Source organism: Ctenocephalides felis, unplaced genomic scaffold (genome assembly GCF_003426905.1).
Source record: "Ctenocephalides felis isolate EL2017-DRISC unplaced genomic scaffold, ASM342690v1 CF-g0.4_SCAFFOLD_01886, whole genome shotgun sequence".
In the NCBI taxonomy this organism is placed as follows: domain Eukaryota; kingdom Metazoa; phylum Arthropoda; class Insecta; order Siphonaptera; family Pulicidae; genus Ctenocephalides; species Ctenocephalides felis.
The window spans coordinates 169263186-169335274 of record NW_020538040.1 but is presented as its reverse complement, the minus strand read 5'-3'; the positions used below and the strand labels follow the sequence as shown (position 1 = coordinate 169335274).

General features: G+C 28.5%; 4 protein-coding genes and 1 non-coding gene across 5 annotated transcripts in view; 1 reads left to right on the top strand and 4 right to left on the bottom strand.

Annotated features, from left to right (window-relative positions):
* The window catches only part of LOC113377812 (ubiquitin-conjugating enzyme E2 H-like), a 3551-nt gene extending 2412 nt beyond the window's left edge, over positions 1-1139 (top strand). The window contains exons 4-5 of the mRNA XM_026618237.1: positions 518-646; positions 1018-1139. Coding sequence (XP_026474022.1) covers positions 518-646; positions 1018-1139 — 251 coding nt within the window. The remainder of the gene's footprint in view (positions 1-517; positions 647-1017) is intronic.
* Positions 1140-4719: 3580 nt separating this feature from the next.
* On the bottom strand, positions 4720-28538 carry LOC113378547 (inositol 1,4,5-trisphosphate receptor-like). Its single transcript, XM_026619095.1, is given in 50 exon segments — positions 4720-4852; positions 5247-5408; positions 5621-5781; positions 5880-6045; positions 6672-6862; positions 7068-7248; positions 7319-7483; positions 7691-7863; positions 7939-8061; positions 8130-8322; positions 8467-8712; positions 8782-9009; positions 9213-9392; positions 9510-9673; positions 9792-9908; positions 9996-10134; positions 10374-10606; positions 11343-11463; positions 12070-12181; positions 12258-12445; positions 12515-12657; positions 12739-12859; positions 18135-18392; positions 18488-18623; positions 18827-18942; positions 19474-19674; positions 19816-20082; positions 20212-20273; positions 20421-20571; positions 20647-20812; positions 20900-21076; positions 21614-21791; positions 22138-22285; positions 22372-22522; positions 22593-22748; positions 22812-22984; positions 23060-23590; positions 23768-23914; positions 23993-24021; positions 24024-24157; positions 24291-24451; positions 24644-24870; positions 25373-25520; positions 26770-27000; positions 27358-27621; positions 27694-27780; positions 28042-28106; positions 28109-28156; positions 28285-28355; positions 28432-28538. Coding segments are annotated over 50 exon segments (8169 nt in total). The 5' UTR covers positions 28527-28538; the 3' UTR covers positions 4720-4768.
* A 5488-nt stretch (positions 28539-34026) lies between these two features.
* On the bottom strand, positions 34027-51608 carry LOC113378546 (sialin-like). The gene is made up of 10 exons (XM_026619094.1): positions 51495-51608; positions 44202-44446; positions 39258-39491; positions 38751-38835; positions 38197-38417; positions 36210-36356; positions 36011-36143; positions 35780-35935; positions 35609-35694; positions 34027-34575 (listed from the first exon to the last, which is right to left on the bottom strand). The coding sequence occupies exons 1-10, from the start codon at positions 51502-51504 to the stop codon at positions 34282-34284; spliced, it is 1611 nt and encodes a 536-aa protein (XP_026474879.1). The 5' UTR covers positions 51505-51608; the 3' UTR covers positions 34027-34281.
* Positions 51609-54937: 3329 nt separating this feature from the next.
* Positions 54938-55009, bottom strand: Trnaa-ugc. Its single transcript has one exon. It is a non-coding gene; the product is annotated as a tRNA-Ala (tRNA).
* A 1644-nt stretch (positions 55010-56653) lies between these two features.
* Positions 56654-62637, bottom strand: LOC113376740 (1-acylglycerol-3-phosphate O-acyltransferase Pnpla3-like). The gene is made up of 9 exons (XM_026616781.1): positions 62410-62637; positions 61175-61363; positions 60583-60843; positions 60185-60360; positions 59502-59602; positions 59063-59321; positions 57515-57650; positions 57300-57447; positions 56654-57138 (listed from the first exon to the last, which is right to left on the bottom strand). The coding sequence occupies exons 1-9, from the start codon at positions 62635-62637 to the stop codon at positions 56903-56905; spliced, it is 1734 nt and encodes a 577-aa protein (XP_026472566.1). The 3' UTR covers positions 56654-56902.
* Between the last annotated feature and the right edge of the window lie 9452 nt (positions 62638-72089).

The window sequence follows — 72089 nt, the reverse complement described above, 5'->3', positions numbered from 1 at the left end:
TAATATAGAAATAATTTCTAATCAATAAACTTACGTTTAGTACACGACCCAAATGTTTAATTTGTTTTATTATTTTCAAGGAACAGGGTAAAATATTCTTATGATTCAGGCATTTTTCATTAAATCAAGATTTGTAACTACGATGTAAGTTTAAAATGTTTATTTATATATGCTGATTTCCTGTTGATATCGGTACGCATACAACGCCAGATCTCTATTCACATACACGACGACTAATCACAATCGACCCGTATAGAAATGATATCATCGAGAGCGAATGACGAATCATTGGCACTCGATTCTCATCTTATATTATCTGCCGTAACGCATTTCCGTTGAACTTGTACGGATTTACACCCTAGTCGTGCCTAAAGAAGTTATACCTCAATATTATAAAAAATTACAGTTTCATTCTTTTTCTAAGCCTTGTGCTTACTTTATTACTTACCTTTATTCATGTTCAATTTTTTTGTGAAAATATATAGTAACTATATTTAATATAATATTTTCATTTCAGATCTGTCCAACATATTTGAATCATTCTTGCCGCAATTGCTAACATATCCTAACCCCATAGACCCCCTTAACGGTGATGCGGCTGCTATGTACTTACATAAGCCTGAAGAGTATAAGAAGAAAGTAGCAGGTATAATAAGATTAAATTATTTTTAAATTGTCAATTAGTCTGCAAAATAATACATAAATAATATATAAATATTATTTGCAAGATTTTACAGCAAAATTACAGAAATGTTCTAAACACAAACATTACTGACCTAACTATACTTTTCAGAATCATATTCCTATTTCTTGAATTTTATTATTATATAGCACAACAAAGAAAGTTTATTTAACAGTAGTATATTTATTTAACTTTAATTATATAACATTAGTATATTTAATTAATTTTGACTAAACAAATATATTTAATTACAATAATTGAATGCTATATTTAGCAGAAACTTCTTGGAAAAGATATTTTAGTTTTAAAAATTCTTATTTATATTTATTGTTTAGATTATGTGCGCAAGTTCGCGACAGAAGAAGCCCTGCGCGACCAAGACCATATCATAAGCTCAGATTCCGAATCTAGTATGTCAGATTTTAGTGAGGATGAAGCACAAGATATGGAGTTATAACGCTGGTTGTGTGCAATTGTTACTTTGCTCAAGCAACTAATTTATATATCTTAAAAGTGAACTAACAGTCTAGTAAAGTAGTCTAGGTAAGAAAAGTAAATCAAACATTTTTCCCCTCTGTCCTTCATGTTCTAAGACCTATTTTTGCAGGCTGTATAGATTCCTTTAAATTATTTTTGTTATTAATTGGTAATTCTTCTGATTTTTATAATTGAATATTTGAATATTTGATACATTATGTTTATTAAGAAAAATCACGAGTGAGATATTTTTATATTAACAAGCGACAAGTGATAAGTTTTTTTTTTGTAATATTTTAAATAGGACTATCTAAATATATTTAGTTATTTATATATTTATATATTGTAATTGAGTTTCAATGATTATGTTACCAAACGTTACTTTTTAATTAATATTTATTGTTTGTTATAAGTTTTTTTTAATACATTAAGGTTTTGTTGTTTTTCTTTACATCACTTCTTCTACTACAATTCGAAATGCAGGGATATGGGGGTTTAATGTTTGTCTTATATGAGACATTTCTCTTCTTATAATTGCATATATATATATATATATATATATATATATATATATATATATATGCACTGTTACTTCAAATTATTTATTACATTCTTCAGAAGATATACTAACAGGTCAAATTATATGTACATATTAATTTATGTACATATATACATATATATTATTCTTTGTTTTTTTCCTTAAAAAGAAATAATTGTAGTAGTAATAACTTGTGAAAATAATTTATCAGGTTTAAAAAAGTTTTCAAATTATGAATTAAAAAAAATATCTTAAAACGTTTGGAAGAAATTATGAATTATTAGATTAGATGTATTTAGAATTAATTTGGCTTCTTTCTGTGAAATTTATTTTGGAAATATGAAATTTTTGTAGACAATAGTTGTTTGAAGTTTCACAAATGGTGCTGTGAAATGATTATTACTGATCAAAATATTTTCACATCTAAGATTTCTAATGTGATGTAATCTGTTATGTTTTATTTATAATCCGAGAAGTAGAGTGTAATAGTAGATATAATTAGTATATACGACTCAGTGATTGTGGGCAATGATTTGATAGATTGAAGATTTTTTTAGAAAATATTTTTTTATATAATGCATTGACTTGCCCAATTGACTATTTGCGTAAAGATTTGATATTTATTTTCATTATATTATTATATATATATATATATATATATATATATATATATATTGAACTCTTTTAAAAATTACTTATCACGAAGTAGAAACTCATTTCTATCAATCATTCCCTACACCTACATCTCTTATATAATAATTATATCGATATATTTATTCTATATAATATATATGTGTGTATGTAAGCATCGCATTACATAACAAGTTGTGTTGAAGATTTATATAATTATGAAGATAATTTTAATTTTTAAATATATTATATTGAACGGGAGAGATATTTTCAGATATAGTCAAGTTCCAAGTAAAAATTATGAATTATGAATTGTATGTGCATTGCACACACACATGTGTATTTACCTATACATATGTTATGCATATAAGTGATAAATATAAATTATATAATCTATGTCATAAGCCCCAAACGCAATAAGCAAATAACTGACAAACACAACTCTGATAATATATATAGTTAGTAAGTATTAAAAAATAAAAATAGAAATAATTTAAAATATGTATTACTTAAATTTGTTTTCTTTTGCTAATATATAGATTTATTATATTCTAAAATGAAACGTGCTACTGACTTGCTTTCACAATTCACAGATTTAATTTGCGGAATATCTACTTTGAAAGATCAGATATTATTTAAAATTATAGTATATTATGTTCATTATCTACCCTAATTATATCTTTAATTAAATCCACCCAGTTATATAAATACATTATGAAATATTTTCTTGATCTGTGTCTGCTTTTTTGCAAGTCCATTTATGAAATATATATCGATTGGCACAATTTGTGATTTATCATATTATCATCACACTGATGAAACTACATATTATGAAATATATGCATGCTTGTAAGTTTTATATTAATTTTATGAGTAATAATAAGAAAAGTACTAATATAAATATTTCTTGTTTAAATTACTATCTCATGACAAATGTATTGAATTACTTATTATAAAGAATACACCATTTACACAATCACACACACAAATAAAAACATATACATTCACACATCTCGACAAGAAAGGTACCAAATATTTAAATTTCATATTCATCATTCTTGTGAAATAATGGAAAGCAGAAACTTTATTTTTGTATTTACTAGTAGAACATGATCTCAATTTGTAAAAAATTGTTTCTTGAATTATTCCAATAATAGTGCTCCTACAGTTATAATTTGTTTAGTTTTTATTTTTGACACTTTTTTTGTCGAACAACAAAACACACGTCCACATCAAATTCTGTATACATATACAAAATGACTAATATTTAATAAAAATAAAAAATTATTTTCAAGTCATAAAAGCAAACAGATTCTATTTTATACAAAAAATAAACAGAAATCGTGGAACATCTAGTTCATAGCTGACAAAATAGAAACCTATAAATAATATACATGAATTATTAATAACTTGAAAATTTGTTACTCAACTTTGATTCTGTACCAATGTTGTCAAACACTCAAAAAGTAGTGTAACTTGGAAAGGCAGGTCCAAAACATTCTATTGTAAAATTTACCACTAAAAATATAAACATTTTTAGAACTTCTGAAATACCAAGAGAAATACTTTAATTAAAAAACAAAACAATAATTCATAAACATATGTTACTGTTAAATGGTTAATAGTTGTGTTAAAATTGGATATGTAATTTTGAATCATAAATAAAAGTAAATGAATAATAGTTTTGTTGTTTACTTAATTATTATTCTTACCTTATGGATTATTATCAAGCAAAATAATTTAGATATACTTGTTTATGTCCTATATCACTAACAAAATTTTAATTTTTTAAAATTAAATATTTTATTCAAAGATTTAATATTGGCTTTATACAAATAAATTTTATTGTGTGTGATTTTAACATATTTTAAAGAAAAATCTTCAAATTTAAAAAAAATGATGCCCAATAGAGACTGATTTAAACACATGACGAGCATACTCATCAATACATTAAATTTTGTCAATTTCACATAACAAGTATATAAACTCGTCAACCACAATTAACTGGTTACTTGAAGTAAGGTTCACGAGCCCAGAAATTTAGATTTAATATTAAGGGAGTAATAGACTCACAACATAACACATCTTGAATTATAAGAGCAGCTCGCTCATCACAGTTAAAAATGTTCAGCTTCTTTTTTCTGCATTTTACTCTCACTTATTATACAACTTAAAGAAATTTCTCAACACAAATAACCATGTATATAACAATATCTAATATATTTATTTCTTCTATTACAATCACACATATTTTCATAAATAAGTATCTTTTAAATATGAGATTCACTAGATGACTCGTAAGTAACTCTCCAAAATGACTATTAATTTATCAAACAAGACATAAATGGTGCATAGTGTCTAAGTCTACTAGAACGAGATTAAAAAAATCTATTTCCTAAATTGCACGAATGATTGCACTGTTTTAGGTCTAATGATTGAATTCACATTGCATGCACATTGTGTAGGTAAGCTGAGGCCGAATTCAATAGACCCATGCGCTGTTTCTGTTTTCTTTGCTCAGTCATCTGAAAATAATAAAAAAAATAATAAAATAACATCAAATGATCAAAGATATCGATTACCGAGAAAATGCAATATTTTGTTGAATCATATTATAATGCAACATCTCGATATATTATTAAATATCATTGTTTCCTGATATACATATAACAAGATGAATAGATGAACACACATATTTCTATACAATAAATTATAAAACTTTTATTTCAATAAACTCATGCAACAGATTTATGGTTTTCAATTGATGTTAAACACCAGTTAATGATTTGTAACTGTTTGATAGAAGGGATTCTGAATTTTCGATTTGTACAGACAAATTTAAATTATCAAACTATTTTGAAGTGTAATGGAAACCCGTATCCTCATAATGATAAATTAGAAAAAACAAAAAGGGCAAACCTGATCTTTAAGTTCCATTAGTTGTTGAGATAAGTTGGTGACAAGCAATTGTGTGTTTTCCAATGTTAGTTGAAGACTCCTGAGCTCTACTTGTTCTCCCTCGCCTTCAACAGCAGCTAATGACATGGCTCTTAATCTTGGGAACCAGTCTAAATTGCAAGTCTAAAACATTAAAATAAGTTTCAATAATTATGAAATTTGTGTTTAAACAATATAAATAAAAACACAATTAAATACACACTTAAAAAACTTAACTTTCAGAACTTCAAGTTAAAAAACTGAACTTTCAGTTTATTTTCCATAATAAATTTTATAAAAATAAATAATATAACTTAAAATATAAAATGCAGAAAATGCTTTGTTTTCATAGTTACCTTAACCATAGCATAAACGTAACTCTCCGGTCCAGTAAACTCTGTAGGATCTTTAACTTTAACAAGTACTATAAAATATAAATAATGCCACATATTGTGCTCACACTTGATATGTTCTTCAAAGCTAACAGTTTTATTATCAAAAGCAGATCTATTGAGTCCTGCAAAAAAATATTGATTGGAAAAAATATTTATATATACAGCAAACAATATTCAGGTGTTATATTTTATCTAACTATGTATATTTTATTATACATACCGCAAATGAAGCAAGTATTCTTCAAAATGAGTTCTTTCTGTTGCTTTTCACTTCTCAAGTCAGCAAATGTGTCGATAATGACACCAAAAATTAAATTTAAAACAATAATGATAACAATGAAGAAGAACAATAAATCGTATATAACTCTGGCAACAAATAGGCCCTCCTAAAAAGAAATTATTTGTTATATAAAATGCAGTTATGTCAATACAATTATAATTAGACATTACATTTAAGAACAAAGCTAAATTATAATATGATTCTCATATAAATCGAAAATCAAATTTGTAATTTTGTTTTATTATTATATATTATTTATTTGTTTATTATTATATTCATTTCATTTTTATTCCAGATATATTAATTTTTAATAATAGTATATGTAATAAATTAATAATTAATTTTATACAATATTATTTATTACACATATTATTATTGAAAATTGATATATGTATATTAGGGTGGTCCTTAATATGGACATTTTCGAATTTCCTTGCTCCCAGGGGATCAAATGCTTCCAAATTGATAAAAAAAAATCCTCTATAAGTTTTAGCTCTTAATATTATTTTTTAGATAGTGCGAAATTCAATCAAAGTTTTGTATGGAAATTGCATGGATAAATTGGAAATTTCTCTCAAATTTCTCTCAATTTTCAAAGACGTTTTCTCATAAGACTCTAATATTCCAAAAAGTTATTTTCGACTATCTACTCTATCATCATGCAAAGTTTGATCAAAAACCAAAACAAGTAAACCTGTTGTTCTCCTTGTGAGTTAATAAAAACTATCTTACATTGCTACTAGGCGCTCGCAGAATATCTCCAATGCCACCTCCATTTCTAAGTCCCTGGTTTAGTGTGGTGACTATACACATGATCAGCGAATCGCACGCACGTTCCTTAATTTCTCCACCAACCACAACTTCACCAGGAGCTGGACCGTCCGACTCAGCGCGTCGGCAGCTCCCGGAACTGCCTTCATTACCTAGAAGGTAATAGAAATATAGTTAATGGATAATACTTTGACTTTATACCGTATTTTTTTTACCTTCTCGAGTATATTTCAGTGCTGCATCTTCTGCAATTCCATGATCTAATTCACATTCTTGTTTCGCTAGAAATAAAAATAAAAACTGTATAAACAATATGTATTAATCTCACAAAGTGCTAAAAGAAAATTGTGATCTTACAAACAATTTCTTCATCAACACTGACTAAAAAGTCATCTTTAAAGAACATGTAACCAATAATCGAGAACATATAAACCAGAATCAAAGCAAGTACAGCTGTTAAAATAATAGACCTTCCGTTTCTTGTAACAGATCGAATAACATTCAATAGGGTTTCTTCGCGGTAAACAACATCAAATAGCTGTAAATCAAGTTATATTCAAAAAAAACACCAAAGTGATGAATAAAATTAATATTTGCATTATACTTACCAGCACTGAATAGAAAAATGGGTGAAACATAATTCCGAGTAGACAAAAAATTAAGTACGAACAATGGTATAATAACTCTGCATCTGTTATAATCTTGAATAATGGTTTAGTAACTGTACCGTGATTTCCCATGATACTAACCAAGTGTATTCCTTTTAAAATCACCTTAAAATAGGAAAAATACATAAGAGCATAGTAATAAGAGAGGAAAGTTAAAAAATGTTTTTTCACAAAATAACAACATTCTGAAGAATATGTTTTTTACAATTTCTTTTTTAAAAATAACTTTGAAACTTTGAAAATATGAAAAAAAACAAAATCGATTTTTTTAAAATTCTGGATCAAAATGAATTTCAATTTAAAAACATTTACCGTAAGAATTCCGAGCAATCGTAACGTAGGTTCAGGTCCTATAGAAAATATCAATCTTAATATAGTGGCAGCTACTAAAGTTCGAATACCAGATTCTCTAGGAAGTGTAACAACTATAAAGGCAGATAATAACATTACAGCCCAGATGAGTAGTGATAAATGTGAACCTAAGTCTAAAAAGAAACATTGTAAAAATCACACTCAAAAGATAAGTTATCAACAACAAATATTTTAAAATGTATAGCTACTTGGCACATTATCTGTGAATGGATAGAAAAATGCAACTATCATATTTATAAGTACAGCACAATTAAACAAAATGTTACTCCAGAGTGACATGTAACTGCTAACCCAGAACAACCAAGGTTGACCTAAAAGTTAAACACATTTTGCTTAAATGATGAAATCAAGTAATGTGTTATCTAAATATTATCCAAACCTCTCAGTTTCTTCTGCCATTGCATCTCATTGAACATTTGTCCAGTTCTATCAAAGAAATCAGAAACTTTAGATCCTTGGTCATCTCGTTCAGCAGTATTCAATATTTTAATTTTTGTATCTGTTGTTATGTATTCACAAATTTCAGGTATCGGGAATACAATTTGTTCTAATGTTCTGTCATTACGGACAATCTAATAAAACAGAAAAAAACATTATTTTACAACAAACAAATATTTATGAAATTCCAACCAAATTAATCAAAAGCATATACAAAATTTTTGACAAAAATTAGATCTTTGAAACAAAGATATTTGAAAGACAGAAAAATACCTCACCTCAATTTGAGCAGTATGAGTGGCATAATACAAAAGCGCTTGATTCATTTTCGGATCTATATTAGTCTCAGCTGGTTTTAATAGTGTAGCTAAGTCTTTATTATGTTGAGCTAACTGATGGCATAAAATATAAATATTGTGACCCACTTCTTTGGGAGAAACAATATCATCTAAGTCATTGGCATCTTCATGATTGTCATCGTCGTCTAAAATTTCTTGATGATAAGCGCGACAGGCTACGTCAACCTGAAGAAAATATAACACAAAGTTAATAATTAATATAAAGCAATTGGTATTAAATAAAATAGAACGCACTAGTTGTTTGGGATTCATATTATACAGGATTCGTTCCGCATTTTCGCTATCGCCTCTACTTTCCATAATTGCCAGCAATAGTTTGGAAGCATTGTTTTTTAACTCTAATATCAGATCCATACGACTTTTGCCTAATGGATTTATGTCGTTCAAAATCAACGCCGTTATAATATCCAGGCCATTTGACTCATGAGTCGCTATGCAGTTCTGATTCTCGTGACATGGTCCCTTTAGATATAAAAATAATTAGAAAAATCTTAAATACAAACTGAAAACATAAACACATTGAATTTAAGTTAATTAAGTATCAAAAAATATTATCCTAAGATGGTTTTGAAGTTTTGAACAATGGAAGTATACAGTTATATATACCAAAAAGTTCTTAATCTGTGGTAATCAGCATCTATATTGCATATTTAATTAATATTTACCTGGCAATATTCAGTAAGAGTTTCTAAAGTCTGATTGATCAAGGCAACGTTGTGTTCATTTATGTATAGTCCTAATAAGCCTAGACCACCTGTCGTAGAACCACAAATGCAGTCTAAGAACATCAACGTTTCAGAAACCAAATTGAAATTTGTCTTGTTATTTTGATTTCTCAGGAGATTCTGATTAAAAAATAAAATAAATATATCATAAATATTAAATTTTATAATAAATAAATACAAAAATAAAAAACTGTATATGAATATATGAATTTGATAATTAATATATTTTTCACTAGCCTGTAATTCCGGATTATGATTTTCACATAACAACTGCAAAAATCTCAGAATTGGCTGCATAACTAGTACTTTAGCAGAAACTTTATTTTGATCTTCAATTTCCCGATGCTTATCTAATTTTTCTGCCAACATATCTTCCAAAGCTGAATTTAATCCTAATGAGACTGGACAAGAATCCTCGCCTGGTAAAACATAAATATACATATAAAATAAAATGACAAATTAAGATTAGACTATATTAACAATTTATTATTACTAAGTGAAAATAATTACAAATCTTACCATGTTCAGTGCCTGGTGGAATATTCTTGGCCCCGGCGTATGCTTGAGCTGATGCTGCTGCTGCTTGGTTAATTTCATCACGAAGCTCGTCAGTAAGCAATAATCCGTTTGGTTTTTCTATAAAGAATGTATAAAAATATTTAAATTGGGATAAATGTGTTATTTACCAAATGTGTTAACTAATAAATTATTATATTAAGTTACCAGAATGTTTTCGGGATATTTTGTCATGGTCTTTGTTGTCCTGTTTATCCTCGTGGGCTTTAGCAGCGATATCAGAAGTGTTAACGGTCACTGTAGATTTAATTTCTTGTTGTGCATCACGCATTTTTTCATAAAACACCTAAAAATACAATAATATAATAATTAACATAATTAATATGACTGAAACAAAATAATAATTTTTCGAACAAAAAGCACAATTTTTATATAAACTACAATTTCAAACAGCTCTATATTATAAAATTTGCTTGCACAAGTAAAATAAATATATACATAGAAATAATCCTTAATTTTATATTACCGATTATCAAATTTAAATATATTTTTAAAACTTAATTTAATAATGTTTTTTATTATTACCTTAAAGAATGCTTGGCTCAAATCTCCTCCAAGCAGTTTACTAAACATGCTCTTCTGTATGATAGGATTTCCTCCTTCAAGAAGTGCAATACCTAATTCTACAGCTTCCACAAAAATTGATGGAGAGTGAATTGATTTAATGACTAACTCAACTACTAAATCGGATGCACCTTCTCTATCTAAATGGCTTTGCACTTCGTGTAAAGTTCTGCCAGCACGACTAAGAAGCTTGGCTAAAATAAACGTAGTGAATTAATATGATTATTCAAAGTTATATAGTATATTATATTATAACTTTTGGAAAATCTTATATATCTCGTATATCTTTTTACATAAAAAAATGTACTATGTCGCATTCGTGTTGCCTTATACAGTGGTGTCTCGCATAACGTACTTAATTCGTTCCAAAAGCAAGTTTTTTTTTATGTAGAACACGTTTTTCCATAGTAATATTCAAAAGAGTGGTCTTGACTCCTTCTTTGCAATATTAGCTTCTCAAAAAATCTGTCGTATGATGTTTTTTTCTTTTTTTGTAAGATCTTCCAAATAATAATCACTGTAAAATTGTGTATCTTATTAGCATAACCCATGTTTGAAAAGTGAGTATTTGTAAATTTTTGAAATTCTTTTAATTTGAGAAGAAAGAGCTTTGGTGCGGCCAATTGTCCCTTTTCTCCTCTATTTATAATAATCCTTTAAATTCCCTCAAGATTTTTGGAATGAGAAGATGCAATATCGAATGATAAGAGGGAGGTTTTACTTCAACAAATATATATTTTCACAGCAGGAGCAATAACTTCCAAGATCCACTCTTTGAACAGCATTTGGATCACCCAGGTTTTCTGATTGGTCTTATTAGTCTATTTATTTTACCTCAAACGGCAATGTTTAAGTACGTTGTGTGCGGAACATTACTGTATTTTTAGATTATATGTAAATAAAGCAAACTAAATTAATTTAGTATCTCACCGCCTGGTCCATGGGTCACATTCGCCAACTGGAAATTAACGCCCAGCTCAACCGTTTCTGGCTTTTGAGTAAAACTTTTTCCAAAATACCTAACAAGCAAGTGGTTACGCAAAGCATCACCCTAAAAATGCATAAGCTAATCACAATAGAACACTAAAAACGTAAAAACAAACCAAAAATCTAAAATATTAGTAATAATATAGAATAAAACAAACACTCAAATCAAACACTTTCTACCAAAATATATCACACTTTGAAATTACTTTAACTAAATGAAATATTTGAAAATCAAATCAACATATTGCAATAATATATAATTTTAGTATCAATTTAAAATATTTTTGAAAAAATCATTACCTACTATTTATGTATGCCTCAGGTAATATTTAATGAAATTCAAGGATGACTTCATATTTATTATACAAAAAACAAACTTAAGACTTTTGCAATGATAACTAAATGCAATGGGTACAAAAAAGTTAGATTCGACAAATAATAGTTATAATAAGTAATAATAAATTTTGTTTCCATTCGCATTATTAGTCTAATTCAATCTGAACACAATTGTTAATTTTTATACAAGTTACCCTATTAACTGGTTCTGTTTCACTTTTCAGCGTTTCTGTCTGTACAAGCAGCATTAAAGAAAAATGTTTAAAGTTGTAACAAATCATTGAATTTTTTTCATAAAACAATTGTGATCAATCAACTTGAAAAGTTGTCATACCTTCTCTCCATATTCAGGATCTATAGCCATCATTTCTCGGAGCGTTCTTAGGACTTTGACGCAAAGTTTTTCTTCCTTCTCTTCAAGAAGTTTTTCAGTATGTTTGATTAACCTTAAATAAAAAATAGATAAAACTCATCTCATCTTAAATGAAAAAAATTCAACAAAACTATTAGTTCAATACATACCTTCTGATAAATCCTCCACTTTCACATCGTTTTCTAGATTCAGTTCCAACTGGGAATAAGAAAGCTGGTCTATACAGGACATCTACTAATAAAGATAATTCTGATTGTACCAATGGTCTTAGTTGATCTTCTAAAAGTGATACTATGTCCTGAAGGCCTTCGATTATACTACGATCTAGCCGTATCAACTATTAATATGAAGATCACAATATAAGTGTAATGATAAAAATTGGTATTTCAACAGTCGTCAACAGTACCTGTGACTGAGATCTTTCTATTTTCGGTGTTTTGGACGCCAGTAACCATTTACTGGTCTGTCTTGTCAGCATGGCAGCCTTGTTGAACATCGATGCAACTTGTATTTCTAGATCCGAAGGAATTGCAATGCCTCGTATTTTAGCTGCAAGAAACATGTGATAAAATCTGGAAAGTTAAAACTAAAATATCGCAAAAAAACTTTATAGATAAAATGGTAACTCACATATCTCTGATAGCGTTCGAACGCAGTTTTCAACATTAAATCTTTGAGATGCATTAAGCCAATTACACTGAGATAGTTTGAAGGCTGTGTGCAGAAGCTGTACGAAAATTGGCTGGCGGGTCTGCAATTTCGTTGATATTTACGGAAACGAAAAGTGATCAATGAGAAACTATAACTTGTACAAACACATCAATGTATGCACAATTTGTATGCACATTCTCGAAACAATAATAAAAGATGATACTGACATAAAAATGGAGAATTAATAACTGAAACTAAAGCTATTTGAACATGTACAAGCAACTATAATATAGTAAATGGAGACAATGCACATGCTACAAAAGCCTCAAACGCAATCTTAAAAAAAAAATTAGATATATTTGAAAAAACTAGTAGATTTCTAATCCTGATTCTACCAAAACTCCTGCACCGATGAATTAAAAGTTTTTCAGAAATAAGTAAAAAAGTAAAAAGTTTATCACTTCATAAATTTTGTTTTGTCCTTTTAATTACAAATTTATTATGAACAAAATCAAACTCGAGTTTGACCAGATCTGGTGTAAAAAACACTGTAAACGCTTTAAGCAATAGTTCAAGATCAGTAGTTTTCAAGTTGATATTCGATTTTTCCTTGAAAAAGAAGATTTAAAACAGAATGAAAAATAAAACGTGCATGATTATGGAATTTATATACAAAAGATTGAAATTTGACATGAATAGGCTTAGTAATAGTAGCAAAAATTCATATACACTTTTGTAATAAAATTATATATAAATGGACATTGAAAATATTCATGCTCTGATAAAAAAGATAATCCGAAATTTGCTAAGATAAAATAACGCTGATCTGATCTGAATATGTAACTGCTTTCCTTCTATTCTCAGTGAAATAAAAAAAGAAGAAATTAAATGTAAAATAATCATACTTTGCTAACCAAATATATACATATCAAATTAAAACTTTAAGTAGCATAGAATGAATTAATTAATTTTCAAAACAAATATATAATCATTATAATTATTTTCAATCGAACGCTGCATAAACCGTAATCTGTAATAATATTTTCTCGTTAGAAAATCATGCAGAAATCTTCTGGAGAATCCGGTCTATATTTGGGCAAAACAAAACGATAAAGATTAGTAAAACTGGAACACATGCGGCATGCTCTAGCAATCTGCAATTAGCTACTAATTAATAATGGCATTAACATGACAAGCATTTTAAATAACATTACAGCAATAAACCAGAAACTGATTAACATTTCACCCAATAACATCTTGTTAAATTTTAGGTAAAAAATTAGAAACACGGTAGTAATAACCGATGGTAAACTCCTAGATATAATGTTGATCGTTTCTGATCTAGAATAATAGTTTTTTCACGTGTCAGAATAATTCAATTTTTAAGATACTTCAAGAATAGATAAAACAAAAAAAAGAAAATTCTCGTTAAACTAAAACATATTGTCAGTACGATGACCCTAGGACGAAGAAAAAAAAATCAAAAATTGACAAAGTGGCGGCATGTTGAAAAAAAAGTCCCAAAATTTTGGTCGTTTTTGGCCTGCCAAAATTCGATTTTTGATCAGATCAAAAAACTGGAAGGTCATCGTATGGACAACTATATAGAGAAGATGCAAAAAAATGTGATAGCAATCGGATCATTTGTCTCCGAGTAATCACTCCAGCAAATTCGCAAAATTCTGTTTCGAGAAAAACACGTTTAAAGGAAAAATGTTATACTATATACTATTCTAAATGGCTGTCGCTCAAAAACTATTTAAGATATCGATTTAAAATTTTAGTATGTTATTTTTAAAAGTATAACCTATCGAAATATGGAAAAATTCAAAATTCGATTCTTTGAAAATTTCACACTAGGTGTGCCCCTTAATGTTTTCTTCTGTTCATTACTAAAACTTTGTGAAACGAGAATTTTAGAATTTGTTTTTTCATAGTATAATATTGAAGGAAAATATACTGAATAAAAATTGTAATTATGTATAATGTTTGCCTCAAGAATCAAATTATTAAATAGATAAAATGTAAATAATAGTTATTCGATAAAAGTTTAAATATAATTTATAATTATTTTTTCTTTGTCAAAAAAGCTTCGACATAGATACACAAAACATTATAAAAAGTAAATATTAAAGACCAAATAACAGATAGAACTTCCAAAACACGATACCGAAATGTATTTCTGAATCAATCAGGATGTCGAAACAGGTAGAAGGACCTGTTCATAAATATTTGACATGAACTTTCTTTAAACAATTATTTGTTGCTTTTTTAATATTTAAGTCAGTATAAAAAAATAAATCATTATTCTTAACTAGAAGCGACTAGTCCACGAATATAGAAGAGGAACATATTTGACCACAAACTAGACTCCAAAAATAAAAATTATAACTAAAACAATATAGTTCAAGCACTGCATTGTAGTCAAATATTCTCATACTAATCAAAAATATACTCGTAACACGATATCAGTTATTTAAGTGCATAAAAAAGTCAAAGCCTTAAAAACTAAGGATACCGAAATTTGAAGACTTATTGCAGGAAGGGCATCTAATTATTTATTGCAGGAAAATTATATGAATCCCAAGTTCTGAATATATTATTCTGAGTGAAAATACTATTTGGGTTGATTAGGTAGCAAGCAGCAGTTTTAGTGTCTTGCTGGGCAGCGTCTGACGGCAGCAGAGCGATTCTGACCTATGCAGGCTGCATACTCACTTGAGGGTCGCAGTTATGGTCGAGCTGCGAGGTTAAGGGGCAATTTTCGATGGTTCGTGAAGGCACAGCAATTGTCAAGCAATTCGCATCGTTATCCGCCTGACAAGGTTTCTCGCTCCAGTAAACCAACGCGTCATGCAGATATTTCTAAGTACCACAATAACCAACAACCACAGTTACGATAGCGTCAATCAGTCGATAGTAAGTTTTTTTTTAATAGGGCCGACATATCAGACTATCACACATTATGCAAACCTTACTATAAAAATAATTTATACAAGTTCCTTGGTAATGCTGTCCCGGATTGGCCGGGACAGTCCCGGGTTATTTTAAAAGCATGATTTGTACCGGATTTAGATCTTTTGTCCCGGACTGTCCCGGTTTTTCAAAATTAACAGATGAATTAACAAAAATTATGAAAACAAACGAACAAATGCTAATTTTTTCAAAAATATTTATGAATATAATTGAATAAAATATTATACAGGGCTCAAAAGCGCGAAAAACATATAGATCCATATAAGATATAATATCATAGATGGAAAAGTATGACATATAATCGAATAATAAAGTTCTTACTAAAAGTCCGCAATTATCATAAAAAAAGATTTATATAAAAAACTGTTATTATTTACCCCCCCCCGGCCCGGATTAGCATAACTAAAAATTGCCGTCCCGGTTTTGACTTACAAAAATATGAGTTAGAAAAATATGGTCACCTTAATAATATCCATTTATCTTTTCTAGATAAAATTTTAACCATTTTACATTGATGATTTCACGTTTAAATAAAATAAAATACGACTCTGAAAGCACCTATACGTCAATGGAAAATGTGCTGCTCAGTTAGGATTTTATTCACGAAAAGTATTCGGAAACATTATTTACGCATTTTTTAAAACATACGTAACCCTTACGTGATAAATTGAATTATATTTAATATTTATTATAATATTTTTTCATAAAATATTCTTCAGTGATAAGTCAATTTTCGAAAGTCTTCATCGATCGTAACGATACTAGAAATTAATATAACTGATCAAAATAAAATATGCCTATTTTTGTTTTTTTTTTGTTCGTGAAGTTTTATAACAGTAAACTCTGGGACCGATTCTGCCGCATAACAGAAAACTGTTATGGCAAGACCATTATACGGTCCAACTTCCATACATAATACTACTAAATCATACTGTATACTGTCAAAATGTCATTTATTTGCTGTGCATTCAGGCGTTTTACACATAAACTGCAACGTATGTTATGAAGCCGAGTCAGAAAGACCCTGTTATCTAACATCGTTATTTTGACATTTGTGCGGTTTCTAGATTAGGTTTTCTACCTGACAACTTGAGAAATACACCTGCAACCACATGGCGTTTGTCAATATTTAGTATGGAAAGTTTTTCATTACAATGTTTTTGCCATAACATTGGACTGTTAATGCGGCAAAATCGGTCCATCTGAATAAATTTACTATCTTACCTTTTATGTTACGCTCAGATTATATTACTATTGCTTATAAAAAGTTTCAAATAAAGACAGGTTCAAAGCATGTAGAAAACAAATTTTTCAAAAATCTAAATATATGAAAACAGGTTTTTTCCAAAACTTTGTATCTATCTTAAGATAATTAGCGTATATAACAATAACAAAAGCAAGCTGTAGGATTTTCCTCTCAAAATCTTATGAAGTAAATTGCAATATACTAGCAAAACGTTATCAATGACTATAGTTTTCTATTTTTACAAAAAAATCGATTAATTTGTTTCCCACATTGTTCCAATTACTGTTTTAATTCTGTACAAAATCTAAATTTATTATTATTTATCCAAATAAAATTTCATTCAACATTATTGGTGTGCACTACTACCAGACAAGATATCTATCTGATATTGCATTGAAAAATATATGATAGTCTTATATGATTAAAGGCACCACAAAACTAATTCTGATTTTGCTAACAACTTAATTATAATATTCCTGTTGATTGTTGTTTGTTTGTTTTTAGTTATTTATATACCTGCTCCATTATGATTTAGACTATTTTAAATATAAGTTAGCATCAGCCACTACTATTAGAAAATCTCTATGTAATATTTTTTACCACATCATACTCAAATTATGAGTTATGTTTATTACAGTTATCTGCATGCAAAGTAGTTTAATTATTGCATCGTACGAAATTAATATCATTTAAATTAATACTGGTATTTTTTATCGGTGTGAAACTGGCTCTGGTTGGAATAGAAATATTCTAATGTTGGAAATAACCATCAAACTTAAAAATACTTTATAGATAGTTTTATGATAATTCACTACAATAAGGAACTTTAGTATAAATATGAATTTTTTTTTTATTTTCTGGTTGAAATTTAGACAGTATCAAAGATAAAAAAAATATATTTCTGTAAAAAAAAAGATTTTTACTAATTCTGAAGTGTAATCATTTTTTCGAGGAAACATGAACATTATATAGTACGTAATTAGTGAGAAAATGCTTCATTGTAAAACAGAGCCGATCCTTAAATCCGATAAAACATCCCTAGCATAAAACACACTTTAAAAATCCCTCACCAAAATAATCAAAACTCCAAAAGTAATAAAAGGTAATATAATTCAATTTTCTTTAATCGATATCATGAATTATAAATTCTCACCTGAACTGTAGTGCTCTGGTCAGAAAACGGACTGTTGAAAAACGTGGAAATTATGTTCATGACACCGTTTGTAACGTAATTCTCCAAAGCAGCATCTGAGGCAGTTTTATCACCATGTGATCTTAGAACAGTATTCATATCAACAAGAAAAGATTTTTCAAACAAACTCCACATGTGATTAGAAGCATAAATTTCTTTCATTTCTACCTCTGTATCAATATAGCAATGATTTAAAAATCCTACATAAGCTTCTTTGACCTGAAACAATATTTTTAATATGCATAAGAATAATTCATTTCAAAAAATAAATTAATTTCATTATATCTTCATAAGTTGAAACTTATTACTCATACCTGAGGAATACAACCCTGATCGCTGACCATAGCCACAATATCATCCAAAGGCAATAAGCTGTTGCATTTTATTTCAGTATACACATTTTTGCCCATAGTGCAACAAGCCAGCAATTTCACTAGTTCAACATGATACCTAATTAATATAATTTGGATTTAATAAAATATAAAATCATAATAAACAAGTATGGTGTCTCCGTAACTTACAACAATTTTACATATCTAATAAAAACAAGAAATCATCAATATTTATATAGACAATAACAAATTTAAAATTTCATAATTTAGATACATAAATTTACTCATGCAATTAAATTAGATATAAGTAATGCATCCTACTTTAGTGGACTGCTTTCATCCAGCGAATTCCAGTCTTTTCTCATCATTTCCACGAAATGATTAAATGATGCTTTATCGTTATAAAAAACAAGCACGTCTTCTCCAGCATTGACAAGCTAAAATAGAAACACATTCCAAAACTATTTTTATCACACAAACTAATGATACCTACAAGTACATAACTTTGTTAAGTTCATCCATATGAAACAAAGAAAAATAAATAAATCAAACAAATTGCACACAATTAATATAAATCTACAAATGCAATAAAATAAATAAAAACAACTTCACACTTTGTTATACAATAAATCAATAATAATTGATATAAAGTTTTGATATACTACTTTTAAGAAAATTGTGAAGAATAATTTTAAATAAAAGCAATTTTAATTTACATCGTTAGCAAACAATAAAATGATTGCACATATCTCATTCGTCACTTACAAATCAAAATTAATAAAACTCAGTCGGAAAGAAAACAGTTTATACTTACTTAAAACTATCAGTAATCAATATGATGGAGCATACTTAATAAAAAAAAACATACTAATAAATAAAAAACTAAAACTATAAATATAAAATAATAAAGTAAGAAGAAAAAACCATATCAAGTAAACCATCTGATGAAAACAAGACTACATACAAACCTCTTGCATAACCAAATCTTGGCATTTTCTTATAAATTGATTTTCAGCTTTGACAATAGTTTGTAAAAACTTCAAATATTGCACATGACGTCCATGAGTTTCAATGCAATGCACAAAATGTTGGATTACTTTTTCATTAACTTCATTGCATAAAGTTGAATTGTCCTGGAAAATGCTGCATACGGTCTGAGCATCACGAATCTAAGTGACACATATAAAAATCAAAATGAACTTATTATATTTCAAATACAAATAAATTGGGGGTTTATTGAAATTTAATAAAAACGTGAAAAAAATATTTGCTTAATAATACAAATTAAAATGCTTCTTTATTATACTTACCCCTGGATTTAAGAATAGATCTAAATGTTTGTGCAAAAGCACTTGATTTTGCTGATTTCCTAAGCAGAAATTTTGCAGAAATTCATGTGCTAGTCTCATAAGTTCATTCATCCTAGTATCTTCTTTTTCATCATATGGAATTTGAAGTAGATCCAATACAACGGTGTGAACACCTACATTACGAAGAAGACGCTGTTCATGTTTACGTGGTTTCACAAAACCACCATTCTGAGTTTGAGTGCAAAGTTTATTCATGCGAATCAGAATCTGAAAAAAAATTACATGACAACAATTTTTTACAAAACAAATAACATTATATATAAAACAAAGAGCATTAAAGCTATAGTCTATTGCATGTATATGATGCAATTTTTTTTTTTTTTTTGAATCTATTACCTGTTGTATCTTTTTATATTCCTCTGCTTGTTCAGGATGTAACGGAGGTCCCAGCTCCAAATCTATAGATGAACATTTCTTATCCGATTTTGTCAAAAACTTTGTTGGATGTGGTGAAACTGCATCATCATCTTCTTCTTTAGTTTGATTTTTTCCTGAGTCATACAAAAGAATATTAAATTAAATGATCCGACATTAATCTTTGAAACTATTACCTCCGACATTAGTACCATGTTCTTCGACGCATCTAGATTTATAAACCCATAATTCAGATTTTTCTACACTTTGACGCAACACGTCCAAATCGGATTTAATTTGTTTATAAGATTCTACGTCGCTGTCCGAAACCAACAATTGAACCTGTGGAGATAAACAAATTGCATTAGTGTTTTGCACATAAAATCTTAAAATAAATCTGTGTGGACTATAATTTACTTGTCGAAAAGCTTGAAGAACTTCTTGTCGTTGACTGAAATGTCTAAAAAGTAGATGCAGAGCTCCAGAAACGACAGATGGATAATCGTGCATTGTTAAATGTAGAAGAACTCGAAGGAAAGTTTTACCACCTCGCCCATCAAGATCTAATGCAGCGCTGTCCTCACTTGAATATGAAATTAATTATATATTTTCAATTAATTTTGAGATTTAATTCAAAAATTGAAGTATTTCATTAAAATTAAATATATACCTGCTTCCAAATATTCCCTCTGCTTGACTACCAATGGTTTCAAGATCTATACTCTTTTGCCTAAATAATACAGCATCAACTGAAGATCGCTCAGTTTCATCGAATTCGCATTTGAAAATTGATAGCAAGCAACTAATACGATAATCCAATCGTACATCTAATATAAACTGTAAAATTGAAGAGAAACTAGTTGTAAATAGCTGATGTCTTAAGGCAACAGCTATTAAGGTAAAGTGTTCAAACGTTTTATTTCAAAAATAAAATTTTCGCTTTTACTAAGAATTAATCAATGCAATTTCCAATTGATGTCTTTCCAATATGCTTATAATATGAGTAATTATATAAATAAAATTATTTTGTTAACACATTTCAATTGGTAACAAACGACAGTCTTTAATAGAGTTTCATCAAATGGCTTTAAAATTTTTGAAATCGGTCAAGCCTTTTCTGGTAATACCTCTACAAAAAGTGAAAAATCGACTCACATATACATACACACATACTTTTTCCAAATTCGGTTACATTTGATTCAGAATGACTCGAAACGTCGAAAAAACATAAAATTAGCAAAACAAATTTTTTTGCAAAAACAAACTTCTTCTTCGGGAAGTTAATAATATCATAAACATGCTCTGTATATAAATCATTTGAAATATTTCATTATAAAAATTCGTCCACTTTTTGTCGTCAAAAATATTTTTACCTGTAAAAATTTCAATAATTTTCAATTTAGTATCCATGACCAATGGATAATCCTTCATTAACTGTGAAGCTGATTTTCGTTGTTGAATTCCTGATATTGGCGACACAGATTCTCGACTTGCTGGTCCGAGTGCCAATGAAGTCATAACTGCTCCCATGTCGCCAATGCTTCTTAAAACACCACCCTCCGCTAAAATAAATTTTGCAAAATATTAGTAATAATTTAGGATAAAAATATATAAAGTTATATACATGAGTGAAAATATTATCGATTATACATTTACAAACAGATAATTTAGAAAAACTTTGATACAATACAATAGTAACTGCAGAATATATATGTTCTGCCGAAATAAGAACATATATTAAAGAAGAAGATATAACAGATAACAAAGAAATCAATCAATACATACAAGATTTAGATTATTATATGCCAATTACCTTCTACGTTTTCGCAAGCTAATAAAAAAATTTTGATAAAAAAAATTGGATATTAATTTGTAATGTGTATAACTAATTCATATGCTGAAACTTACAATCCACTTCTCCCGAAGAAACAAGGCCGTCTGGTGCATCTGTTTCAGAAACACAATCTAAGATACTTAGCAAAGTTTTTGTAAGTCTAAGTAAGTCACTAAAGCTATAGAATCCAAAGTAAATTAAGTCTCTTGCCAATTTCACAACCTAGATATAAAAAAACTAATTAGTAAATTAATTAATACTCAGCAGATATAGCAATTCTTTTATATAAAGTCTCATTATCAAGTTACCTCAAATGTTAATTTATTCTGATCTTTATCAACAAAAGACCACATTTTTGCTACAACATTACACAGATAATCCTCAACAAACATGATTGTTGTACTAAATCGTGCTTGAACAGCTTCTTTATTTTGATCTGAAGATTTATTATTATCATAACTGGAAATCAAAAAACTTTTAAATCCAAAACGTTTCACAGTTCTTTTTAATGTGTTATACAAACACTCACTCATGTATAGACATTTTTGTCGGAATTTCGGACCACAATCGAGCATATTTAACTGGAGTAACTTGTTCTTGAGGATCTCGATCTACATGAAGATGTAACATGAGTCGACAGAAGGAAGCACGCAGATCATATGGCACCATTTCATCAGACATACACCTTTGAAGTAAAAATAATATATAAAAAAATAATTATATGACATCTATACCAAAATTTAGTTACCTTAAAATTAGGTCAATGTCCAAATGTGATAAATTATTTAAAGCTAAATATTGCCTATTTAAGCACATATTTGAAAACAAATTAAGCTGATGTCGATAGTAATGAAGCATAGATTCATACTCCCGATTACCCTGTTTAGATCCGCATGATATTTCACACAATGGCATAGATTTCTAAAAATCACATTGAATAAAATTACAAATTGGAATAGATTTAAATACTTTATGATAATTTATGTTGGTACGGACTGCTCCATTATTCCAAGCTAAAACAATATCAGTATCTTCATTAATTGCTTCAGAACTAGTTTTGTTTCCACTTTTTTTAACAAAGGATTTGTCCTTTTTCACCAAGCTGTGATAAAACAATAAAATATTTAATAATTTCACAAAAATTTAATTACATAAAAATATAATTCAATTTTAAATTCTGATCACAATTACTGTGACTCCTCAAAAAAAAAAATGTTTCAATAACCTTGTTTCAATCAATATGTCTGAATTCTTTGTGCTAAGTACACTTTTGCAGATCAATTCCTGCGTCACAGCAATAGCCTTTTTATTTGAAATGCACAGATCTGATAAATAATCTAAAAAACGAGATTCCCAATTGTGTTTGTTTTTTCGAACCAGCCCAACAAATGTTTCAATTTCTGCTGCTGTGATGTGCTTCTCCAATAATTTGCGATTGTTATGAAGAAGAGCAGTAATGGTATCTTCAGCTAATATATCATAACCAATTTGTTTTTGCATAAATGCAAAATGTTTAGCTATATGTTCCTGTAATAAAATGAAAAATGTTTATTTAAAAATTCGTGCAAGCTTATATGCGAAACATATGATAAAAAATTGATTCTGAACAAATAAATAAAACAAATCTATTACCTTAAATATGAATTAGCAAGTTCAATAATATATTTGAAATAATTTTGGTCATATTTTTTTATTTATATATACCTGATTTTTTCTGTAATCCTGTTGACTCAAGCGTAATATTCTATAACACAGTCTAAAAATATATTTATAAGGTGCATGACGAGGATCATTAAGTTCCTCAATTTTCAAAAATGGTGCTGACCCGTCCGCCGAAGGTAAGAACGGTCCCTAAATTGAATTGAATTAGTAATGTAGTATAAAGTAGTAATTGGTTATTACATTATTAATTCAAGAATATTTTTCCACCTGCAATATTCTAAATAGTTGTTTTAAATATATTGTTCTCTAAGTAACTTTTGCCTATCACGATTAGGATTTGCTACACTTAATTCTAATGCTTCTGATTTATTTTGCTCATTTTCCATTCCCGCAATGAAGTAAACTATATCTTGTAATAGAGCAGTTACGGCTCTGGAATAAAGAACAATGTTAAAAATTTAAATATATATGCACTAATATTAATGTGCATGCACAAAAAAATTTATAATTAAATGTTAATTGATTATTTACTGCATCCATTATTAGAAAGATTTAAATATTTTACCTTCTTTCATTATGAGATATTGTTCCAGTTTCTAGTTTTACAGACATTGCTGACAAAACATTGCAAGCATCATTAGCAAAATCTAAATCACGTACTTCAACTGGAGAAACGGAGATCAAAGCAAATGCTTCTTTATCTTCTTTAACTATGGCACAACCAACCTTAAATAATTTAATTAAAGGATTCAATATAACTTAAAATATTATTAACAAAATCTGATTTGCTCATTGATTTGTATATAATAATGAAAATTCTTATTATTTGGATTCAATCAATTGCAATGACATAAAATTGCAGATAATGTAATTTAAGTTAAGTTATTAAAATTGTTACTGAAAAAATCAATATATTACTTTTGACATCACAGGCTTTTCATCATCCTTGTCGATGGGTATAGAAGTAGAATGAGCCCAGGTATTTGTACAAATGTGATGCAGCCGAACATAACTGGATTGAGGCACTAAAGAATCTGCTCTTGTCATAGTTGTTGGATCAAGTTCAAACAACGATGCAATATCAGTAGAGTGCGGCACAGATATCAGATGATATAATGTGTTAGCATCAACACTTGTTTCGACAGCTGATAGAAAAAAGTAAACATTAAATAATGAAATAAAGCTAACATAAATTATATAATTGTACACATGCAATTCAATGATACTAGCTAGATTTTGAATTGTTATTTTCATTTATAAACAGTTTGAAATATAAAAGAGCTGTAATCAAAATATTAAAAGATACATGCTAGCGACAAGTTCTTCAATTTTAGAAAAAGAAGCTAATTACGCTAGGTTGAAATTGTGATGTTATTTATATTCTTAAAGCTAACATAAATTGACTTTTGGTACAAATGCAATTCGAAATTACCAGCTAGTTTATAAATTGTTATTTTCCTTTAAAAACAGTTTGAAATATAAAAGAGCTATAATTAAAATATTAAAAGAAGATACATGTTAACGACAAGTCCTTCAATTTCAGAAAAAGAAGCAAATTACGCAAGGTTGAAATTGTGATGTCATTTAATTTAATTTCAAGTTGTATGTGTAAAATAATTACAAAATCATCTAAATTATTCAATTTACCTAAACTATCTTCGCTATTATTTTTCTGTTCTTCATTTGATACAGAATCGATTTCCGCAGCTAAATAATGGCCAGTCGCAAGGTGTTTGAAACGGAATATTGAATTCCAGTGTCCTGCACCCCCTCTGCAAGGATCATGCTGAACAACCTGTTATAAAATATTAGAGATGAATAAAAAAAACATATTATTGATAAATTAAAATTATGTACATATAATAAAAAAATACAACCATTTTGAAATATATTTGCAATATAATAAAAAAATAAAATCGAACGTCAACGTTAAAATTTGCATGTGTACCAACATCGGCGATATTAACGCACTTCACGTGAGTGTCATAATTCGCGGTTTTAACGGAAACCAATCGAAAATTGTTTTAGTCAGTGACATTGTTTGAAAGTGCGCACGTATTTTTGTGGTCAGTGGTTTTTATTATTAAATACCGTTTTATTTATAGTGGTGTTTTATTATCATAGGAATTTGAGGAATTGTCAAAAAGAACACCAACACAAACTGTAAGTTTTTTTTTAGAAATGAATTATTATTATTTACAAATTTCAAAGCTCAATGTCATAAATGTTACTTATTGCACTGAATCCTCAATTTTCTATTTGTCTTAATTATGTACTCAAGCAATAGACATCAATGTTATACCATTTTGCATACACTTATTATAATTAGTATAGTATTTCATAATTGAAAAAATAAGTTACAGTAAGTTGATATTAATATAGCTATATAGATAACAAAATTCCTAACAAGCTAAGAAATAAAAATTAAGACAAATACAAAAATGAGGCCCATGTTTTGATGATAGAGTGACATTGTTGAAATAGCGAGCAATCTTACAACAACATTCACGGCATAATTCACACATACACAACAAAACCTTAAGGTAACAATTGTTATGATGCTTTCTCGGAAACCAAAAATGAGTTCTAAGTTAAAAAGCGCATTATGTGATATAAGTACGACATCAATGCTCTGTCATTTTGCATGTACTTAGTATAGTATTCCATGATTTGAAAAAATGACATATAGCTAGTTGATATTAATATAGCTATATAGCTAATTAAGTTCTTAACAAGCTAAAAAATAAATAACTCAAAACTTAACAAACCAAATACAAACATTAGACACATGCATTGGTGATAGAATGGCATTGGTAAATTGGTAAAAGCGAGTGATCTTACAATAATATTCACTGTATAATTCACACATATACAACAAAACCTTGTTAAGGCGCTTTCTCAGAAACCAAAAATGAGTGTTAAGATAAAAAGCATATTATGCGGTATAGGGATGACATGTTTCTAAGTACATTAACCCGTGTAAAATGGCATATTATGCTTGAAATCTAATTATTATTATTTATTATCTCTATGGCATATTATACCTCAATCTCCCACAAAGCTTTACTACTAGTTGCAGCGGTTGCACTAGTTCTTCCAGTTGTTCGCAGAAACACATGCTGGAACTTCTTATACTCATCCATTGTCAAAAACTTTTCTTGTTCAGCATGAAACAATCTGACAACATCTCCACCTTTGAGAATTTCATCTTGGTTTTCTTTATGTTCCATAAATAAAGTCACTTTCCATGATGTTGAGGAATTTACCACATTCACCTTTTGAAATCAATTTGATTATAATTCTATTTACTTAATTACATAGAATAAATACAAATAATATTGTTGAGATTTTTGTCCAATTCTTCTTATTATAATGATTGTCAAAACTATATCATTATTTCTTTAAGTGACTTATAAAACAAATTCAAGTTTTATATACAAAGAGTCACCTTATATTATATAAATGCACATCTCCTAACCATTATATGCAAGCATTTATATGTGCATTCATGTTATATAAAATGTATTTCAAGCTCTCAAATTTAAACATTAACAGCAATGCAGTAATGAAATCAATAATTTCAATATAAACCATACTTCGAGTAAATGGTTTAAAGCTAATCATTCATTTACCTCTTTGCATCCCAAATTATCTGGTAGTTCATAATTTGCTGCCACATGCAAAACTTGTTGACCAGCATTGACTGGATTTAAAATCACTTTATCACCGACAACAACATTATCACCAGTAGCTCTTAGTTTATAAAATGGTAAAATGTAAAACCAAGAACCTTCATTGCCATTAGCATCAAGATATACTCTCATCGCATTTTTTTCTAACAACGCTGGTAATCTTTTGTTGACCGTAAGAAATTTGTTAGATTTGAGATGAAGTAACTAAAAGTAAGGTTTTATCAGCTATGTCAAATTAGAATATTTGTATTACGATTTTATATAATTATGTCATACTTGCACAACACTGCCATATTGCACTACGGATCCAAGAAGCTTTTTGTTTTCTGTGTCATTTTGCTTTTTTTCTATCTCAGCTGCATGCTATTTATTTAATGATTAAGATCAATAAATGTTGATTAAGTGATAAATTCAATAAAAATCATAAATATAACAACTGTCTAGATTCTTTCAGATATATAAAACTATTAATATATAAATTAGGCTTTGAGTTTCATGATTTTGTTTAATAAAGTAAAGTAAAGGCTTATTATTCGAAGCAACTAACATATTTTGAAAAATTTATATGGTCCCATCATAAGATTATATTAATAAATTTCATTGAAAATATTCCGATAAACTCACATGTAATCTTTTCAATAAATTTGCATCAGTGTTTGCACTTGCACTTTGTTTAGCAGCTTTCCAAATTGTTTTTGAGCAGAATATCGATTCATAGGACATATTTTAAACAAACAATCTAAAAAGTATCAGAAGCACATGAATCAAGATATATATATATATATATATATATATATAATATAATTTATATATTATATATATATATATATATATATATATATATAAACATATATAAATCTTATGAACCTCTAAATTTTTTGGGAGGGTTTCCAAGATCTCCTGCTTCAGGACAGACAACAGTTCTATCATCGACCAATCTATCAGAAAATCAAATCCATTAAATCAAATGTATTTATTTATAAATTCATATTATATACACTGAAATATACAAACCCGAGAGTGCTCAAAAATCCACAAACATTGCCTTCTGCATACAGAGACACGATGTCCCCTAGATGCAGAAAGCTTGTTGTCGCAATATCACCCATTTTTAATGTTTTAAATTTATATTCCAAATAATAATGGTTCAAACATGCACTTGGGTATATATGATCTCTTCATTATCTTAAATTAGAAAATTAGACAGATATAATAAATTAACTACTTTGTCATTACATTTTTTGTAATATGTTTATTGACATAGTATATCACATAAAATAATAAAGTTAAGGATTATAGCTGATAAAATAAATAAATGAGCTATAAATAATATAAAAAAAATGCTTGTATTATTTAAATAACTAAATAAGTGTGTATTAACTTGTTGCACAACCAAAATTTAAACATCATGAAGATTTATTGGCTTAACCTAATAAACAATATGTCACATACGAAATTTTGATTTCGTTGTTTCATTTGGGAATTAAACCAATTCATACCAAAAATTCCAAAATAAAGTATTTTTATTTTGCATATATAATAGCACAATTATAGGCATTTAGAAATTGATTTGTCAAACGTCAAACCTAAATAATGCCCAAATGTCAAAGAAGTCATTGGACACAAAGACCTGGAAGAGTGTGTCAAGATTCAAATAGATAAATCTTGTTTAACATTCAAATTGATCCTAATTCTTTTGTGCACTATGCACTTCAACAAAATATTAAAGAAACTAGCTGTAAGTGGAATTCTGTCTTAAGGCAATTAAGGCATCGTGCCTTAAGGCAAATTGCTGGAACTTCCCGTACCAAAAATTATTATTTTTTTTTAAAACGATTAACATTTTTGAAAAAAATTTACTTCGAAAAAATAAGTTTTTTGACAAACAATTAGACAAAAAATTACTTTTTTTAAAAAAAAAATTTTTAATAATTTTTTTTTTTTTTTTTTTTTTGAGAAAAAAATGTTTTCTTTATTTTGACATATTTTGAAAGATCTAAATTTTTTTTTAAAGCAATCGTACTGCTTTAACTGCATAAAGACGAAATATCAACCGCGTAAGCGCCGCGTCGACGTCTAACGCGTAAACATTGGTACGGAACCCATAGGAATGTAAACCAAAATTATACTTATTGTTAAAATCTCTATAAAATATCTGATAATTTGATGTGCATATGTCTAATGATCATTTTTGACCGATAAATGGCATTTTTTTTTACTTTTTTCATTAGATCTCCGAAACCGCTAGACCTACCTTCATGAAAATTTGATCGGTTCTTCACCTTGTCAATACAAGTAAAATGTTTTTTGAATTTTTAAAATCGGACGCTCCGTTCTCTTAAAAACTGAGTTATTGTTTTCGGTACTTTTTGCCCCGTATCTTCGGAACGGCTAGACCTGACTTCGCCAAAAACTAATCAGCACGTCTCCTTATCAATACGAATCGAATGTTTTTTGAATTATTCAAATCGGTTGATTGGTGTTCCCGAAATCGTCGACGAAAATTTGTATCCGCACATACATACACACACGCACACACACACACACACACACACACATACATCCATTTTTTCTAAGGTATGCCAAAATATTCAGAAACCTTTGAAACGTCGAGAAATGAAAAAATTTTCATTTTCGATTTTTTTGCGATTACTATAACTTGCCCTACGGGAAGTTAACAAGTGATGCATGGCATCGTGCCTTAAGGCAAATTGCTGGAACTTTCTGTACCGAAAACTGAATTATTTAAAAAACTTTGCAAAATTTTGAAAAAATTAGATTTTTGAGAAATTTTGAAATTTTTGAAAAAAATTCGCTTTTTTGAAAAATTTGATTTTGTTTATATTTTGATTTTTTTGTATTTTGATTTATTATGAAAATTTTGAACACTTTTTTAAGCAATCGCGCTGCAAGCTGATTTGAAGTCGAAATATCAAAGCGCGTGAGCGTCGCGTAGTCGTCTAACGTGTAAACATTGGTACGGAACCCATATAAATGTACACAAATTTGTACTTATTATTATAATCTGTATGAAATATCTGATAATATGATGTACATATGTCTAATGTTCAGGTTTGACCGCCAAATGGCATTACTTTTCACTTTTTTAATTGGATCTCCGGAGACACTGGACCTGCTTTTACAAAAATTTCACCAGTTGTTCATTTCGTCAATACAAGAAAAATGAATTATTAAAATCGGGCGCACCGTTATCTCAAAAACTGAAATACCATTTTTGGCACTTTTTTCCCTAAAAACTAATCAGCACGTTTCCTTATCAATAGGAATCGAATGTTTTTTGAATGATTCAAATCGGTTGATCCGTGTTCGCGCAATCGTCGACGAAAATTTGTATCCGCACACACACACACGCACACACATACATACATATATATATATATATATATATATACTCGTACACACATATACATCAATTTTTTCTAAGGTACTCCAAAATTTTCAGAAACTTCTGAAAGTAGAGTTATATAAAAATATTCATTTTCGATTTTTTATATTTATATATTGAACATTTCGTAAAACGTGTGATTTTAAATTAATATAAATAATATTTATTTTTAATAAAAGTGATAAAATTTTTGATAATAAGTCTAAGTTTGTAAATCAAGGAGACCAATAAAAAATTAAAATAAAGATAAAAATGTTGGTTCCTGTTTACCTTTATATCAAAACAAATAATTTCTAGCTCGAGTAGAAACAAATATCAGAGCCAAATAATTTTTAAAATTTTTATATGTTTTAGTTATACTACAAAGCTGAATTCCATGCTTTATTATGCTTAATTCATATTGCAAACCTACCTTCTATATTTTATATATTTTCTCTATAAATTCCTTCAAACTTTAACCACTATTTAACTCCAACTTTAATTTAATGCACAAATTCATATTCAATTATGTGATAATAAATGTGTAGTAGCGTTTAGAATATATTCTAGTGCCGATTGATATTTTCCAATTGATCTATTTTGGGTCGACTCACTTATTGAAACTATTAGACTCACACCAATGATATGGAACTTACTGTTTAAGTCTTTGCAAAAGAATATTTTGCAAATTTTATTCTAAAAATACGTTTTTAGAAATTGTTACAAAAGTAAAAATCAGCGCTATATTATAAAATATTGCAATTTAGATATGTGCATGTAATTTTGAGTCAATAAATGATAATAAAGAGCTTATAAATTGTATGGTATCAATTAAATGTAAATCAGTTTTAAATTAATTTCAATAGGATCGATATGTTGATAACGTATGTGTATATGAATATAAGTATGATATAAAAAGAATGTAATAAGTAAAGACAGGGCCGCATTAAAGGGGTATTTATGATAAAAATCACATGCTGAAGAAAAATTGCCACTAAGACAAATCTCAGTTTATCAAGAATTTTATGCACATTTATTCTTTCAATAATTTTTGCGGGTTTCGTATAAATAAAATAAACTATTAGTGGTATGGCATTATGCCTTAAGGCAAATTGCTGAAACTTCCCGTACCTTAATGGAATATTCGAGAAATATAAAATGTTATAAAAAGTAAATAAACAAAACTTAATCAATCGGATTTAAATTGAAGATCATTGTCATTATATGTCTAACTATTGTATAAACTGAATTGCAAAGTAAAAAATTATGTATTTGAAGTATATAAGTGGTGTTCAGAACTTCAGTTAGAATTAGAATTAAAATCCGAATCATTTTTCGATGTTTATTATTTCGTTTTTTGAAAATTAAAAAAAATGGAATAAAAAAAATATTTCCTTAAAAGCAATCGTTTAGTCAACACAAGCTTTTAAGTAATTTAAATCGGATGCTTAGTTCTCTCAAATACTGCCATTATGTGCACATTTATTTCTATATCGGCTGGACCTGCCTTTGTCAAAATCTAATCACCACTTTTTCTCATCACTACGAATCGATTGTTTTTTGGATCATTCAAATCCGTTGATCTGTTCTCTTAAAAACTGATATTTTTAGCACTTTTTGCCCCATATCTCTAAAACCGCTGGGCCTGTCTTTGTCAACAACTAATCAGCACGTCTCCTCATCAATAGAAATCGAATGTTTTTTGAACCAATCAAATCGGATGATTCGTACGACCGAAATCGTCGACAAAAAATTGTCTCCACACACACATTTATTTTTTCTGAGGTTTGCCAAGATGTTCAGCAACCTCTGAAACGTAAAGATATGCAAAAAATTTCATTTTCGATTTTTGGCCCATTACTTTAACTTACCCCATGGGAAGTTTTAATAAATATTTACATACAATCAGTGATTATTGTTTACATTAATAGTTCTGTTAATGAAGTATCGATCTTCTCTAATTCGTTCGAAGAAAGTAATAATTTCATATTTTTGTGGAATTTTCCACCATTGTTTGATAACGTTATCTTTTATGATTCTCTATGAATAAACTTGAAGACATTGTTTGCAGAAAGTTGATTATACAATTTGCGTCACAAATAATAGTTTGACTAAATTTGTCGTTATTAAATTCATAGATAAAGTCTCAAATTAAAACTACCCTTTTGGTAAATGATTGTATTTTTAACTTCCCGTAGGGTAAGTTATTGTAATGGGCCGAAAATCGGAATTGAAAATTTTTACATTTCTCGACGTTTTGAAGGTTTCTGAACGTTTTGGCATACCTCAGAAAAAATGGATGTGTGTGTGTGTGTGTGTGTATGTGTGTGTGTGTGTGTATGTGTGTGTGTGTATGTGTGTGTGTGTATGTATGTATGGATACAAATTTCCAGTCACGTTTTAGGGCGCACGGATCAACCGATTTGAATGGTTCAAAAACATTCGATTCCTATTGATAGGGAAAAGAGCTGATTAGTTTTTGGCAAAGGCAGGTCCAGCCATTTCGGAGATACGGAGCAAAGAGTGCAGAAAATAGAAATCGAATTTTTGAGAGAACGGAGTATTCGATTTGAATCATCTAAAAAACATTCAATTAGTAATGATTGGGAGAAGAGTTTATTAGTTTTTGGCAAAGGCAGGCCCAGCCATTTCGAAGATACGGAGCTAAATATGTAAAAAATGACAGGTTTTGAGAGAACTGAGCATCCGATTTAAATGATTCAAAGAACTTTCTGCTTGTCTTAACAAAATAATTGATTTTGGAAAAAAAAATTTGTCCCAACTTTTTTTTTTTTTTTTTTTTTAGTTTTTTTTGTATATCGAAAATACTTCAGATTTTATTTTTAATTCTGACTATTAGTTCTAATATACTTTATAAATAATTTCAACTCTGCAATTCAGTTTATATAATTCTTATAAATATTAGACAATGTTACAATATTTATAATAATCTATTTGAAAACATTCAGTATTCCTCGAACATTTCGTTACGGTACGGGAAGTTCCAGCAATTTGCCTTAAGGCACGATGCCATAACTGCCTCAAGACAGAATTCCACTTACAGCTAGTTTATTATTTGATTAGATAAGTTATTTATTTTCTGTTGAAGTACGAAGAAGAGGACGTAAATTTTCCAGTGAATGTAAAAATTATCACATTTTGAGACAAACAAATTAAAATAACATATTTTTTTATAAATATATTTTGATAATGCGTACGCAATTTATGACAATATTATACAATGGACACATCCGAAAGTATAATGAATGTATTAAAATATAAATTAAAGTGCGTTTTTACTATTTTTATTTTTTATGTAAAAATATTTAATAAATTATTAAGTATTTTTATAAAGATTATTGTATGTTTGGATTTATGAGCAATAAGTTCTAATATAGTTCTTAACCATACAGTCACTACATAGCCTAAATCGTCCTTTTGACAAAATAATACTTTCACAAACACTTTTCACAAAATTCTTACGAGTCAGTTTTATTCGAAGTGTCGCTGTTCTTACGAATAATATCTACATTGTTCGCCTTTTTTTCTTGGCGCCTAGTATAAGCCAGATCACTTGTTGGAATTGAATTTTTAGTGATAACAATACGAGGTTTTTCTGTCATTGGTACAATTTCTTCGGGATCTTGAACGATTTTATCTGGACTGTTCCAGGATTGTAGATTAGAGTCCGCAAACACCAAATATAAAAGACCACAAACGACCAACATTGCTGTCGCTAGGAGGAAAACTTTCTGCCATTGCTCTATCGTTTGCTAGAGATAGAAGATACACATTTTAATGTTTAAAATTCACAATACAGTTTTGAAGTAGGGGAAAGTCCCCAAGTGGCGGACACCTAAGGTTATTTATAAATAAATCAAAAAATATTTTACGAAATGTTTATTAAATTATGATTTATGTTAGATAACAAAGTTAGAAATCAAACCAAATTAACAAAACCGCAATCTTTGCTAAAAGTAATTAATACTATCAATCAAACTTTGGTATCAAAAAATATGATTTTAAACAGTGGCACCTATTACCGGACATTTCAAAATAACCTGCATTGATCACATATGCAGCCATCTCCACGCTCTGGAATGTCTACATATGTGACTTCGACAAATATTCTTAGATATTGCAAAAAAAAATCACTATTTATCCACCCTTTTGGCTGGGCCACACCGATTCTCTCAGCTGGTGCATTTATAAGTTTTTCATTCTTTGACTAGGAAATACGAAAAATGTGGGTATGTAGTGACCGTTAGCACTCATACAGAATAAAATGAAATAATTGGAATAAATTACGTATATTCTCACAAGAAATATCAATATGTTTACTGTCCGGCACTAAGGGACGGCTTAGTATCCGTTGCTAAGGGACAGACATTTTCGTTCATTTGGTGGCACCTACTAAAATTGATTAAAGATCTAATAATATTCTACCATTTTATGGATAATAATCAAGTACAACTTTTATCTTTGCATACCACTCAAATGCAAATGCATAAATATGCTAGAATTACTTCTATTGATATTTAGGTGACGCCGTGATTTTGCGCCTAAAACAGGAAAGGGAAGCTCTCGCCGTGGCCGTGTGCGTGACAGGCGAGGCTTGGTGCGTGATTCTGTACCTGTGTGCCCTCAGTGCCCCTTTCACTTATATTTTGGAATGAAAAGATTTATACTCGCTTAAATAATACGTGTTAAATAGAGTGTCCGGTCTTTGGTGCCGTCCGGCGTTACGTGACTTCCCCCTAATAATTATATACAAATAGTATTTTTAATATAACAATTATTACTTACGTTTTCAAATGTTAGTATACCAACGATAGCAGGCGAAATAAAACCAGGCATTACAGAAATCATACCACTCAATCCCAGCGTAATACCTGTAGTTAAAATTGTATTTAAATAATAAATTTAGACAATGTCTCTAATATTATGCAATTGGTGTAATTATAGTTAAGTAATTACTGGCATAATTGGGACTCAAATCCACAAAGCTGGCTAATGGCCCAGTTGAAACGGCTCCATTAACTGCAGTCGCCAGAGTCATGAACACAATAGCCGCGATGTGATCATTACCAGAGAATGCTAAACCTGCCATGAAAATGCCTTGTCCTATGCAACCTTTTGTAAAAAAAAAACAAATGAAATGCGTATGTAATCCTTAATTAAAAAATAAATTCCGCGATTTATGCTTACAAACAGCAGTTGCCATTTTTCGTACGTTTGTCCTGGACATTTTATCGGTCCTTAACATATAATCACCGAATAACGAAAAGAAATATGCGAAAACCATTCTCATAATGTGCGGCATACCAGATAACATTCCAGTCTGAAATAAATGTTTTATGAAATTATTCAAAAAAATATGAGGTAAAATTCTTAAATCACAGCATACCATTCGAATATTCCAACCATGAATTTGCTTGAAGTACGTTGGAGCTTGTGTCATTAGTGTAAATATTCCCCAGATACCGCCCCACTGTGCGATTATGTTCATCCATACTGGTCGGGATAAAAGTAGTTCTTTCCATGGTGTTTTCAACTGCAAAATTAGAGATTTTTTTTATTTGAACAGCGATCAGAACTTATGGGTACTATGAGCTGTTGTGATTAATATCTTACAAAAAACTACGTTTGTTTTTATTATAAATGGTAACCCAAACAGTTGTCTCATCTCTATGTGGTGAAGTTTTATTATTACAATTACTGTAATAGTGATGCTTTTAATTGGCGTAGCAATGCCGTATTAAAGCTGTTTTCACTTGGAAACATATTGCTATCTATATTTTCAAGTGAAAATCGTTGTCACTGCTGCCCGACAACAGGATGCTCGAAGTGGGTATCGAACCCGGGACCCCTGATCCAGGCCCAATCGTTCTAGCCACTTACCTACGAGCGAGCCCAAAAATACAGATAATTATAAAATTGTTAAACTTTAAATTTTGGTTATTGTGTGATAAAACTGTTGTGAATATGATGTTCAAATCATATGTTTGAAATGCCTTTCTGCTTCTGAATTATTATACTGAATAATTTATGTATACTGAGCAGTATGTAGCCGCACAAAGTATGCAGAACATTATTCAATAATGAGCATAAATTTGATTTGCATTACATATATTGATTGAAAAGGGTAGAAAACTAGTGGTGCATGGCATCGTGCCTTAAAGCAAATAGCTGGAACTTCCGGTAAAGATTTTTTTTTTTTTTCAAATCTATTTTTTTTTTGAAAAATTTAAAAAAATGAGGCTTTTGAAATTAAAAAAATGAATTTTTGGAAAAACTTGTTTTTTTTTAAAAAACTCATAATTCTCTTTATACTTTTTTCAGAAGAAACATCAAAGCGCATAAGCGCCGCATCGCAGTCTTATGGATAAACATTGGTATGGAACCCATATAAATGTAAACATAATGCAAACTTATTATTAAAATATCTCATAATTTGTTGTGCATATGTCTAATGATCATTTTTACTTGCCCGCTAAATGGCATTTTTTTACTTTTTTCACTCGATCTTGGAAACCGCTAGACCTGCCTTTGCAAAAATTTAAATGGTACTTTATTTTGTCAAGACAAATAAAATGTTTTTTGAATTATTTAAATCGTACGCTGCGTTATCTCAAAAACTCAAATACCATTTTTGGCACTTTTTGCCCCATATCTTCGAAACGGCTAGACCTGCCTTTGCTAAAAACCAATCAACACGCCTCCTTATCAAGAGGAATCGAATGTTTTTTGAATCATTTGAATCTGTTGATCCGTGTTCCCGAAATCGCCGACGAAAAATTGTATCCGCACATACATACACACGCACACACACACACACACTCATACATACATCCATTTTTTCTAAGGTAGGCCGAAATTTTCAGAAACCTCTCAAACGTAAAAATATATAAAAATTTTCATTTTTGATTTTTTTGTGATTACTATAACTTAACCTACGGGAAGTTAATAAAAGCTAAAAACGAAAAGAAAATTTATATGTTTCTTTTCGTTTTACCTAATATTTTAACTATATATAGTTATTATATTATATTAGAATACACATATGTATTCAAAATACTATGCTTTGATGGTTTTTGTAGCAAAAATGTGTCTGTTTTCGCATTTTTGCAGTTTCTTGGTCGATTCATCATTATGTAGTTCTTTAAGTTTTGATATTTTTCTACAAGAATATAATTTTGAAACTACTATATTTAATGTGTAGTTTTAAACGTGTGTCAATTATATTGAATAATTAAAATTAAGTATATTTGTACATGTTGATTGCTGATAAATCATTTTCTTTTACAATTCATCTAAAGAAGTTCTGAACTATTGGCCAGATTTTTGCTAAATTAGCAATAATTTTACTATATTATATAATACTAATTCCTCACTGGTTTTTTAGTGATTGATTCTCCCAAGCTCTTCTCTATGCATTCCTTCTCTTCCAACCCGATGCGTGGATGTTGAGCTGGTGAATCGAAAATCAGAAGCCACCAGCAAATGAACCAGAATGTCCCAATCATTCCTGTGACATAGAATACTCCTTCCCAGTTCCACCAGGATATGATGTATCCGCACAAGGGAAATGTCAGAGCAGCTCCGACAGAACTTCCTATAATTGTGTTATTCAGATTTAGAATACATGTTGAATAATATAGTTAAATAAATGTTTGTAGAACATACATTTAAGAAAACTAATCTGTGCAAACAAATGGCAAAAAAATAGAAAATTGAGATATTTTCTTCTGGAAAATATAATAAATTTTTGAAATCAACTGTCAAGCTTTAAACTACAAGTGATTTTTTTTTAAATTTATTAATTATATCAATCAATTATTTAATTTTACTGGTTTTCTTAAATTTGAAAATCTCCGTACTTTTTCCACAAAGTTTGCAGAATAATTTCAACAGCAATTACGTAGTACATATTTTTTAAATTGCTGACCTAAGTAAGCTGTCACGAATTTGCTTCTTTCATTTGGAGGTATCCATAGTGCGGTCATATTGTGCATTGATGGCCAAGCAAAACCCTAAAAGCATAATAATTATACATATTTTCTAATGGAACTTGAAATACTACCAATGGGTAGTATTTTAAAATCTTATTTAATATCTTAGTCACAAAAATTACTGCCTTTACAGGCAGTTGTAGTTTGACGAAAATAAAAAAAATCTAATGGTTTGCATTTATATATGCTTATTTGCAGCAATTTTTTTTCTACATTAACATGAAATTCAAGAGGTTTAATATAAAACTACTAAATTTAATATTTAAAATTAGTAGTAACGTCTCCAGTTAAATGCAGTTAAATATATAAAATGAAAACAATCTTATAACAACAACAAATTCATAACAAGAATTTGTAGATGTATTATAATGGATTTTTCCTATATCAAATTATCTTTTTTTAAATTATTCACATCAGCAATTATGTACTTCAAATATACTTACGCAAACAATGCCCTGAATTACTCGGAGGAATATAAGTGCTTGATAATTCATATACGCCGATAGTGGCGTGATGAAGCAAAATAAGCAACCTAGAAAATTCGACAAACCAAACACCAGTTTAGTACCATATTTTCTAGCCAAAATTCCTCCTGGTACTTGAGTGATCCAGTGGAGCCAGAAAAATGCCCCTAAAATTAACCCTTGCTGGTATTCGTCCCAGATGAAACCATCTTCCTAAAGAGGAAATAATTATGCAAATTATATTTATATTGTATGTAATGAAAAATAATCAGAGTCATAAAACTTTTATAACAAGAACTTTATATTGTCCAAAGGTGAAAATAAATAATATCCTATTCCTACCAAAGAATGACCAAGTCAAGTATCTTGGAATTCATCTTTAAAAAGGACTGAATTGAAATATACATATAAGGATGAAACGCAAACTGCTCTATAAAAAATTTAAGTGCTTTTTTGATTACTTGGCAAAAATTCCTATGACGATAAAATATTAATATATAAGACAATAATTACCCCATTTGGACGTTTGTGATAGAACTATGGGCAAGCTCTAGAAAGTTAAAAATAACTAGTGGTGTATGGCATCGTGCCTTAGGGCAAATTGATGGAACTTTTTGTACCAAAAATTAAATTTTTAAAGAAAGATTAAATATGATTTAATCCTTGAAAAAAAAATAGATTTTTGAAAATTTTAAATTTTTGAAAAAAAATTACTTTTTTGGAAAAAAAACTTTTGGAAAAAATTGTTTTCTTTAGTTTGAAATATTTTGGAAATTTTGAACTTTTTTTTAAAGCAATCGCACTGCTTTAGCTGCATAGAGACGCAATATCGAAACGCGTAAACGCCGCGTCGCCGTCTAACAGACAAACGATGTTACAGAACCCATAAAAATGTAAACAAAATGTAAATTATTTAAATCTCCATAAAATATCTGATAATTTGATGTGCATATGTCTAATGATTATTTTTGACTGCCAAATGGCATTTTTTTTACTTTTTTTACTAGATCTCCGAAACCGTTAGATCTGCCTTCCCAAAAATTTAATCAGTTCTTTATCTTGGCAACACAAGTAAAATGTTTTTTTGAATTACCGTGCCGTTTTTGGCACTTTTTGTCCCGTATCTTCAAAATGGCTAGACCTGCCTTTGCCAAAAACTAATCAGCACGTCTCCTTATCAATAGGAATCGAATGTTTTTTTAATAATTGAAATCGGTTGAAACGTGTTCCCGAAATCGTCGACGAAAATTTGTATCCGCACACATACACACACATACACAAACACATACATACATCCATTTTTTCTAAGGTATACCAAAATGTTCAGAAACCTTTGAAACGTAAAGATATATAAAAATTTTCATTTTCGATTTTTTTGCAATGACTATAACTAATCATATGGGAAGTTAATTAATGGAAAATAAGAATAAATGAAACCGAATCCTCTCATATTACCTCACCAAATCCACTCATATTAATTTTATAATAGAAATTCAAGACTGTCAAGACAAGAAAATGTCCAAGGGTGAAAATAAATATCTATTATAGAGATACCAATGAATAACAAAATCAAGTCTCTAGGAAGACTAAATTGTACTATACATATGAAGATAAAATGCTAGCAGATCAATAAAAAATTCAAAGTGCTGTAATGGTTACTAAGCTTAAATTCGAATTTAATTACCCCATTTGGACGTAATGGATAGAACTATGGGCTTGAAAGTTATACATAATATAATAATTCAAAGAAAGCAATCTGAAATATTACACTACAAAAGGACCTGCAAATTAAAACAATTAATGAACTCGTCATGAAACATGTCAATAAACATCACGAGAAGCTATCAGGTCACCAACATCAATACACTCAAAGTCAAGAACTAATACAAATTTTCACGATTTAATACAAATTTTCAAAAATAATACTAGAAAACAATAATGTTTCATTCTTAGCATCGACTATCTTGGATTGGCTTTTATTTAATAGAGATCTTTCTCAGATTGAGCAAAATTCAATCAGTTAATAGATACAAAGATAGGAATACAGAAAATCTTTGCTCCTGATATCTATAACTCCCATATTACGCACATGAGAAGACGTAATCAAATTTCAAAATGACTCAAATTAAAGATAGGAAAGTAGAGTGAACCAGCTTCATTTCCAATCAAATATGATTTCATAATTACATTTCTTCTAATTTAAAATTTGACGTGATATCCATTAAATGTTCTACGCATAATCACAATTACCAATTAATTTTAATCTCTAAGAATGTAAACAAGTGTTCGATTGTTTGTTTATGATAACCGAGCAATGCACATGACAAGAGTATTACGCCGATATTTACTAACTAAAACATCATCTTTTGAATTTTGCTTTGAAATTTTTAAATCCATGTGATGAAAAATAAATATTAACAAACGTTTTGCCACGATGTTGATATAGATTATTGATATATAATAGGACTACACTACACCGTCACGTTTACTAGAAAATATCAGATAAAATATATAATTGGCAATAATTAGCAACTTGTACTACTACTGACTGTCTTTAAATTGCTCACAATTTACATAAATATAGATTGAGATTTTACATAATAGGTGGAAAACAATTTTTTTAATGATTATTTTATAATTTGGGTGTTCATAAGCGGGGTGTTTTTGAATTCCATATTTTGGTCGAAAAGAAGTTTATGAATATACGTTAATAAAATAGCATTTTCACATTTTTTATGTAAATATATGTATTTTTATTATCAAAACATATTATAGGTTGACAACAAAGTAATTGAGTAATTACTTAAATTGAGGAATTGAGTTTTTTTTAGAAAATCAAAGACAAGATTCTGATCGAACTTAAAAACTTTATTCTGAAATGTATTGTCCTTTTTGATTGATGACCTTTCATTTAGGCAACGTCATAATCCCACGTTCATAAAAACTTCCTGATTATTATTAGCAAAAATAATCATTATTAAAATTTTTACCATTCAAAGAAAAATAATTGATTTCGTTCTGAATATAACATTAATTTTTCAGTTGCTTTTAAAATAGAGATGATTGAACTAGACTTAATAATTTAAACGTTATTAACAAAAAATCATTATTGAAATTCTTACCATTCATAGAATTTTGCAGAAACTGAAGTTGTTTTAAATATGACATTAATTTTTCAGTCGCTTTCAAAATAGAGATGAGTTAACTGAATTTAATTAGTTAGACGTTATTAGCAAAAAATATTATCAAAATTTTTACAATTTAAAGAATATTGAAGAAATTGATTTCTTGCTTTGCTTCCAAAATATAATGGATTGACTTGACTTAATTAGTTAGACGTTATCAGCAAAAAGCATTATCATTATTGAAATTTTTACCATTCAAAGAATTTTGTCACTAGTGGGATGCATGGCATCGTGCTTTAAGGCAAATTGCTGGAACTTCCCGTACCATAATTAAAAATCTTGGTACGCAACCCAAAAAAAAAATTACACAAAATGTGTACACATTATTAAAATCTCTATAAAATATCTGATAATTTGATGTGCATATGTCTAATAAACATTTTTGACCGCCAAATCCCATTTTTTAAACTTATTTTTATTGAGAGTCCATAACTGCTGAACCTGCTTTTCCAAAAATTTAATCAGTTCTTCATCTTATCAATACAAGTAAAATGTTTTTTGAATTATTAAAATCGGACGCTCCGTTCTCTTGAAAACTGAATTTTTGGTACTTTTTGTCCCGTATCTTCGGAACGGATAGACTTGCCTTTGCAAAAAACTAATCAGCACGTTTCCTTATCAATACGAATCGAATGTTTTTTAAATCATTCAAATCGGTTGATTGGTGTTCCCGAAATCGTCGACGAAAATTTGTATCCGCACACACACACACATACATCCATTTTTTCCAAGGTATGCCAAAATGTTCAAGATATATGTATGTATATATATGTAAAGATATATAAAAATTTTAATTTTCGATTTTTTTGCGATTACTATAACTTACCCTACGGAAAGTTAAAAATTGATTTTGTTTCAAATATAACACTAATTTTTCATTAAATAGAGATGAGTTAACTAGATTTAATTAGTTTTTTTTTTTTTTTTTTTTAATTTTATTTGGCCTCGCTTACTCTGAGCATTTAGCCACCTACAACATGTTTATTTAGTTACATTCTAATTTTTATATCATTATTCAATCTATTTATGTATCCTATTCTATATTCTTCTAAATTTTCTTCTTAGTTTCTTCAATTCTTGCTCTTTTTTCAAATTTCTAATTCTATTTAACTTTCAGCTTCATTCATTTTTTTTTCATTCTTCTTTCAAGTTCCGATATTCCTTTTCTTACTTTTAATTCAATTCAACTCTTCGAATTTTGTTATTCCTATTTTTCTTAATTTTTATTCAAATTCTATTTAAGAAATACAATTTTTATTTGATTTCAAATTAACTATACATATTACTTTTTAACAAATTCTATGTTATTGACAGGATTTGATCCGAAGACCCCTGTCGTGTGAATCGAACACGCTACCAAAGAGCTATGCTCGCCACATTTAATTAGTTAATCGTCATTAACAAAAAACATCATCACTCTTGAAATTTTTACCATTCAAAGAATTTAGCAAAAATTGATTCCGTTCTTTTAAAATAGAGATGAGTTAACTAGATTTAATTAGTTAGACGTTATTAGCTAAAAACATCATCATTATTGAAATATTTACCATTCAAAGAATTTTGCAAAAATTGATTTCGTTCTGAATATGTCATTAATTTTTCAGTCGCTTTCAAATAGAAATGAGTTAACTAGATTTACTTACTTAGACGCAAATAATTAAGACTATTTTATTAAAATCAATAAACAAAAATTTACTTATAGAAAATTGCAAATGATTCAAAAATTAGTTTCACTTACCTCCTGATAGATCTCGCTTGGTCCAGGCGCTTGGGTGCTGGATGAACTTTCCGAAACATTTTCCGCCCCAGAATCCAAAACTAATTGCAATTTTTCGTTAATTGTTTCGTTAACCACAATTAAAGATCGATGCCTGACCATAGACACTATTGCTATGTTTAAATTAATTCTTATCATATAGTTAACGGCGAATCCGCAGAACACCATACACCACAGCACTTGTCTTGCACTAAATATCGTGCTGCCTAAAAAATATTTAATTAAAATTATAATAAAACATAGAAACTAGCTGTAAGTGGAATTCTGTCTTAAGGCAATTAAGGCATCGTGCCTTAAGGCAAATTGCTGGAACTTCCCGTACCAAAAATTATTTTTTTAAAAACGATTAACATTTTTGAAAAAAATTTACTTCAAAAAAATAAGATTTTTGACAAACAATTAGACAAAAAATTACTTTTTTTTGAAAAAAAAATTTTTTTTTAATTTTTTTTTTTTAATTTTTTTTTTTGAAAAAAAATGTTTTCTTTATTTTGACATATTTTGAAAGATCTAAACTTTTTTTCAAAGCAATCGTACTGCTTTAACTGCATAAAGACGAAATATCAAACCGCGTAAGCTCCGCGTCGACGTCTAACGCGTAAACATTGGTACGGAACCCATAGGAATGTAAACCAAAATTATACTTATTGTTAAAATCTCTATAAAATATCTGATAATTTGATGTGCATATGTCTAATGATCATTTTTGACCGCCAAATGGCATTTTTTTTTACTTTTTTCATTAGATCTCCGAAACCGCTAGACCTGCCTTTATGAAAATTTGATCGGTATTTCACCTTGTCAATACAAGTAAAATGTTTTTTGAATTATTAAAATCGGACGCTCCGTTCTCTTAAAAACTGAGTTACCGTTTTCGGCACTTTTTGCCCCGTATCTTCGGAACGGCTAGACCTGACTTCGCCAAAAACTAATCAGCACGTCTCCTTATCAATACGAATCGAATGTTTTTTGAATTATTCAAATCGGTTGATCGGTGTTCCCGAAATCGTCGACGAAAATTTGTATCCGCACATACATACACACACGCACACACACACACACACACACACACACACACACACACACACACACACACACACACACATACATCCATTTTTTCTAAGGTATGCCAAAATATTCAGAAACCTTTGAAACGTCGAGAAATGCAAAAATTTTCATTTTCGATTTTTTTGCGATTACTATAACTTACCCTACGGGAAGTTAAAAATTGTTTTAGTAAAATCTCATACGAGATATATAGCAATACAGCATATTGTTCAACTTTTGGTGACAATGTGAAAAATTATAATTTTCTGAATGTACAACGCGAATATAGTTTTTTTTCATTTTTAGTTTCCACTTTGGTTATTAACTTTAACTTGAGTTATTGCTTGAGCTGCCATAAACATATCCAAAATTTTTATACTAAATTTTATAAGTGATCCAAGTGCAATGAAAAAATCTTATTAAATATTTTAAATCATAGGAATTTTATTATTATCTGAAGAATGATAAATTTCATATTTTATACATTGTTAACATGTTTCCAAATCTATGCATGTTTTTATTAATTCCATCGGTATGGTCATAAAAATCAAATGGGCATTCTTAAATACAATAAATATTCGGCGATAAAATTGTCAAAACACCTGTTATAAGACCGATATTGAATCTGTTTTATCTCTGAAGCTTAGCAAATAATCAATGTAAAATTGCCTTTTCAATTTAACTTAATCCCAAAATCGTACGATAAAAGTAACAAAAAGGTAATTCATAAATACACCAATATTAATAGCCTTTATGTAATAAATTTTTAAATTTTTCCGAAACGAGTTAAGCAAACAGAATAAAGCATATAAATAAAAATTGTAATCTTTATATTTGCGCAAGAATCTGATTACAAAGAACTTCTCGTTTGTTTAATAGCTCAGTAAAAAAAACATAACTTTGAAGTGAAAATCCCATTAATTAATTGATAAGAGTATAATAGCAGTTATTCATCTCGAAGAGCAAATGTAATAAGAAAATATAATTATAGATATCAGCTATTACCATTAAGATCAAATGGACTAAGGAAATGCTAAGTGCGCATTATTATTGTGAATATTTATTATGTATCTAATAATAAACATATTAGTTGCAAAAAAATGATTACTGCTTAACCGGAATACTCTGAATTCATTGTATTTGCAGAGATATATCATATGAAAACGTCATAATAAATTATTAATTATACTCGAACAAATAATATGTATGCAAGTATAAGATAATATTTAATTGCAATGATTAACTAATTACTTATATGCATTATATACATACATATATGCATATGTACATTCAATCATTTTTGCGTTTGTCTATAGAAATGTAAATGCATTAATATCCAGGGATTGGTACTATTGCAAAATTATAAAAAAAATCAATATTGTTTCAATAAATTATATATGTATTATATATATATATATATATATATATATATATATATATATATATATATATCTGAACTAGTGGCCTCTTTTTTCTTCAAAAACAATTTATTTATTTAAAAAAAAATGTCTATTCGACGTTCCGGAGATGAGGGATGTCTCCTTCTTCAGGAACTGTTATTGACAATACATAAAATAATATCATGCATTAATACATTTACTTAATTATTAAAAACTTGAAGTGAGCTTTTTCGATTTTATAATAATTAAATTAACAAACAAAATAACGAATATAGTAATAAAATAATAATAATAATAATAATTAAATTGGGTATCCTAAATTAGTTCCTGAAGAAATGTCTCTATATCCATCATTTTCAAACTCTGTTGTCTATAGCCAGAATTAATGAATTTTTAAAGAAACTCACATTTTTATTGATTATTAGATTCTGTTAATACGTAAATTAATATCAATTTCAGAATTATGCAACATTTTATATTCACAAAATTATTCAAAAAATATATATATTTTTTTCAACATTTTATTGAATAATGAAAAACATTACTAATGGTGTATGGCATCATGCCTTAAGGCAAATTGCTGGAACTTTCCATAATGAAATACGGGAACGAAGAACATGTTCTCACATTTTTAAGAATTATATAAACTAAATTGCAAATTAAAATCCGAATTATTTTCGATATTCAAAAAAAAATTTTTTTGAGAATTAAAAAAAAAACGAAACAAAAAAAATTTCTTTTCCCAAAAATAATCGTTTCTTCAATACAAGCAAAATGTTTTTTGAATCATTCAAATCGGATACTTTGTTCTCTTATAAAACTACCATTTTTTGCACATTTAGCTCCATATCTCTGAAACGGCTGGACCGACCTTTGCCAAAAATTAATCAGCACGTCTCCCTATCAATAGGAATTGCTTTTTGAATCTTTGAATTTAAATCGATTGATCCGTACGCCCACAATTGTGGACGAAAAATAGTATCCACACATATACACACACATCTATTTTTTCTGAGGTATGCGAAAATGCTTAGAAACCTCTGAAACGTAAAAATTAGCAAAAATTTCAATTTCGACTTGTGGACGATTACAATAACTTATCCTACGGAAAGTTAAAGATATAAATTTTTAGGTTTCTTTATTTTCTTGTTAGTAATCAAAGGTTTTATATCAATTTTCATTCAAATTTATTATTGTTGCTTCTCATTAATTTTTCTATGTATGCATCTTGAGTGCAGAATATAAAAGTTAGTGTATGAAAAACAGTGTTCTTTTTCGTACCCAAATTTTAAAGGTTACAATCAAATAGAAATCCTTCGCTTTTATAATAAATATTTTTGAAAATTGTTAAATTTTAGATTTCTCAGTTCGTTTAGTTGTAAAACCTTTCAGCCGACAGGGCACATAAAAACTTATTCGTTCTCGTGATACTGAACTTTCGTAAAATAGATAAAATTTTTAAATTTTATTTTCGAAAATATACAAAACTTTAGCTTCCACAATTTCTAAAAAAGGTCTTAAATTGTCAACTATTCTTAATCTTCGACCTTTAATTTCACCTTTATGCGAAAACACTTCCTATTATGAGTCAAACCTCACGTACGTTTCTGTAATACCGCATTATTCATTGATTTTTTTTATTATCATTAGAAGATTAACATTTTATCATGTTTAAATTTTAATGCCACTATGAAGTAACATAAAAATTTGATAATTGAATGCTCGTATTGTCGCTCAAAAGGCAACAGTTGGAGCTCAAGATATAAAAGATTTATTTATTGGTTGACAAGGTGACGTGTATTATAATAAATGCCATGTACACTTTTGATCTATTTAGATTATCCGCCTTTGACTGTTGCTATTCTAGGTAATTGAATTAAGTTATCTTGCATTTGGTTTTATTTAGCCAAAATGATAGATTATGCATTAATCTAATAGTGCCCACCAATTTATAGATTTTCAAATCTAAGTCGTTGCATGTATAATTTATTAAAAATAGTAGTGCATTTAATTTAAAACTTTTCTTCTGATTGGGATGCATTTGAAAAATGGTTGGTTTTTTAAAAAAATATATCAGATATGATATACGCGTAAATCTATACGAGTACTGTATACTATTTTTTATTATGCTCTGTAAAAGTTATATTAAGCTAAGCTTTCGTCTACGAGCAAATAATCTGTCGAATACGAGCAAATGAAAAGAGCATAGACATTTATCTAATAATATTTAGCCATACTTTCTAAATACAGTAAATAATAATGGATATTAGGGCTGGTCCTAAGCTGAGTTTCAGCGATTTGGGGAAGAATAATGTGAGAGATTTTCCAAATAAAAAACATTAATATTTGGAAAATCTCTCATAGTATTCTTCCCTAAATCACTAAAAATCAGCTTAGGACCAGCCCTAATATCCATTATTATTTATTGTATTTTCAAAAAGTTAAATTGAGTTAAATTTTCATGTCAGATCAGAAAACGATTTGCTTGAAATTTATTTGAATTTTATTTATATTTATTGCTATTACAAATTACGCAGTAAAGTTAGCAAAAAACTTTTAAACATATTTTCTAATATAATAATACTTCAATAATTTTTACTTTTACAAAACTTTCAATTTTTCTTCGTTCTGATGAAATAACTTAAATTGACATAATTTAAATTGGCAAAAATTATGATTTATTTGATAACTAAACTCGTATTCATAATGTTTTATTTTAAGAAAAAAAGGTAGGAAAGCATTAACTTTTTACTTTATATATCATATAGTAAATATTGATGTATTTACTATATTTTATATGAAATAAAAATATATGTAAACATGTTACAAGAATAAAGTATTATAGGAATATCACCTAAAAGCTCGATAAACGAACAAATACAATAATATAATGATAATAAATAGCAGAATAAAAATCCATAGTATAAAACATAAGAATTGACTTTAATATGTCTGAATTCCATAAATAATTGATTTTTTTTATAAGTAAACACTGATTTAAATCGACTATATACGTACTTAGCTGCTATAATATGCTAAATGCATTGACATAATAATTAGATAAACTTCAATTTTTAAATATAAAATTTAAAATTATTAAAATTTTTAACAAAATAATGGACAAGAAAATAATGTCATTTTCTCTATAAGAAAGCACTGATTTAAACCTACACATACATAGCTGTATTGACATAATAAATAAAAAGATTTTAATTTTTATATATAAGATTGAAAATTGTTGAAATTCTATAAAAAATAATGGAAAAAGAAGCACTAAGTCCTAGATTCTGAAAAATAATTTAGGTTTATGGAATCCAGATAAAATAAAACGTGTAAATCCATTCTAAATTTTAAAGAATCTCTAAATAAAAATTCTTAACAAACATGGCAAAACAAGTAACTAATATTCTTTTTGAAAAAAGTGGTGTACAAACATTTAAATATAATATTTTCAAAAGTTGTTAATCTAGAAGCAATTGAATAGCAATAGCATCCAATTCGAAAGCAACATTAAAATTTAAAAATCTGACTTTTTTCCGTAAAAGGAAGCTTGAGCAAGTATATTTCTAAATATGTAAAAAATTTTTACTTTCTTGATCAGATTTTTTCAAGTTAATAAAAAATAATCACCGATTATATGCCAATGTAGAGTATCTATATAAATAAGTGTGAGTTTCATCTGCGTGTGTTTCTATTTGAACAAGAGCCTGATAATGTCTTCAGTTGGTGTAAACATATCATATTAGTATAGCTGTGAATTTAAGCCCTAGTATTAATTATAATTGTGTTCCATAAATAAGTCGTAATATGTAAAATTCGAATTTGATAATATTTGCTTTTGAATTCATTATTTTTCAAGACCATTATTAATAAGGACTTATGCTAATTAGTGAGCTGTATGAATAATATTAAGATATTTGGAATACTTTTTTGCATTTTAAAAACTTTTTATAATAGAAATAGGCTAATTTCAGTTGTAGTTTCCAATACGTGCTTGCAAATTATGGCATGAATCTGTTGACAGTTTGTTTTTACGCGAAAATAGAAATTTGTTGTCTTAAAAATACTTTTTTTTAAATTGTAATTATGATATTTAAATATAAATTCTAATTGTGGTATTTTAAACTTAATTTATTGAAAAATGTTATCAGAATGGAATCAACAAAAATTCCGCTATTGGAAACCTTTAATAATTGTGGTTAAATTGAGACCTTACTTGATAAAAACTATTCATAAAATAATGTTAAATAATTAAATTAAAAAAAATTAATTCAGACATAATTTAGTGCATTAATAAAAGGTGAACCACTGGGTTTTCCTTTTAAAATTTTATGTTATTTGTCAAACTAATTACTCAATGTCTTTCTATTTAGACAGATTGTAATTATAAGAAAATAAAAAAAAAATAATAATAATAATAATTTAAAATGTACAATATTTCAAGCACTTGAATCAAATTTAAACAAATACATTTAATTAGTAACACTCTTTATTTTTTTTACTAGAAAATGAATTTTTCTCATATAGCAATGATGCTTGATCAAATGCCTTTGAAGGATTCATATCACCATGCAAAAAAAAAACTATAAATAAAATAAAAATAAAATGAAATTATATTAATGAAAAAATAGTTATATTTAATATAATGTGATTTTGTATAAATATTATAATTTACTGAAAAAACAACCATAACATAGAGTAGCACTAAGATGGTGTAGATACGTTAAGTTGAAATGAAGCCTTAGCTTTCTTTTGCACGCCACGTTTTAAATTTTTCAATATAAATTTATTAAATATTAATAAATACCTGCTCCCATTGTTTCTGAAGATTCTCGATAACTTATTATTCACAAAAACTTAAAATATTCTACCGATGCATATTTCTTTATGACTAGAACATCACTGATCCACCAAGACCACAGTACAGTTCGTGAATATGGTCCGCATCATAGCCGCGACACCGTTTTCTGATAAAATTTACTATTTTCGGTTAGCGTCACTTAAAGGAATATATATGGTTTGTTTACAAGCGATTTATCTACCAACAATTCAATCATAATATAATCACAATCATCGTCGTGCATTTGCTTCATATAAGTTATTTAAAGACGTCTCGACAACACCGGCTTACACATTATCAGACGACTGACAAACATTTTCAAATCCAATAATCAGAACTATCACCGGCACCGGCTCATATCTGTAATGAGAGATATTAATGATTACAAAATAAATAGTAATTTTCAAAAATTTATTCCTGGTGTTATAAAATATTTACCTCAATTGGATAGAAATCAAAGTATTACATTTCCAATAACTTTTTAGGATTTCTGGTATGTGGCATATTTTGCATATACATAATAAAACTAGTGGGGCGCATGGCATCGTGCCTTAAGGCAAATTGCTGGAACTTTCCGTACTAAAAATTATTTTTTTAAAAAGATTAACATTTTTGAAAAAAAATTACTCTGAAAAAATTAGATTTTTGAGAAACTATAAATTTTTGACAAAAATTTACTTTTTTTTAAACAAAAAACGATTTTTTGAAGAAAAATTTATTTTGAAATATTTTGGAAATTCTGAACTTTTTTTGCATAGAGACAAAAGCATATTTGCTTTAACTGCATAGAGACAAAATATCGAAGCGCGTAAGTGTGCATATGTCTAATGATCACTTTTGACCGCCATATGGCATTTATTTTTACTTTTTTTACTAGATCTCCGAAAGCGCTAGACGTGCCTTCGTGAAAATTTGATCAATTCTTCATCTTGTCAATACAAGTAAAATGTTTTGTTTTTACTTGTATTGACTATTATTATTAAATTATTAAAATCGGACGCTCCGTTCTCTTAAAAACCGAGTTACCATTTTTGGCACTTTTTGCCCCGTATCTTTGGAACGGCTAGACCTGCCTTTGCCAAAAACTAATCAGCACGTCTCCTTATCAATTTGAATCGAATGTTTTTTTGAATTATTCAAATCGGTTGATCCGTGTTCCCGAAATCGTCGACGAAAATTTGTATCCGCACACGCATATACGAGTATATATACACGCACACACATATATACACGCACACACATACACACACATACATCCATTTTTTCTAAGGTATGCCAAAATATTCAGAAACCTCTGAAACGTAAAGATGTATAAAAATTTTCATTTTCGATTTTTTTGCGATTACTATAACTTGCCCTACGGGAAGTTAATAATCTTCCTGCGTTGGCTTAGTTTTATTTGTATATGCAATTCTAAACTGATTGAAATTAAGTCTCAAAAGTGCTTTTAAACAGCAATTAACTTGATTGCATATTTCTAATTGAAGCTAAAGAACATCTATAAATAGTAATTGCAAAATGTAATTCAATAGTATTGTTTCTTCTTTTATTTTCTCTGATCTAATCATAATGCACTTTTTTCCAGTAATTTAATAAAAAAAATATTGCTTATTTTCTCTCTCATTGAGAAATGTTAACAAAATTACTAGAAATCAGATATTTTTAAAGGCATTTATCAAGAACATCAGCACAATTGGATTCTTTTGCGCATTGAAGTAAAACTTCTTTAGGCGCGACTAGGGTGTAAATCTGTACAAATGCAACGGAAATCCGTTACGCCAACACTGTGCGTCATTCGCTTTCGATGAAATCATTTCGATACGGGTCGATTGTGATTAGACGTCGTGTATGTGAATAGAGATCTGTCGTTGTATGCGTACCGATATCAACAAGGAAATCGGCATAGATAAATAAACATTTTAAAGTTACATCGTGGTACAAATCTTGATTTAATAAAAAATGCCTGAATCAGAAGAATATTTTACCCTGTTCCTAGAAAATATTGATTAATAAGATTAATGATTAGTAAGTTGATTGATAGAAATTATTTCTGTATTATTCGTAGTTTCTATAAATCTTTGAAGTTATTAAAATGAAAAATATTTTTTAGACAAGACAGATATTACAGCTGTTCAAAGAATGAGATTATATCGCCAGCGAAAAAATAAAAAAAAATACATGCAGTCAATGAACTTATGTTAATTTTAATTACATGAAGTTCTTCAAACACAATTCCATGATGAGTGAAGTTGCAAAAACAATATTTGTTTAGAAGTTGTTTACCATAATCCACTATGTCAACGAATATTATAGAATTTATTAATCAACAATCACTTCATTTCTCTAATGAACGTTCATTTCTAAATGCTAATTACAATGACAAATCGATCATGTCATATTTGAAGTATGACTTTAATTACATTATTGTTTTTAAATATTATACATATTTTTAATGCTATTACAAATATATAATTTATAATTTATCATTATATAAATGTGTATAATGGTTGACACTAATAAATGTGTGCATCACAAGTGTTACCATATTACTGATAAATATTATTCAAAATTGTTATATGATGCGTATTTATTTTTACTTAAATGCCATCTTGTATAGTAGCAAATAAGTTTTACTTCAATTCGCAAGAAACTTACGCGCACTCTTTTTTTAAATTAATCGTATTGCGGCAATTTTTAATTTACCAATGATTACTTCAAGTCCCTCGTTCAAGAGCATTTTTCTATATTTTTTTCATCAGAAAAAATATATTTTATAATTAAAAAACAACCATAAAAATCTTTGTTGACAATTATCATGAAACTAGTGGTGCATGGCATCGTGCCTTAAGGAAAATTGCTGGAACTTCCCGTACTAAGAATTAAATTCTTTAAAAATCGGACGCTCTGTTCTCTCAAAAGCTGAATTACCATTTTTGGTTCTTTTTAACGGACAGGCCTGCCTTTGTCAAAAACTGATCAGCACTTCTCCTTATCAATAAGAATCGAATGTTTTTTGAATTATTCATATTGGTTGATCCGTGTTCCCGAAATTGTCGACGAAAATTTGTATCCGAACACACGCACACACATCCATTTTTTCTAAGACATGTTTCTAAAAAATGTTCAGAACCTCTGAAACGTAAAGATATATAAAAATTTCATTTTCGATCTTTTTTCGATTACTATAACTTACCATACGGGAAGTTAATTATTATTAAAACAATTATGGTTTTATATTTATAGTGATATAATATGAATGTAATAAAATATAGTTAATGATTATTATTTTATTACATTTCATATCTCACTCAGCAACAAAAGCAACAAATTGGAATTAATATTCTAAACATAATGTAGAAATTGTTTTGTTTGTTTCATATAAAATCTAAATTGATATGAGATAAAATATTTGGAGATGCCGGGGATCGAACCCGGGGCCTTTCACATGCAAAGCGAACGCTCTACCACTGAGCTACATCCCCGCTTACTAAACAGGTTTTTTTATTCACCTGCGTGCCAGGTACAATATATAATTTGATAAAAGTTTACATAATTATCGTCAAACCCTACAAAGTTTAATTAGCAACCTAATCCATATTCATCGTGTAATGATTTTAGACAATAGCATAATAAACATAATATCAAAATTGTATTAAAGAATATATGTCGACTTATTTGTTATAAGGTTGTCTCCTAAGGTTGAGATATAAAAATATCAACCTTCCCTTATGCAAATGTATATTATCATCAAGGCGTAAATATTAATTAATTCAATAAAGACAAATGCATTTAAAAGAAACTGTGTTACTCGTTCAAGTACATTTTTTATTTGCATTTGACTTTGCAATCAGAAAGATTCGCAAACTAGGTTCTGCTACATTTATAATAATTAATACTTAGGAAATAAAATCTATTAATAATGTTGTATTATCATATCCTGATTTTGAAAAGGAAAATAAATTCTAAACATTTCCAAGAACGTTCCAAATATTTCCAAACATGTTTAAACATTCTTTACTGCAATAAATTTAGTAATAAATTATTTTTATTTCGTATGCTTTATTTCATTATTTTTTCATTTTATTAGATAATTTGTTACGTTGATAATAACTAAAACAACTAAATCATAAAAAGGTAAAAAAATAGTATTACAAAAAAAATAAAATAAAAGATAATCTTTGACGTAATTCAAACCTATTCGAAAATTTAGAATAAAAATAAAAATTAAAAATCCGCAATTTTTTGAAAAAAAAAATCAATGATTCTTGACAAACACTTGTTTCTTCTTTTACTAAAAATGTACTCAAACTTTTAAGGCAGAAACTTTGTTCTGATTTATTTTTTATTGTATTTGATGTTAATATACGCCCAATAAACGTTCTACTTCAGTTACACATTCGAATGTTATAAAATATTTAAAATGAAAATTAGACGTTATTTTTACTAAAAAAATATACACGTTTTCACGTTTTTTTCTGAAACAAAAAGTAAAAAGAAAACATGGATTTATAAATTAATACATCAAACAAATTATTAATTACGTCAATTGATTAATTATTATTATTGATTACGGCTTGCTTATAAATAAATAAATAAATAAATAAAAATCAGTTTTCAGTTTTCTATAATTAATTTATTTCTCAGTTAAAAAATACAAATATATTAAATATTCATTAATTAGGCCTGATGCAAACCATACAAAAAATATCAGGATCACAGAACAAGAATATTTTTAATTTATACTCACTTAGTGGGTAGATATCATAATCTTAAAATACTTTTGGTATATAATAAACTATTTGTTAATATAACTAACAGTTCTTTTAAATTTAATCATTAGTTCACTTAATATCACAATCATAACAGGTTATAAATAACATGTACTAGGTTTTAGTATTTATAAAACATTTCCTATACTCTTTTACATATGCATATACACCAAATTACATATGGGCAATATATTTACAGATATTTTTAATATAGATATATATGCTGATAATAGTCTACTTAAAAAAAATAATTAAACTAATGCAAGAAGTATGATGTATACGATAATATAAAAAATATCACTGTGGAATGGTACAAAAATTATCACTGTTTTCAAATGGCATGATCGTTCGATAATTTTAAAAATACTAACAGTTTTTATAAATCACTTGCTTCATTTTGTACACTTTACAACCATATTTACATGAATCGTGAATTTATGTTCGAAGTGGAAAAAATACAAATTGCTTTCACGAAGAACCAATACAAGTGGCACATCAGTATTCAGCTATCACAAGCTCAGCTCAAATGAGATCTTACATACTGCTGTTTATGTATAGTTTCTTGGAGATAATTTTAACACAGCAAATTAACTGAACAAGTTTTTTTTACACCTCCATAACTGTACTATAGTAACTCCTTCTTTGTGCTTCTTTTCTTTTATTTGATTGCTCGCTTTCTGGTCTTAAATCAGATTTATGCAGTGAATAATCAATCTCATTAGACTGATCTGCAGACCATTCACTTTCAGGATCACTGAATATGCTAGTGGGCAAATCGTCCAAGTCGTCTCCTGACGCATCGGATAAATCGAACTCGAAGCCTTCTTTAGCGTATTCGATAGCTGTAAAAAAAAATTAAAGTTAAACTGGAAATACTTTCTGATAACAATTATGTCAGGACTTTTATTGTTTTCATTATCTTAGCTGGTTTGGTTGACTGGCTATATATTGTTCTCAGATTTGTATTGTTTTTTATGAAATTTAACTACTAATTAAAATATACCTAAGAGAGAATCATTGTCATCTCCCGTCAATTCTGTATTATCGCACTCGCTATCAAACTGCAATTGGTTATTGGCCTCACATTCAACTGGCGATTGTAAAGCAGGCGAATCCGAATCAGTCACGTCGAAGATTTCAGTTACCTGGATCTGAAAGTGAGAAATAGTTAATTTTGCTCCACAATTGTTATAGAGATATATTAGAAATAATACTTACTTTATTATTGTCATCCATGTAGTAATATGCCATTACTGCGTCGTGGCACTTTGTTACCTCCAGAATTTGTTCGAAGGTATCATTATCAGAAGAGATTGATTGCGGATGCAATGAGCGAGTAGTCAGCACTTCATTACTAAAAATATATTTACTTCAGTAAAATGAACGCATCAATCAAATATAGTAGTGATGTGCCAAGTCGAATCAAGTGATTCGAATCATTCGAATCAAGCCTTTAACGACTTGATTCGAATCAGATTTTACTTGATTCGAATCAACTCGCATCAAGCCGCGAAATATTTACTGTGATAAAATATGTATTAACACAAATTTTTCATAAATATAAAATTTTTCATAAATATAAATATAAAAAAATGTTTTAATTTAATTCAATATTATAATAATATAAAAAAAATATCATAAATATAAAAAATAAATAATGAATTAAATCATGCGAGCCACCCCGACTTTAATATGCTTAAATGTATCAGCTAACTCCAATCGTCTTTGTGTGACTTTAACCGCATTCATCGACTAACTATATCATCCGACTTCATATGACTCAAACCGAATCAAGCGGCGATATGAGTTATTCCGACTTCATGACTCAAACCGAATCAAGCGGTGATATGAGTTGTTCCGACTTCATATGAGCCAACTCGAATCAAGCGGCGATATGAGTTGTTCCGACTTCATATGAGCCAACTCGAATCAAGCGGCGTTTCGAGTTATTCCGACTTCAATTCTGATTCGAATCATCCAGACTTCAAGCCGTTCGAGCGATATGAGTTCAAGCGATATGAGTTAACCGTATGGGCGATACAATGCGTCGTCGTTCTTGCGTGTTTATTTATTTTACGGAGCGCTGAGAGCGATTTTATTCGTGAAATATCAATACCCAATTTTGATAATAATTAAGTGTTTTAGATTTTAAATGTTATTAGAATAAACCACTCGAAATTATGAAACGAGTTTCGGGAATCTTTCAATATAATTCTCTTTTGAAACAATTACTAACACCAGAAGTCAGTAAATAATATGTTAACTTCTGATTATGTAAGTAATGGCAAATTCACATTAATGAAATTAACTTTCAGCTCTCAGTTTAGATGCCATCCTTTACTGATTACATAGTAAAATAAACAATCGACCCATGATTCCAAATATTATTTTATATGCTTAGTGATGCACAATTGTTTGGTAATCTATTATTGTAAATTAATTTGAAGATATGTTTTAGCCGTCCTCAAAATTACATCATTTTTAATAATTTTCAGAATATACTTTTTGATAGTGATTTATGTTTACAATTTCTACTTTGTTGGTTATATTGGTTATATTGGTTAAACTGACAATTTTGATTATAAATTTGGATCACTTTTACTAAATTAATACATCCATGATTTTTTTTGTCCATATATATACTTGATTCGAGTTGATTCGAATCATGATTCGAATCAGGTTTTTTTCTGATTCGAATCATTCGAATCGGGAATTTTTCGAGTCGGCACATCACTAAAATATAGTATTAATTTTATTTCTACTTACTTGTTTGAGTAATAAGTGACATCAAGAAGGGCGTTTTTAGGCGCAGCAACAGCATTGGCGGCTTCGATATCAAATGGAGTACGAGAATACGACATTTTATGAAAATCCGATAACACCATTTGCCATGTTAAATTAGCGGTTAATTTTTGAGTCTTGTTATTCATAGTATGAAGAAGTAGATTAAGTCGTTCAATTATTATTTTACTGAGATCCCACAATTGGTTACTTACTGACGGCACCGAGGACATTAACCTGGAATCGTAATAAAACAATGGTTTTTATTTTTAGTATAAAATGCGTTTTACAACGTTGAAATAAAACAACTACACCAACTCACACCACAAAAGCAATGGAAAAATTACTTTTATTCAGATAATTGGGCTAAGACGAAGGACAGGACGCTGAAGATTTATTGGAACACTTCCTTACCTAAACCTTTGGTTATAGTGGACTGAACATCTATTAATTTGGCGGTGGATCATAGAGTTTCCCAGCACTTTATATTGTAGTGAACGAGTTTCAACAACGTCGCCCACAAGGCTAACAAAATTGTTAGTCATTAGTAAAAGCCTGGGGCATAAGCAAAATTCATTGCTTAATAAATCAGCCAGAAAGCATTATTTCTATAACCTTACAAATATAACTTAACATAAAACCTAAACCACTCCATAACCGCAACATTAGAAATTAATTATTTACTCCATGCCATGTGCATAAAAATTTTGGATCGTGTGCTATTTAACAGCCAAATCACGTGGTAGAATGAAATTCGTTAATACAGAAAAATTATGAACAAAATGCTATGGTGCCATGTTCTTTTTTGTTCATAATTATTCGTTTTTATATAGAATTCCATATCTACAACGCGCATAAAGCTCTAAATATGTTAGTTAATATTATTTTGACAATAAAACATTGATACTAAACTCACTTTGTAAAGATAAATAGCCAACTTCCATGACCTAAAAATTTAAATATAATAAAAATATTAAAACTCATTTCAATTAACGTCTTTCGAACAAATCGTAGAATTTTCACTTCATATGGCGTGGTTTATTATAATTAAACATTTTTTTAAAACTAGTTCACAAACTGCATAAAAAACGATTAAGTAAGACTCACTTTGTCAATGTGGCATAAACTATATCTGCTGGCAGAGTATAAGGTATGCTTAACACTGTTAAGAGTTTCATTCCTCTGTGTCTGAACATCCAATTAACTAATCCTTTATTTGCACTATCGATGGCATTTTGGAATACTGTTAAAACCGTTTCCGGAAGATTTGCTACCAACGCCTCCTGGAATAGAAGATTGCATATATTAAAAAATATAGACTTGATATGTTAATTGCATATAACAGAGGCATCATAAATTGAAAATCAAAATCAAATTGTAACCATGTTTAGTAAACAGAGTAACCACCCAAATCATTCGTAATTGAAAACACTTATTTAGAAGGTAACAAATTTTTAATTTCTGGTTTTACTACTCAACCAAAATCTACGATTACTACTACTGACCTGTCTATGATTTTTGCATTCCAAACATTGTGGATCATAGTCGATACTTTCGTCTAAAGTGTCAGAAACTATAAAAGTGGATTGAACGGCTAAACAGCGCGTACAGTTGATCATATTGTTTCGATGTAAAAACCTTAAGGCGTCATCAAATCCTTGTTTGCACATGTTTGACAAAACTTCTGGTTTAGGAGGGAACAGAATTCTCGCAAATCTGTTAATGTTTTGCCTTGATAACTCTATGCTGGTATTTGCAAAGTTCACCTGGAATAAAACAGAGGTTACCATATAGTCCCACTCATGGATGAAGTCGAATGAGGGCAGACAGGACTCGTCGTCTCCATCTCTATTCGGTAAATATTGACTAACAAAATATCTCTATTGGTATTTGATAAAATGTTGGCAGGATTTATTTTAACTTGGCCCAACAAATTCTCACCTACTTCTCATTATTAATCCAAATTACCTTTATTGCAATCTTATGGAAAGTATTTCTTAACACAGTATTTTTAACCAGGACTTCTTGTGCCACAAATCTGATGTGACTATTAATGTATAATCACATTCTTTGATATATATCTCTAAATTAACTTACATGGAATAACTGCGAACTTTCATCCCTCGGACAAATATCAGATTCACCACAAAATGGGCTAACTGTAACAGTATTCTCATCAATAGTTGGCAAATTATCACTAAATCCTCCGTCCATATATCTGATTCCATGAAAACGTGGAGGAAGCAATCCAGAAAAGACAGGAATAAAACAAGATGCAAGTAATGCCTAAAAATCAATTGAAAATATTAATGATATTTCAAAATCGGTATAATTGATTTTTGGATGAAATTATGAAATTACGCGGGCTACACGAGATCCGGCGATGTTCACAACTTGATGTTGGGGGTTACACACTTCACACAGGACATAAACACTGTAATAAATATTTTATCTGACAGGAAACATAGCAAAAATTTTGGACATGTATTTACTCAAAATACAGAAGACAAATATTACATATACATAAAGGAAAATGAAAATATGTTATATGAAATGAGTAGAACATTTGAAAAAAAAAATAAAGCTAGAGATACGTAGGCTTTAAGGGTGTTTTTTTAGTCTAGAAGTATGATTTTTATTTGTTTTTGGAAAGACCGTAAAAAAAGCAAACAATATTTTTACTATCCATGTTTTTATAAATCATTAATTAATGCTTTAAGAATGCAGAAAAAATTGAAAATTAAAATCAGTCAAAAAAATTTAATTCTGACCCCTGATTTTAGAGCCCTCCATATAGTCCAATAAAAGAAAAAAAAAAGATTATTAATTTAGAATAATGTCGCATTCGTATGAACTATGGGCAAATTAAAAACACTTGTTTTCACAAAAAAGCAACTGTCTGAAAAAAACAAATTTATTTTACAATTTTTTTTATTTCTCGATTTTTTTTAAAAATAGTAAAAATCTGATTTTGGGGATGAGTGTAGTTCATACTGATGAGAACTCTGTAAAATTTTCAAGTAAATTCGGTGCAGTAGAGTTGAGAAATCGTTGGTATCGTATCGAAATAGACATTTTCGAGAAAAACGCGTTTAAATGAAAAAACAAGTGGATTATCGTAATCAAGCAGCTATATCTCCAAAAATAATTTAAATTTCGAAAAATCCTCTTGTACACATATTCTTGAATAGTTAACTCCAAAAATATATAAAAAAAATAAATTTCTTAAATCTTCTAGACTATAACACCCCCTTAAATTGAATACGTTTCTCTAAGCACAAACTATTAATTTTAATTAATACAAAAAACTAACTTTATAAATAAATATTCACCTGTAATAAATCTTCTCGGCTATTAAATTGCGATACTATAACATTTTTTCCGTCGTATACCCTTGTGAGGGAAATATGCAGTTTTCCATTGACCCTCAAATGAGCATCTTCGGGTAAGAATTTTTGTAATCCTTCCAAAAGGACATTTTGTATATTGAATGAAGGACTCAACGGTCCCAAAGAACGTTTCCTAGCTTCGTTTACGACACGTAAAACATCACTGGTCATTTCACCTGAAAAAAAAACGATAAGATTTAATTATTATTTGTTTAACTTTAATCATATCACAGTATATTTTTAAATTATTTACATACTCATGACCATGAGAATATTCTAATCATCAACCCTGTTCAGTAAGAAAACAATAAATCGTTTTATTATTCGATAGTTCTATGTGTTATCTATGTTACACACATGCCTACATATTTTCTCTTTTTTGTTTCTGATGTGAACTGCCAATATTTGTATATGACACATTATTGAAATATGAACAATATCTATATAAACATTATTATCGAACGCATGTTTGAGTACGGTGTCAGTGCACTATATAGTTATTTTCATCATTAAAGAAGAACCAACCGTCAAGATTATACTCGTTAAAAATATAATATCGGGATGAATATAAATGTAATATCACAGCTTTCATTGGAAAACATTTGAATATTTGTTTTTTGTAAAAAAATATACTTATGAAGAAAGTCGGGTAAAGACAGGTGGTAATTGCTGGCTCCACCTCTATTCTATAAATATTGACTAAAAAATTATATCAATTGAAATTTGTTTAAATTTTTTTTATGTCAATCAAAACTTTATTAAAGATTTGTTTAAATGTTGTCATGATTTATTCCGATTTGCTGGCAATCCTGGCTTTGTCCACAGTAGCTTCATCTCATCCGACATTTGGTACAACAATTTTTTACCTACTCCTCATTATAATGATAATGATTTTATGGAACATATTTTAAACCATCTTAACCTTGTTTTTTTTAACTAGGACTTCTTGTGCCACAAATATAATATAGGGATGAATACACATGCCAATTTTCTTATTAACTTCCCGTAGGGTAAGTTATAATAATGGGCCAAAAATCGAAAATGAAAAATTTTGCACATCTTGAGGTTTCTAAACATTTTGGCATATCTCAGAAAAAATGGATGTGTGTGTAATTTTTCGTCCAATTTTTCGGGCGCACAAATCAACCCATTTGAATAGTTAAAAAAAAAATTGATTCCAAATGAGAGGGAGATGTGCTGATTAGTTTTTGGCAAAGGCAGGTCCAGCCGTTACGGAGATACGGAGCAAAGAGTGCAGAAAATAGAACCCGAGCTTTTGAGAGAACGAAGTATCCGATTTGAATGATCCAAAAGACATTCAATTTGTAATGATTGGGTGATTAGTTTTTGGAAAAGGCAGGTTTCGAAGATGCAGAGCTAAATATACAAAAAATGTAGTTTGAGAAAACTTAGCATACGATTTGAATGATTCAAAAAACTTATAAAATGTTACAGTCTATCTATTTGAAAACATTTAATATTCCTCGAACATTTCGTTACGGTACGGGAAGTTCCAGCAATTTACCTTAAGGCACTATGCCATACATCTATAGTTTCCTTATCTATGATAAATGTAATATAACAGCTCTCATTAAAAAACATTCGAATATTTGTATTTTGTAAAAAAATGCTTGATGATTTTACTTGTTGCAATGAAAGCCTCTCTTGCTCTTTAATTTCCTCTATTTTTTTATAATTGAATCCAAATTAGTCAGATATTATTTTTATTATTAAAATTGAGCTGCATTTTAACTTAATCTTATCTATGATACTAAAATTGCTAAATTCTTGAATTTTAAGTTCCCTTTCCATTCAAATACTTTCTATCAAATTGTTATTGCACAATTACAAAATAAAAGAGTTCATTTTTACAAAAAATAGTTCGAAGTAATTCGTTACTTGATTTTTATAGATGCAATTTTAAAGCCATTATTAGAAATATCCAATCCAATTCATTTCAATAACGCCGAATCGAATAGAAATGTCCAAAGTTCCGTTTTAACTGTAAATTTGGTATAAAAAAATGTGTATAAATTACATATCATGACTTATAAAACCGTTAAGACTTGCTAGAGCAAAATCAATCAAAAAACTTTGAATGTATGAAGTTTCGTGCCATGTCAGGCATCATGTCGAGAAATTATTATTTTGAGAAAAAAGATGCAAAAACAATATCATGGTTTTGTTACTGATATCGGGAACAGGAAATTTCAATAAACCTTTACCTCAAAATTTATAAAAAAAGATTGAGAATAATATAAATACATGAAATATTCTTCCTCTTTTTGTCAACATTTTATTTCTTCTCCTTCCTCAGTTTATGTTAATATTTTATATTCTCATTTTTTCTCAATTTATGTTAATATTTTTTATTCTCATTACTTTCATTTTTGACCGCCAAATGGCATTATTTTTTACGTTTTTTTATTGGATCTTCGGAGACGCTGGACCTGCCTTTATTACAAAAATCACCAGTTGTTCATTTCATCAATACAAATAAAATATTTTTTGAATTAATTAAATCGGACGCTCCGTTATCTCAAAAACTCAAAAACCATTTTTGGCACTTTTTGCCCCGTATCTCCGAAACGGCTAGACGTGCCTTTGCCAAAAACTAATCAGCACGTCTCCCTATCAGTAGAAATCGAATGTTTATTGAATTATTTTGAAAATTTGTATCCGCACACACATACACGCGCACGCGCACACGCACACACACATCCATTTTATCTAGTGTATGGCAGAATGTTCAGAAACCTCTGAAACGTAAAGATATTTAAAAAATTTCATTTTCGATTTTTTTTTTGTGATTACCATAACTTACCCCACGAGAAGTTAATAAAATTTTTATTTCTAACAAAAGCATGTATAAAGGAAAATCCCACGAATTATTCGCACACTGTTTTGAGTTCAAAAGTATCTGATACAAGATAAGGCAGCAATAATCACTCAAAATTCTTATAGATAAAAAATATACCGTGAATTTTCAACAAAAAATATCAGTTAACATTGTACCGAATAAATCTTCACCAGTTCAGTTCAGATCATGTTAAAAAAAAAATTACTCATTCCCATATCAAAATGAATTATGATTTTCGATTTAGTCGTATTACAGACGTAACAAGATATTTAAAATGTAATCTATGAATTAGTTGAGAAATAATTAGCATACTGTGCATAAATATAGTTTATTTTGCACACGTTAGCATTGATAGAAAATTAGATCGAAATTCAATATCTGTCAATTGTACACAATGTTATCAATTTGGATTTTGAACACATTTTTAATTAAGGCAGGTTGTCAAGCGACCAATTAATAAAAAATAGTTAACTAATATTTTTTCTCTTTTCACCTAAACTTGGAAAAAAGAAAATTCCATATTATGTTTCAATATGCAAGTAGTAATGTTGTTTATTATTTCAAACTATAATTTGACTACAAGAATGTGGCAAAACTACATTTATAATCACTTGTTTATTTTAATTTTAAATAATACAAGTGCGCTTGTGAAAATATTATTGCAATAATAGAATTTTCGAAGAAATGCCTTGAAAATATTCACGTTAATTTAAATATATGAATATTAAACACATATATACAAGAATAAACAATCAGCAAGCAATGCTATCAAATTGCTGGGTCATCTTTCAAAACTGAGGAACTTGTAATCGTACGAACTACGAATATAAGGATTTTATAATTATAAACTACAATTATAATTTGATATTTTTTTTATAATTTTAACTTAATAAATTTTGGCTTAAATATTTCTCCGTGTAACTAATTATTAGTTTTATTTCAATTTACTTGACTTTCACAATGACTATGATTAAAATATTTAATTTACTGATACTTTCTCTAAAAGTGCCATTAAAATTGCAACGTCCCGTGACTCGAACAAAAACCATGTATTTAATTTAAAATTTAAAAATACGTAATTTTTTAAATAACACATCCAGTGTTTTAATTTTAAATATAAAGCCTTGAATTTATAAAAATTGGCACAGTAAATAGCATGAGATTTTTTTAGAACGCTTGAAAACCAGATCGAACAAGTTAGATGCTTTTAAAATTTTACCTCATAATGCTTTATTAACACAATTATTGAGTTTATTTTTGCAATATTCATGTGCACCGAGATAATTATGTGAAAATTATTATTTTCACCAGTACTTTGACCTAGGTAAAAAAAAATTACTAATAGAATTAAAAATATCTCAATTAGGCTGGTGAATTTAAAGGGTTAGTTAATCTCGATATTAAATTACTGACAAAGCATAGATAATATTAAAAATAATTTTATTTTAGAAGAATAACATACATTTTGCCAAATAAAACATTTTTCAACTCGACAAAGTCTAACAGTAAGTTAATAATCACTACCACGTCACAGTTTTTTATTATTATATTTTTATCTTAAATTTCTGTTTATTATTCAGATTTGTTCTCTGTATTTAAGTTTAATTTTTTTGTGTTATTCTCCACAATTTTTCCTACAGGACTAATAAAGTTTTGATTGACTAAAAACAAATGATCAAAGAGTTATCAAACTAAAACTGATGATTTTATTATTTTGATTACGATTGAGATGAACTAATAATTTTATATTAGAAAACAAATCTCTAACTTCAGTATTTGATATTACAGCAGATAAATAAATATAGAAGATTTGTTAAATAAAATCAACAATTTTAATATTTGCTATAAGATAGATGTACATATAATATAAAGAAGTATAGTACCTACTGGAATTATGAATTAGTTTGATATATAGTGAGACCTGAAGTAAAATCTATTTGATCCATTTTATATTTGATGGAACTTCATATGACAGTAATTCAATGTCATTTATTTATCAAAGTTTTACCCTTTCCACTCGCGAATTCCGAGATATATATGAATTTTGGCATCCGAGTGGAAAGAGTTAAAAGGCTAGATGTTAATATATCTATGTATCCTATAATTAATGAATGTCTTTTTTGCATAAAGATAGATTTTTTTTTCAATAAGGGCTCGCCCGTAGGTAAGCGATTAAGAGGGACGGGACTTGTTTCAGAGGTCCCGGGTTCGATACCCACTTCGAGCAGCCTGTTGTCAGGCAGCAGTGACAACGATTTTCACTTGGAAATATAGCAATATGTTTCCAAGTTAAAATAGCCCTCAAACGGCATTGCTGCACTATTAAAAATACTCGCCGTATTACAGAAATTATAATAATAATATATCATATAGAGATGTGACAACTGATTGGGTTTAGTAAATATAATGGCTTATGCTAATAAAGACAGATTGTAATTAATAAAAAAAAATATTTAAAAAAATGTTGGATGGAAGTCCATTTAGTGGCGTAGTACAAGCTATATTATAAATTGATTCAATTATATTACAATTGGTAATCTTAATTTATTAAAACCGAAATCAATTATCAATTCCACGTGCAACAGTATTGAGTATCAATTAATAAAATCCTGATTATTATTAATTTATTGGTGGATCATGTGCGTCATGATGCTATCTAGATAACAGCGTATCAAAAGTCAATGCGATTTCGCGAAAGAACACTCCAAATGAACGGATTGATTTATTGTTATTTTTTCAAAATAAAAAGTAATAATATAAGAGAAATTACTATTTTAACAATAACAGATCATCAAAGTGCGTCATTGAGTTTATTGTGTAATGTAAATAATTTTTTTACGATTTTATTGTCTTTCATTTATTATCTTTTAATAAATTATTTTTGTTCGTGATAATAAACAATAATAATATTCCACTCCAAAACATCGTAAACTAATTTTATTTTATTTTTTTTGTCATTAGTTTTTCCAAAAACTAATTTTATTGTTAGACATCACTACTGTAAGTTTCAAAAGACGCCCTATTGTATTCTTGTTTATCTGGTTCCAAATTTTTATTTATTGAAGGTTCATAACATAGGAAAATAATTTTCATTTTTTTTTTTAATTTTTATATTTTTTGGGATGTGTACATGAGGGATTCATCCATGTATATTTGATATATTTTTATTAATAGACTATTAATTCTCTTCTTATATAATCTGATACAAATTTTAATCAAAAGGGCTATTTTTCTTTTGAAATCAAAAATCGCTTTTTACGCCAATTTTTTAAATATCAGAACAGTTTTCTCGTGGGCCATGGTAACTTTATTAGACAATTTAGTGAAAAAGGTATTAAGGGGGCGCCCATTAATCACATGATCGTTTTTTTTAAGGATTTTTTGGAACCCTACCCAAATTACCCAACCTCCCCCACCAAACATCACGTGTATTTTTAGTTACAAAAAAAATTGTATTTTTTTTTTTGAAAATGTGATCACGTGATATTTCGTGATTTTTTTGTTAAACACTCCCCCCCTCACCGTGAAGAAAACGTTTTCTTTTCAAAATTCCTGAAAAAATCCTATTTTTTATGTCACATATGACTGACGTGGCCCTATATGTATAAAAGCCTTCTACCAAATCTCTTATTTCGGACATGTCAGCCAAATATGACTGACATGGGGATTAACGTGTTAATTAATTTCATTTATAACGCCATACATACACATTTTTAAATAGGTAAAATTCCTATCCTATTGTACAAACAAAAAACATATGCACTTTCTTCGCATATATAACTTTACAGCAAATATTACTTGACCTTTGACTTTTGTTAAGTTCAATTTTTCTTCAAAAATATAATGGTAATTGATTATTTGAGAGTTAGTACCTTGCAATAGTACCTCTAATTTTCACACAATTTCAATGTATAACCAATATTTTTTTTAAATTAATGAAGACTTTTGCATTTATAAAAAATACCATCAATCCGGATGTGCAATCACTGGTTTGGCATTTGATTTAGACTAGTGATGTGCCAAGTCGAATCAAGTGATTCGAATCATTCGAATCAAGCCTTTAACGACTTGATTCGAATCAGATTTTACTTGATTCGAATCAACTCGCATCAAGCCGCGAAATATTTACTGTGATAAAATATGTATTAACACAAATTTTTCATAAATATAAAATTTTTCATAAATATAAATATAAAAAAATGTTTTAATTTAATTCAATATTATAATAATATAAAAAATAAATATCATAAATATAAAAAATAAATAATGAATTAAATCATGCGAGCCACCCGACTTTAATATGCTTAAATGTATCAGCTAACTCCAATCGTCTTTGTGTGACTTTAACCGCATTCATCGACTAACTATATCATCCGACTTCATATGACTCAAACCGAATCAAGCGGCGATATGAGTTATTCCGACTTCATGACTCAAACCGAATCAAGCGGTGATATGAGTTGTTCCGACTTCATATGAGCCAACTCGAATCAAGCGGCGATATGAGTTGTTCCGACTTCATGAGCCAACCGAATCAAGCGGCGTTTCGAGTTATTCCGACTTCAATTCTGATTCGAATCATCCAGACTTCAAGCCGTTCGAGCGATATGAGTTCAAGCGATATGAGTTAACCGTATGGGCGATACAATGCGTCGTCGTTCTTGCGTGTTTATTTATTTTACGGAGCGCTGAGAGCGATTTTATTCGTGAAATATCAATACCCAATTTTGATAATAATTAAGTGTTTTAGATTTTAAATGTTATTAGAATAAACCACTCGAAATTATGAAACGAGTTTCGGGAATCTTTCAATATAATTCTCTTTTGAAACAATTACTAAACACCAGAAAGTCAGTAAATAATATGTTAACTTCTGATTATGTAAGTAATGGCAAATTCACATTAATGAAATTAACTTTCAGCTCTCAGTTTAGATGCCATCCTTTACTGATTACATAGTAAAATAAACAATCGACCCATGATTCCAAATATTATTTTATATGCTTTAGTGATGCACAATTGTTTGGTAATCTATTATTGTAAATTAATTTGAAGATATGTTTTAGCCGTCCTCAGAATTACATCATTTTTAATAATTTTCAGAATATACTTTTTGATAGTGATTTATGTTTACAATTTCTACTTTGTTGGTTATATTGGTTATATTGGTTAAACTGACAATTTTGATTATAAATTTGGATCACTTTTACTAAATTAATACATCCATGATTTTTTTTGTCCATATATATACTTGATTCGAGTTGATTCGAATCATGATTCGAATCAGGTTTTTTTCTGATTCGAATCATTCGAATCGGGAATTTTTCGAGTCGGCACATCACTAATTTAGACATTCTAAGTCTTACCAAAAATTTGGTGATTTTCCATAATGGAATAGGCGCAGATATCTTTTTTATTCACTATTTTATTTACTACTGTCCAGTTAAGGACATTTGTTAAATTTGTGGAATTTACAGTTGTCAGCCGTAAAGGGACATTGTATACTAGTGGCATGTTGAAAAAACAACTCAATAGTTCTAATATATAACTCAAAAATATTAAAATAATATTTGTACTAACCTCAGCGTTCTATTCGCAAACGACATTGTGTCATATTTAAATTTATTATTTATCTACATATGATGATTCATTATACAAACAATATCAATCTAACAGTGTTGTTCTGCGTGAGTAATAAATGAAGAACTATATTTTTTTATCACACATCACTGTCAACTTTATTTTATCATTCGCGCTAACCCATATTCAGATTCTGCTTATGATCTTGAAATGCACAATGATCGACATTATACATATATGAATCATATGTTTAGCCTATTTAAAAATCATAGTAATAGTGCGTTTTGTTTTTGTGCAAGCAGATTTAGAACCGTCGCATTTACCATACCACATCCGGGCAAAATATGATTGTTACGCAATATCCGAGGAGAACTCAAAAAATAATAAAGATATCGCACTAACACCTAGTAAAAATTGGAATTGACATATAATTTTTCATCAATTTGGAATTATTAGTTTAATAATTCAATTTGTAAAAGAAGCTATAAAGGACAGATGCCATAAGCATCTCTTGAAGCTTGAAGATCATCCTAATGAATTATTTATCTTCCCTCCTTATTAATTATTGAGGCGCTTCAAAAGAAATTGGCCAACAGATTCAATTTAAATGGTATCGATTTTATTTTATTTTACTATTTGTAAATCTTTTATTGGAGAGATTACTTAACCCTCTATGGACCAAATTTTTGTTTTTAATAAAAAAAAATAGGAGAACCAAAAATTGTTTGTAATCCTATATACTCGTATGTAAATGATGAACGAAAACTTATGTTGAAACAAGTTTTTTGTTGTTAAACAAGTTTTTTGATGTTAATGAACTATTAATGAGTATCAACGCACTAAATTAATTGAAACAAAAAAATACCTATAATATATAAGGTTAAATTGCTCAAATACCACTGCCCAAGTACCCTATATTTGGCTATATTTTGTCTGATATTTGTACATTATGAATTGGCCAACATGTGCAAATATGTGTGTTGTGTGTGTGTTTTTTTTTATAATTGGCTAAATAGCTTATAAAAATTGTACTATTTACAATTGCTATTAATTAATTAATTAATTAAAAAATCAATAACTTTTGCAGACCTAAAGGTCTAATGGATCATATTTTTATAACGTGGGAGAAACATCGTTTAAAGACCAGTTAGGTTTCATACCTGTGAATTTAAGTTCTGAACAG

What these genes read in the sequence shown, in the direction of transcription:
- LOC113378546 (XM_026619094.1), bottom strand. An exon ending in ATGGTTGGAATATTCGAATG is followed by an intron (nt 36,144 to 36,209) that starts GTATGCTGTGAT and finishes CATTTATTTCAG; the next exon opens with ACTGGAATGTTATCTGGTAT. An exon ending in AAAAATGGCAACTGCTGTTT is followed by an intron (nt 35,936 to 36,010) that starts GTAAGCATAAAT and finishes TTTTTACAAAAG; the next exon opens with GTTGCATAGGACAAGGCATT.
- LOC113376740 (XM_026616781.1), bottom strand. Translation starts at nt 62,637, where the DNA reads ATGACCAGTGATGTTTTACGTGTCGTAAACGAAGCTAGGAAACGTTCT. An exon ending in AAAGTTCGCAGTTATTCCAT is followed by an intron (nt 60,844 to 61,174) that starts GTAAGTTAATTT and finishes GTTTTATTCCAG; the next exon opens with GTGAACTTTGCAAATACCAG. An exon ending in GTCACTTATTACTCAAACAA is followed by an intron (nt 57,651 to 59,062) that starts GTAAGTAGAAAT and finishes ATATATTTTTAG; the next exon opens with TAATGAAGTGCTGACTACTC.